The sequence below is a fragment of the Amia ocellicauda genome, chromosome 9, assembly GCF_036373705.1.
Source record: "Amia ocellicauda isolate fAmiCal2 chromosome 9, fAmiCal2.hap1, whole genome shotgun sequence".
NCBI classification, from domain to species: Eukaryota; Metazoa; Chordata; class Actinopteri; order Amiiformes; family Amiidae; genus Amia; species Amia ocellicauda.
The window spans coordinates 16,004,004-16,076,092 of NC_089858.1; the positions used below are offsets into that span (position 1 = coordinate 16,004,004).

The window sequence follows — 72,089 nt, forward strand, 5'->3', positions numbered from 1 at the left end:
AGCTTAGATCTGCTTAGCTCATATCAGTCTCTCTGCATTGCAAGTCAGATGCATTGAGGAGTAATTGCCTTACTGTACAGACGCAGGAGGGTGAGGTTGCATCTGAATATGGCAAGACAATGTGATCCCTTCTTCCTTAAGATAGCATGCTTCCAAGACCCCCAATGCACTCATAATAACCATAACCACTTTCTTCAAGTCATTCATTCATTCATACATTTACTCATTCATTCTTTCAAATTTATTTCTTACATCTCCTGCCACCTGAGCCTGCAGCCGCTCATAGAGTCCAGTGCTTTTGTGTACCCAATCGATGGAAGCCATGAACTCCACCGAATGGAGTTTGGAATGTGTGCTGTTGGAATGTGTGCCTTGGGTTTATTCCAAACCTTGGCCAAAGAAGCATTCTACAAAGATCCTGATCCCAAGTGACTCACTCTGTTCATTAAAGGAGGAGTCGTCTGAGCCATTTTTCCTTTCTGAACTTCCACATTTCAATTCATAAAAAGAAGCAATTAAATCAGGATGTGCCGCAGCTGGCTAAACTGCTGCATGAGATTAGTCACCTGTCTCAAAGAAGACTACATTTTTTGATATACCTGTGCATGTGTGTGTTTGTATGTACATATATACACTGGTTATAGGAAGTATTGGACTTTTTATATTTTGTTGTGTTACCACCTTAAAGTTTGATGCATTTCAATAGATTTTTTTTCCGATACAATAAAGGCAATAAAGGTAGATCTACATGTTTTCCAACAATATCACAGTTACTGGCACCTGGAAAACAAAGATGTTACTTCAAATCACTTGTGCTGAATTAATTATTCCCCCCCCTCCCCATAATACAAACATTTGTCCTGAAATTTTGCACAACAGATTAAAAGAAAATCTCTCATTATAACTGTGATCACAAGCCTAACAACATTGCTAAATTGCTAAAACAGTGACCTAATTTTAGTTATTTTCTTCTTCTTTTTCACAAGTTAGCAGATGGAATAGACTTTAGCTACAATTAATTAACAAGAACTGAATGCATTAATTATAACAAAAAATCTGGGAAGTCATTAATATGATATATGGAGAACATTTCCATGCAGAACCAACCAATTGAACTTTCAAAGATAAACAATGTTTTGTGAAGAAGAAAAAAAGAAAAAATATATATTACTTTCCCCATGCTTTCCCCAAGAGAGCAAGGGGTCCACTTTGTTAACTAAAACAGTCTGTAATTACTCTATTCTTCTTTCTCCTTACCATTACAGGGAAGTAAGTCTGAGATGATCTTCAAATGGTTTGTCAGTAACTTAATTCAGAGACATTAATACTATTATGATAATATTACTCATGTGTTTTTTAATTATTATTATCATCTATAATAAGGACATTTGCAGTCTTTCAATGCATTAATTTCTTATTACGATAATGATGTTGACGACGGTAATTGTATCTTTTCAGTTTTTAATCTAATTTTAACAAATGTGAGCTCTTTGCACAGAGTAGGCAATATTTTGTCTCCATTCTGCAATTGATTCCTTCATGGTTTTGACTGACTCTTTTCACAATATGTGTTAACAGCCACACCTCTCTATCTTCTCTGAATAAATCTGCATCATGTAAACATTGGGAATTTAAAGTACTTTCAATACGGTACTGTATTTGCAATTTTGATAGCTGTGTATAGTTCAGTTTCTGAAACCTGGTGATTGCTTGATTCTGCGTTACCAATACTTTGGCACCGTGAGGATAAACCCTCTCGTGAGCAGGTGTCTTTAACATAAATGGTTTAGGGGCTGACCGAAATAATCCTTCTCTGTTGTGTGGGGGCACAAGCCTCCATCTCATTGGGTTTTACAGTAATGGGAGGATGATTCTTAAAAGAATGTGGGTGCTGCTTCTTTTGGTGTAATGTTAATGTTTTGGTTAATGTCCCAGCTTGAATTCCTTAATATGCAATCCAATCCCAAATACTGGGAAGAGCCCCAGGCTCACCCAAAGGTCCGGACTTCTTATTTAAAAATATATATTTACTGTTGAAGGTTTGCCAGGCACTGTCTTCTTATATTATTCTCTAAATACCCTCAAGGTAGTTGTGTGAACCTTGTTCCAGAAGCTTCCCAAAAACTGAACCTTTAACAAATGCTTAGCAGGACATCAGTTATACTGTTCTACTGTCCTTGTTTTGCTATTTTATCTGATTTCTGTTGTCCTATTGATTGATGCCAACATGTAGGAACTACATACAGCACAGAGAGACTGGTTTAGCTGTAAAACTGCATCTCTGTACATTCTGAGATCAATATTTCTTAACAATGTAATTTGCAAACATTCTTCTTCCAGAGGTTGAGCTTCCATTTACTCAATATTAATTTTTCACGTTCACATTTTCACATTTAAGGTTTCCTCGCTGCCTGAAGTAATAAACAAGACAGCATTTCTGATCAGCCTAGTGATAAACCTGCCCATCAGCCGAGACATTTTGTAATAAAGGAAAGGCTTTTTATCTCCATACTAACTTAACTACAGACAAATCAAAACCCCATCGTCCCATAATGCTTCTGAACACAACGATGCAGCTGACTGGAAAGCACACAAGGACCCCTGGTTGATGAAACATGGCACACAATGCGTACATCAGCCATAAAGATAATCAAGAGGGAGAACCATGTCACTCTGTACTGTGTGATTGTATCTCAACTCAACCTTATTGTTGATGGTTCCCAATGCTTCCACAGGGTCAAGTCTGATGCTCAAATGTAAAGAGAAGCTGTGAGGTAATTGCCCCATTTGCAAAAGGGAGAGTCCTCATTTGGGATACTCATCCCACACCTCTGCCCTCAAAGTGCAAAGACTGTCACCAAAGTAGCCAGAACAGTGTTGTCCTTGGTTTGCCCTGTGTCCACTAGTCAAGGAAACAAAACAAAGCAGTCACAGTTTCACTCTGCAGATGAAGTATTGGAAGAGCAATAGAAGTAGTATCCAATAGAATAGAATCATAAAATGACAAGTGTCACGTGTCTGCTGTTGCTGCGGGTATCTTGTTCACACGAGGATCAAACTGCTCCCTTAAGGTCTTTTCTCTGGGAATGGATGTGATAAGACGCTTGTTTTACTGTTGTGTATCTTTCAACGTTGTTGTTGTTTTGTGTGATGGAAGTGGTGGATTTACATGTTCTGCCTGCTTGGCTGTTCTCCCTTCTCTCTAATTGTTGACATTTTTCAGCCTGTGTGCTCCTCAATGCTATGACGGTACCTTTTTAAATGTTATTGCTGTTTTGTGGGGCATCCTTTAACTGCTGCTGATAGAAGTTTCATTAAACTGAGGGGAAAACAGAGAGCCAAAATGGCTCATCCAGTAATTTTCCATTTTATTAAGCTCTGAATTCAGCTTGTCATTACTACTCCTGTGCTAGGTACACTATGTCCTAAGAATACAAACCCTACTACGTGCATTTGCATATTACATTAGAGTTGTTTTTTCTTATATGTTTTAGTTCCCTGAATATTAGATCACTTCTCAGCTACCACCTAATCTTCTGATTTTGCAATGCAGAGGAGTTCTCCTCAAGGCCTGGTCTGAGTCCTGCTGCGATGTACGGTGTTTGTGAAAAACATGCTTTCTGTGTGACAGCCTACATTGCTACCTGCCCTGACCCTGACACAGATTTATCAGGAATTGTGCATCAAAGTGTTATCTGTGCAGAGACGTGATGTCTATGTGCGATATACCCCAAATAATTGGATTTAGGTGGCACTCGATCAAAAATCGTAGTCATTCAGGTGTATTTTTGTTTCTGATGAAACTCAGGCACAAGTTGTCCAGGGTATGGACCTTTCCACACTGTACACGAAGCCCCTTGTCACGCTTTGTTTTAGGGGTGTTATTTTTGCCACAGCCTTGACAGCATCCTGCGTGCAGAGAGACCCATCGTCCACCACATTCCACAGCCGACATTCCAGAGCATTAATGAGATTGGCACAAACGATTTGGAGGAGACCTGCCACTTTCACAATGCAGTGCAAGTTTTCTACTTAATTTCATGTAGAATTACACATTAGATGAGTTTCTACATAAACCTGAGGTCAGCGTTGTACAGATGGCTCAGAACTGTAAAGAGAACCAGATAGCATGGAAACAACACCCTTTTTAAAAAACACAACAATAAAATAAAACAAGAAAACATGGAAGTGTATTTGTATCTTAATCTTAAAATACTTGTCTCTATAGAAAGTACACCACTCTATAACCATTATACAGCATCCCTGGCAGTACAGTATGTCTAATGCACGTAAGTATCAATTAAAAAATGTACAAATGGAAAAGGGGAATGTTCACAATTAGTTGAAAATGTACAAATGTTGTGACAGTCTATTGAATTCCATTAAAAAGTATAGTGACAAAAACCCAAGAGACAATTTTCTTCTAAAGAAATAGGTCACAGATTCAATTACAGTCACTGAAGCATGGACTCAATCTATCATGCCAAATTAAGTGCATTTTAGCAACCTACTTTTCTTTCAGAATTTTATAGACACATTCAGCAGAGTGGAGAGATTCTGCAGAAAGCAAATTACTGCCTCTCTTTTTTCTGCAGTTTACTGTGGTTTTTTTTTAATTCATGGCTATTTTAAATTTTATTCACATTGGAAAATCATTTGCTCTCCAGAAAAGCTGTTAACTCACGCTCCTCTGTGTTTTCTATCTAAAGTGCAAGGCAGACTGCCTCAACGTGTTCTTTCTTTTGCTTCTTCGTTCTTCCTTATTGAAAGATTCTTCAAAAGAATGTATTGATTTCATGAATAGAGACTGCTGTACATGTAGAAGCATTAAATTGTTAGTTCATAATAATAATAATAATTTAATTTATGGAGTTCTAACTCATGCATTAACCTAGAAATTCACTGCAAAACCCAATTTAAAACCAGTATTGTCAGGTTTGGTTTGTCAATACAGAGATAATCTGACTATATTGTTTTCAGTGTAGTCATGGATGGTTGGCTACAGTTATTGAAACCCATATCTACGTATTCTTTTAATCATGTGCAAGAGTTTTCATCAGTAAGAGATGATGTGCTCATATCTCCAACACTGAAGAGTACTGGCATCAGGAGAGCAATTTGATTTTCTTTTCTTTCATTTTAACATGATTGATCGCATGAGTACATGGTGAATGGAAAGGCTTAATATGCACTTGGGCTCGTGTATTGTTGCTGTAAGGTATAAAGCCTTGTGAGTTTGGTCCCCCATGTAAACCCTTACCCCAGGTATTCCCCCTGATTGACTTCATGGTTTGGTCTCTGGGCAGTCGCCATATTGTTTACCCTGCTGGGAGAGGGGTAAACCCTGTGACCCCTCAGAGGATGATGCAGTAGCCCTATTGCACTGAAAGGGGTGGTCCAGCTGTGAAATATGCCGTTTCATCAGGGGCACTATACGGAAGGTACTATAGCCATTGGTTTTTTTTCAAAGTGTGTCTGGGGTTTCTGAAGTTTGAATTCAATGGATGTTGAAGGAAAAGGGAGTGCAGACTGTACACTGCAAAATCCACCCCTCCTGCACTTGATGTGGGATCTTGTGTCTTACTAACTCTGGGCAGACCTCATGTGAACCAATTGAAGAGCCTGAAAATGTCCTGGTATGGAGGCAGGTGCTGCTTTCCCCAGCCCACCAGCAGAAAGAGCGCTGCACTGTGTGAGACAGTGTCACTTGGTTTAGGTTCCCCCTTTAGACAGGTTTTTTCTATGTCCATCTGTCAATCTATCCCTCTCCGTATACTATTATTAAACAGAATACAAAACTGTGTGTACATCACAATATGGGTAAATGTTATGGTTTGAGTTTAAAAAAGATAATATATTGATATAAATATATATATATATATATACAGAGAGAGAGAGAGAGATACAATATATATAGTATTGATTCAGTTCTTATCATTCAGGGCTAGCTACATTTAATCTAAGCTAGTACAGTACTTGATATTCTCTACTGAAAAGCTCCATAAAACAGTCTTTAATAATTCATGACACCGGAATGAGTTTTTAGCTGCACAGCTCGCAGAAACTAAAAATTCCACAGTACCTTACTTTCTGCACAAGGTGTGGATGCACTAGTTAAGATAAAAATACAGAAGTTTCTGACAAGTACTTCAAATCATCACTTGAATTAGCTTGCATATATCCAATTTGATCTGTTGTCATCTTGCCATTATCTTTTTTCTTATCATTTTCTGCTGTTTAATATAATGTCATTATTATCTTTTTTTTTCCTATGCTGGGGACAATCCATTATGTTCTACTGAAAAAATATTCTTGATAAAATAATCAACATCACAAAATAGTTGAGAGATAAAATTAGATATTTCACAAAGCCACAATTATGAGGAGTAATGTGCATTTGTAATCATTTTCACTTAATGCAGAGAACAAATGCAACATAGTGTGTTGGTGCGGAGGTACCTTCTTCTAGGTCTGAGCGGGGGGATGGCATTCCAGTGGGGAGCATGTGTCGCTGTATGTAGGGTCCAGAGGTTGCTTGTTATACTTGTAAAAGTCTGTGATCTTGCAATTGGCAAAACAAAAATCTTTGGTGTGCCTATGAGGAAATGTATAGGTAAAGAGGGAGACAATTACAACACTAAATGCACCAGTGGGTATATTCTGTACTTACTGGCTGTTATTTCAAGGTGAGATTTGAAGATGGTGTGGAAAGCACGTGGGGAGATACAGAGTTTTGCAAAAGCACGTGTGGAGAAGAAATCCCTTTTTGATCAAATCTTTCATAAAAGCCTGAAATTGATAGTGAATGACTAGTAAAATATTTGTTAGTGTACACAGTTGGGTAACTAGATTATCCTTACTGCTACCATGTTATGAATTTTGAGAAAATATCTAAATAGTTCATAACAGTGCAGTGATTCATAGCAAATGCAGCTGCCATTTGAAATGTACCCATGGCTCCAGTTTCAGCAAAAAATATGTGTAGTTCTGTGTAAATTCAATGACTAGCTGACAATCACTCTACATATGTCTGTGGGCGATCTATCAAATACTTTGAATCTATATTGTGATCTCTGACAAGGACTCTCACTCTTGAAATTTGAGCAGTGTAACTACAGTACAAACACAAGAAATAATGCTAACGATGTGTTGTAGACTTGGAGAGAAACGGTTTGCAGGCATATCTGCAGGCAAACTGACTCATCTGACAGCCTGCTTGCAGCTCTGTCTACTCATGGAGAGGAAATACCCAGCAGGTCATGTCAGATATCTTAAGTTCTCTGGAAACTCTGGAAATACAGCAGGGAGTGACCCCCTGTGCATGTATACATAATTATAATGTCTGTGTTAAAGTATCTCATGTTTGTTAAAGTTGAATGGCATGTCCTCCTTTCAAATGGTCCATTGTGTGAATTCAGTTCCACATGCTGTTTGTTCTTTTAGTTTAACATAATCCTGTCTTCATTTAGCCTGATCATGAGTACTTATGCAGAGGATTTTTTAGATGAGAGTCCAAGCTGCATACTTTCTGTTCAACACATGCGTGCTAGTCCACATCACCTGACATTCTGTGATATACAGTAAATTTAATTATAAATGCGACACAAGCCGTGGTAAAATACCCATACCAATGCATTGCAGATGAAGCAAAAATAATCCAGAATGGAGCAAATCAATTTATGTATGCATCATGTATTTTGTGTATTTTTTAGCAAAGTAAGAAACCTGGTAATTGATTTCACTTGGTTCATTATGCATGATTTGTACATCTGAGTGAAAATGAAAGTTGTTGATTAGTTGAATCTTGTTGTGTGAAACCTGCAGCTTACCCGCAAATCACTGCTATGCCAGTCTGTAGGTGGTATGTGGCAGAGAGCAGGTTTTGCATGCTGTTAGAAACAGCTGGGCAGTGCTGCCTGGATCCAGTAGGAATTTCCAAAGAGATTTGATGAGTCTCAGGAAACCTGTGTGCTTACTTTTTTGCTTAAATTTCCAGTATATTCTTTTAAAATTATGTAAAAATAAGCAAAGTAAACTTTTTTTTACATGCACTCTTGCTTTATCCAAAGCCACTTGTGTTGCTACTGTTCTTCTACTCTGTCATTGATGTAACTTTGTTTTATTGTGTGGTTGATACTGGTCTATTTACTGGATACGTGTATACTGGTATGTACATCTGCTCATATATACCTAGGAGGTTTGTTCGCACTGGTGCTAGGTAAAAAACAAAACATTGCATTTTTTATCTGTTTTTAATCATCCTCTGTTCTCCACAGATGCTTTTGTTTGTACTGTATTGCAGGTCAAATATTTCAGCCTTTGCATTTGCTTTTTGGCTTTTTGGCTTTTAGCCTAAACCTAATAATAAAAACATATTTCAATATTTTTCATTCCACTGTTATTTTGAACAGTGCTGAACTGATGTGCCAGCAAATCTGAAAGTCTAAAAAAAAAAATTGCCCAGAGCAGTTTAATTCATCTCACTGAGGTTATTATATAGTTTCCATCTGCACAATCTGCACTGAATAATGACAGAGGACCAGACTGTCATTATGGAGCATGCTGGCCCATGTTGATAGAGTAAATAAGAATGAATCTCACATTAATGCTCCCTCTTTCATCCACACAGACTAAATATGAAAATCTGTATTAATCTTTGTATTAAACAGATCTTTATTTGTTGTTAAGGATGAGTGTGTAACAAGGCATGTGAACCCCCCCCCCCCCCCAATATATATGTTTTCCCATTGGTACAAATAGTGCACTAGGCCTAGTACATTTCAGTGTAACTTTTTCACACACACTGCATGAACTGGAACCAGTGCCGTGTGTCAGAGGAGTGGCAGTTATTAGAAGGTAGTTTAATTACCGGAGAGCTGAATGAATGATGCCAAGGCTCTGAGAGATTTTAAGTCGGCCATTCTAACAGCTGTGCATGAGTCTCCTGAGGAGAGTGTGGAATCGTTCAGTACATTTCCATGAGCTACCTGATAATCGCAGGGGCAGTAGAACAGCATAATGGACTATACTCCTGAGGAAAAGGGAGAGACACTTTCACTTGTTCATTTTTTCATCATATCTGATATCCTAATGGACTCTCACTGTGATAAGTTGAAATGTTAACTGAGGTGAATGTCTTCTTCCTCAGCCCCGTTTGTTGGCTAAGGGACCTGATTGCGGGCAGAAAGACAGAGATGAACTCTTTCTTTCATCTTCTTCCTAATTCCTCGACTTAAATGCCTCATTTAACGAAAAAATAAACAATATATGAAAAATGCATGATCAGAAATTAATTATATGGGTGGAGGAACTAACTGCAAACTAACTAGTATTTATTTTTTAAATCTCCCCAGTTGTTTTTGTTGTTTTTGTTTTGGGGATAGAGGTCCCCTTATGAAGGCAGGTTAATTGTCTTGTTCATTGTTTCTCTTTGCTACCATCAGGGCTGAACTTTACAGATAAGGCGAGTATGATTGGTATGCTAATATCCAGTAAATGCACGCTGGGAGGTAACTGCATATACAAGGTCACAACTGTAGAGTAACAAATTAACCATACATCACATCTGATTATGTTTATCCTGACAAACAACAATACTGCGATTTAGCATCTGAAGACATGTGCGGGGAAAGCTGTGGTACTGCCAGAGCAGTATGGTACAGCAGAAGTGTATACTGCACCAGTGCTGCTCTGAAGTCACCACTGTGATCTTGCTTGTTTGAAGCAATGTAGAGCCTAAGGGCATGCCTGGCATCGAACACTGGCCTCTCATTGCTGTGCATTATGGTGCCTCATTGCATTACACCAAATAATCATCTTAATTATCGCACTGCGCAGTGGCTGGTTGCACAGACTCTGGGCTGCATTGGTCTTTAATTCTCCTCAGGAGTCACCTACTCTCATAGAGTCAGTCCTTTAGTTGTTTGCTTGTTTATTTATTATTATTATTATTTATTTATTTATTTCTTATTTTTGTTCACTTTGTGTTCGCAGAACTATTTCTTGTATTTAAACTGTGTATATCCTCAGCTATTTATACTGGTAATGCTAATCCAAGTGGATTAAGCCAGTATGGAAAGGAACTGCCACAGAAACTCACAACACTCAAGAGCAGAAGACTGAGAACATTTGTTTGTTTGTTTTTTGCCCAGGTTTCGTCATACAAACAATTTAATTATTGGGGCTGGTCCCCCTTGTCCTGCAATTATTTCAGTGTGTGGAAATCATGACAGTCCTTAAACAGGGTCAGAGATTAACATTTTGTTTTAAATAAAATACAAAAATACAAACATTTAAGGTTTTGCTTCATAGCAAAACTGCTCAAATGTCTGTTTACCAATTGGAAATAAGGGCCATGTATCTATTTACCCTCTGACTTACAGAGCTACATGCCTGTCTCTGTCTGAAGAAACAATTTTATGCTTCCAAATTTACACAGACCATACATGAATTTTGCATTAAGACCTTTTCTCTGCTTCCTCTTTTCTTAAGCACAGGTGATTTATATTTCAGAGTTGATTTTATGCATTTTTCTTGCTTTTAAATTTGCCAATATTTTTCCAAGCATGATTTAAATTCTGGGCAATAATAATAGGTATGTGTATATGTCTATGCATGTGTATGAGTAAAGTTGTTGTTAATATTTTGCAGAATTAATTAATTAGCTTTTGTTATTAATTTAATCATCATTGCTATTTACATCTTGTGACGTAAATCTTATCATGCAGATAGTATCAAGCTAACAGCTTATAAATAAGATATAAATAAGATGTATATATATATATATATATATATATATATATATATATATATATATATACACACACACACACACACACAGTGCCTATAGAAAGTCCACACCCCCTGAACATTTTGTTGTGTCAGTGCCAGAATTTCATGCATATGTTATGGGGGAAGAAGTTTTTCTTGAGGACATTTTTGTAACAATTAAAAACTAAAATATCATAATTGGATATTTCTCCACCCCCCTGAGCACCTTTGGCAGCCATTACAGCTTGAGTCTGTTGGGATAGGTCTCTACACAGCTACATTTGACAATATTTGACCATTCTTTTTACAAAAATGTATAAGCTTTGTCAAGTTCCTTGGGGAGCATTGATGGACAGCAGACTTCAAGTCATGCCAAATATTTTTGGACGAATTTAGGTCAGGGCTCTGACTGGGCAACTCAAGGACATTTACCTTTTTGTTCCTCAGCCACTCCGCTGTAGTTTTGGTCATGTGTTTCAGGTCATTATCATGTTGAAAGGTGAACTTCCACCCAAGATTCAGCTTTCTTGCAGAGGTCAAGAAGGTTTTCCACAAGGACTTTTCTTTACTCTCCTCCATTTATTTTCCCTTCTCTCCTGACTAGTGCCCCAGTACCTGCCAATGAGAAACATCCCCATAACATGATGCTGCCACCACCATTCTTCACAGTACGTGATATGTGGGTGATGGGCTGTGCTGAGTCTATGCCAAACATAACGCTTTGTATTTCAATTTTCAAAAGTTCAATTGTAGTTTCATCAGACCACAAAACTTTTTGCCACAGGGCTAGAGTTTTTATTTTTTGCAATCTTCAATAGAGATTCAAGGTGGTCTTTCTTGAGTAACATATAGGCCAGATTTGTGGAGTACTAAGGACATTGCTATCACATGCACACTTTCACCAGTTTTGGCCATAAAAGTCTGTATGCCCTTGCAAAGTTGACTTTGGCTTCTTGGTAGCCTCTCTGTTCAGTCTCCTTCTTGCTCGCTCATCCAGTTTTGAGGGACGGCCTGATTTAGGTAGGGTCTTGGTGGTGCCATATACTTTCCACTTCTTAATAATCATCTTGACCGTGCTCCAAGGGATATTCAAGGAATTTGCAATTTTTTAAACCCATCCCCAGATCTGTGTCTTTCAACAATTTTGTCCTGGAGTTCTTTTGAAAACTCCTTGGTGCTCATGGTTGAATCTTTGCTTTGAAATGCACTACCCAGCCAAGGGAACCTACAGGAACTGCAGAACTTATCCTGAAATTATGAGAACCACTACATTTTTTTAACACGGATGAAGGCCAATTAACCTGCTGTGATTTTAAAGGCGATTGCTAACGCCTGAGCTAGATTAGGATTACTATTACAAGGGGGTGGACACTTATCCCACCAAGCTATTTCAGTTTTTATTTTTTATAAAGTTTCTAAAAATTCCTAGGTTTTTTTTAGGTGGGGAAGGATGTGTAGAGAAATGTTTAAAAAATCATTTAAATCCAGGCTATAAGGCAACAAAAGATGAAAACATTTAAAGGGGTATAGACTACCTATAGGTACTGTTTGTATGTATGTATGTATGTATGTATGTATGTATGTATGTATGTATGTATATATGTATATATATGTGTGTGTATGTATGTATGTATACATTTAACTCAGATAAACTTAATGTGTTTAAAATTAAACCGTTGGTTAGTCTAACATGCGAATGAAGTGCTTAGAATCTCAGAGCAGAATTCTAAATATTCTGTAAATGCATGATGGGAATCCTATTCTCTCCTGGGTAGTGAAACCAAAGTAGCTCAGTGGTAACATGGAATTTAGAATAATGAGCAAAGCTCTCTTGTGTCCTGGTTTGTGATTATCGTTGCAGGCTATACTCTGTTATGAATACATTCCTATCTATAAAATTTCTGACATGCCAAGTAAATTAAATGTAATGCTTACTGATTGGATTCAGTCATAGTGCTTATTATAGACTGCAAAAACCAATGAGCTATGTCAAATATTTTATTGTGAAAATGTAATGATGCTCTGTCTCTCTTTTCAAGCTATAGATTTGCAGGCTGTTATTTACTTGTTACTCAATATTTAATATCAGTGTAAGTAAGCCGTTATTCTGTAATGTATATTGCCTCTTGACATAGCCTTACTTGTGTTGCTATTATAGAGCATTGGTGTTGCTGTTGTGTATTGCATGTGATTTCTTATCATCCACAGTTCATCAAACAAGTGTATATGAAATAAGATTAAAACACAGATGAAGCTAATTCGTTTTCAATCAGCTTTCTAAATAATGGGCATTAGTCTATCTATAGTAATACAGGTCAGAGTTAAGGTTAGGGTTGTGTAAAAGTGATTTAAACAGTGCAGCAGGGTACGAAAACAGTGCTGACTGAGCAAACGCTGTAAATGGACCTTCTCATCACAGCCCAGGATTTTAAAACACAATACAGTTTCAGAGGAATCTTACATTCTACCATAGCCGTCTACCAACTGTGTGCCTTGTATTGCTATTATTATTGACGTTGTTATTATAAAGGATTCAAAAACCAAAGCAAAACAAAACAGCTTAATATCAGAACATTCCCTGTAAGAAAACACATTTTGTTCCCTCTGTTAATGAAGTGCCTACCCATGTGCTTGCGCAAAGGACAGACAGTATACTCAACTATAATCCCGCACATTGTAAACTGGGCATGCCTTTAATGTATTCTGTTATGCATTATAAATAGCTGTTTACTCCCATTCTGGTAATGAACACTGCAGCATTTTCAGTCCTCCATGACAAAAGAAACTGTGTTTGTTACAATATCCAAGCAGCGCTAAGAATTGCTTTGCCTAATCTGGTCTAAAACTCAGCCAGAGACCCCTGTGGTGAGTGTGCCATCTAGTGCTGATTCAGTAAATACACAGTGCATGGGACTATAAACAATACACTAATTTTCTTTAGGCTTCTATTATAACTGTTATAGTTGTATAACTGTTTTGTGTGTCCATTACCTTGATACATGTTGTGAACATAACATGTGTTAAATAATGAATTCAAATTGAGATTGGTTCATATAGATTCACATTTCAACACATATACATACAAATAGTTTGTAAAGAGTAGTTATTGTTACTGAAGCAGCCATTTGTAATTTTGTAGCCTGTTTGTAATCAATCATATGTATATGCATGCATGCCTCTGTTGCATGACTCACCACATGGGCCAGTACTTTCTCAGTCTGGCTCTGTATGTGTTTGTGTAAGCTACTGGTGTGTGGAGGTCTCCTCACTGAGATGGCCGTGACCCACCGTGCTGGTCAGCCTACTTGGTGAATATACATGGACTGAAATCCAGAGCCTAACATTGCCAGAACCACTGCCAGAGCACCCTAGCCATACAGCAGTGCAGCCAATTGTATATGTAAATGTATCTATATGTATGTGTGTGAGTGTATATAAATATATGTATCTATGTATCTATATATATATATTTATATATATATATTCCGTATCATCAATTGAAATTAATGTTTTCATTTGCAGTGAAGCCTGTACTGCTGAGTGATGACATTGCTTTCACTTTTAATGCAGCGCTGAGGACACCCTTATTACCCGAGTGTAAATTCACATTATGGAAAGTGCGGCTCACCTCCCCTAATGAATAACCGAGATGAGTCTCCCGTGACACAGAATAAGGCTTCATTCACTGCTGTAAATGTGTGTCATAACAGTAAAACTGAAGGGAGAGGAGGAATGCATCCCCTGTCCTGCTGGCTTTCTTTGCTTTTGCTGTAATCTGAAGTGCTACATCTATCAACAGAGATTTGCACAGCGATTACAGCCCTGCTCCATTAGGTTTACCCAGTATCACTTTCCCTCTTGTTAGCATTAAGTTGAAGATCTCGTTTCTGAAAACATTGGATGTGAAGAATGCCAGAAGAAAAAGATGAACACTGTCTGTCTTTCCCCTAATCAGGGTTTTGGACTAGAGCTCTCCTGGAGACTGGGGGGCCAGATGTTGTGAATGTCTGCTCAAGCTCAGTGCTGGGAAACAAGGCTGTTAGCAGGATAAAAACAACAAAAGTAAAACTCAAGACTCATGTCTCACAATAAATGTATGTAATTGTATGATGTCTAAAGACTGGAAGAAGAAAACTATATAACGTTTTACAAATATGAGTCATTGAACATAATTCTGCCTTTCAGATAAATGAGCTGGCATCTCCTCTGTCTGTACCGTGCTGCTCTTGGACACACACAGACTCATGCCACAACCTTTATTTATTTAATGATTTACTTATTCACTCACTCACTCTCTCCTCTCTCTAATTACCAATAGGAGGCTAATGTGGCTAACACTGCTTGCCTATCCCTGTTTGTCTTCATTGGCATTCCTGGTCACAGTCTGTGCCCTGACTGACAGCTGCCTTCAGCTCGGGGAGATGTACTTGTTTTCCATTTGAGTGTAGAGCTTGTTGAGCAAAGATTGCCAATTGATCTGAATTAGTTCCAATTTATGGCTGTTGTGTGAGGTGCACTTACACAAACAAGGTGTTTTGTTGAGGTAGTAGAAAGATGGCCTGACTGAGTAACCAGTGTGTAACAAATGCTCCCCCCACATTATCAAATAAAATATTACTTATATGTAGTGTGTAAGAAAATGTAAGACGTTGCTTATTCATTATTTGTGGGGGTTTGTTTTTTCAAACCGTAGCATCCAGAGTAACTATTGGCTGATGTTTGAAATGAGTATGCCTTATTTGTATTGGTGCTCATGCAAATGAGTGTGAGAGCAACTGCCAGCATATAAAGGTGTTGTGGAGGATTGGAGAGCTCTCTTGCCCCAGGGCAATGGAAGGAATTATCTTGGAATGTCCTATGTGTAGTCTAGTCTGTGTTAGAAAATAAACATTCAGTCAGTCCAGAAACCTTCCTTTACTTTGTTGTATTTCCATACACAATAAATCTCTCAATTAAATTTGCTTTATTGGCATGACAACAGTGTACTGGTATTGCCGAAGCATTACAGAAATGTATCAAACAATATTTCAATAATAAACGATACAGAAAATCTCTCTCTCGCTCTCTCTCTCTCTATATATATATGGATGCAAGATTTTACAAAAATGATATGTATGAGAAACAGCTGTGCTCTGACTACATACACAGATGAACAATAAGATTATGACCACCTGACTGGTCTGCGGCTACGCAGCCCCATACGCAACAAACTGCGATGCACTGTGTGTTCTGACACCTTTCTATCAACCAGTATTCACTTTTTCAGCAATTTGAGCTACAGTAGCTCGTCTGTTGGATCGGACCACACGGGCCAGCCTTCGCTCCCCACGTGCATCAGTGAGCCTTGGCCACCCATGACCCTGTCGCCGGTTCACCGCTTTTTCTTCCTTGGAAACTGCAGACCAGGAACACCCCACAAGAGCTGCAGTTTTGGAGATGCTCTGACCCAGTCGTCTAGCCATCACAATCTGGCCCTTGTCAAAGTCGCTCAGATCCTTACGCTTGCCCATTTTTCCTGCTTCTAACACATCAACTTTGAGGACAAAATGTTCACTTGCTGCCTAATATATCCCACCCACTGACAGGTGCCATGATAACGAGATTATCAGTGTTATTCACTTCACCTGTCAGTGGTCATAATGTTATGGCTGATCGGTGTATATTGGCTACATATCGGACAACTTTTCCCATTGCCTTAATTTGCATCACTAATAAAAGCTTGTTAGGCATTTTTTCTAATTTCAGATATTCTTTCCATTTTCCATTGCGTTTATCATCATTTTTTTAAGCATCCAAATATTCTATTTATACAGATATGGCTTTAAATTAGTCTTACAAAAAATACTGTACAGAATCTTTATGTTGAACTGTGAAACTGCATTGTAGTGCAGAAACAGAAACATTTCATTATCAAACATTTTGTATTCACATTGTGGTCCTGGAGAGCTGGACTGTAGTACAGTACAGTACGGTACACACACAGTGAGAGAGAGAGAGAGAGAGAGAGAGACATATGTGCCAGTGCTTCACTCACACACCAAATGGCAGATGATATTGATTTTGTAATTGTAGCTTTTGTAGATTTTGCATCTGTAGACTGAGATGGAAAGCGAAAAATTACATAATTAGAAGAGGCCATTCTCCTTTTTAATATGTATTTCGAAATAAAAAATGTCTTACCTTCCGCTGATATAAGTAGGCATCAAGGGTTAAATGGTGATTAAATTGTAAATTATAAATTATTTGGAAAAACCTTCTTTATTTGTAAAAGGGACTTAAAAATACAATTGATTTGTGGTTTACTTAAATGAGAGAAAAAACTGCATTTCCCATGGTGCTTTGTGTGTTCGCGCTCATCTTGTGGCCACCAATCTGATTGACATTCAGTCTGAGTGACACTTTCGCCATTAACTCACCTCATTTCCCTATACTGAAAGATAATTAATGTAGCACTCTCTTTTAAAACAATAAAAATAAAATCAGAAGTATTAAAACTAAAAGGCAGCGTGTCAGTCGCACATAACTCGATAGTGAGTTGAAGTATTCGTGTATGCTTTGATTAGTTTCTGTGAGAAATTAGCATACGCGTTTATTTTAAATTGTTTCTTTGCAATGACAGTTTATTCGAAGACATCCACGCAGCAGACACGGCCGGACTGGGAGCAGAGTGACGTCAGCGACATTTAGCAACAACCGTCACTTCCGCTGGTAAAAATAACTTCCGGGAATGTCTACTGACGGCGCAGTCCATGACGGAAATGTCTGCTTCAATGGCTTTGAACGCTGTTTGTCCAGCAGGATTGCAGACTCGGGTATCACTGCGCTTTCTGCTAATTCAACTGGGAACAGAAAGCGTGAGTAGAGAAGCATTTCTACTAAAAACGTACCTTATAAACATTTGTTTCTGTTTTTCGTGTTACGGTTGTGGATTACAAGAAGTGCATCAACCTCTACGGGCCTCAATGATTTTAATTTTGCAAATTTGCCGTTGGACTGAGAATACGGACTTTAAAACATAAAAACATGTATTTCTCGCTTGAATGATCTTTGTTGTGATCGTGTCCAGTAAGTAACATGTGTGTAGATTTCTGTTTTATAACAGAAGGTAAGAACTATGTGTACTTATTACATTAGCAATTGCATTTTTAGGTAACTTGCGTATCTACTATACATATGTGCTGTAAGTTTATATTACTTTTTGCTTTCTGGTCTTTTCTCTGGTATTTTGTCTGTCTCAGCTCAATACATAATCTGTAATGGCAGACACAGTGTAAAGGAGTGAAATTAAGTGAACTTTTCCACAGAATGAAGTCTCTTTCCTGTACATATGCTAATGTTTACGCAAGGGTATCTGTGTACAGTATTTTCAAGGAGGCACCGCAATAAACTCTTAAAGTTTAAGTGTAATACATTGTTTACTGGGAATAAAGAGAGAACAGTCAATTGAACTGTAAGCCTGGGAATATCAGTAATGTCCTGATATTTTGAAATGTAAACCTTACATTTATTTCAGGTGTAAAGATGCCTGAAATGTATTTTAAACATTGAACTCACTATTTAAAATAGTGCTTAAAATCCACACTAATTAAAAGCCATCATCTCATAACTATTTCCTCGATTTTTACTTTTATCATTAGGATTTACGTGCACATTATTGGGAAAGGAATTAACATCAGCAGATCGCATGAGCATTAGTACACAGCTCCCCCTAGCGGCTGGCGGCTGACATTACTAAAGGATACAGGAATGGGCTGCGCCAAAATAAACTAGACTGCTGTTCAAACTCATCATTTCTCCGTATGTTTTGACTGCTCATGCAAAGAAAACGGACAAAAACAGTATCAGCTGATGATTGTTGCCCTTGAAACTACCTCATATATTTTAAAGGCCGACTGATGTATAAAAAAATCTATGGATTGTCATCTAGTTAAGACTAATACTAGTAATTGCCAAATTAAACCGAAACCTAAACCATTTGAAATACCTATTATACTATGAAGAACAAGACAAATAAATAAGAAAAGACACATTCCAAAAATAATTTCAATTCCTGAAAACATTTTGGGTGAAACTGCAGTTTAAGTATAAATGTCGACCAGGTTCGTATATATTTTTCAGACTATTCCTTCCTGTCTCTTAGAAGAAACTGCAAATCAAGATATGTTGTACATAATTTGTTTATGTATTGGAAAACCTGTTATAATCATTATGTGTACAATGATGGTAATGTTGAATATATATGTTGCAATATGAACACATGGGAACACTATCTTTGTGTCATAGATGAATACATTTAAGACCTTCTCACATGATGATAAACACTAACACTACAATTATCAGATATACTGCTCCTTTTTCCACCACTAACCACACAGTAGTGTATCACAGTGAAAAAGGAGAGGTTATGTCTATGTGATGTGTTTATTTCATGGCTGTATTCAGAAATCGTCTGTACTGTAGGTTGCTCTTCAGTGGTCTTCCCCATATCAGTGTAATGGTCCCATGGATTTTATTTCTGTATTTGTTGAGAAGCTCGCTACTGCCACCTAGTGTACGGCTTTGTCTGTCATGATTTGTATTTGATTTGTATTTTTTGACATTTGTGTAATCTTACATGCATTTTGTTATATATTAGTTGCTTTTTATTAATGTCAATCCATGCTAGGAATTTGAATGAAAGCGTGGCTGTGCTGTTGTACAGTTTATTACAACTCAGAGTTAATATTTAAATCCCTAGATCACCATGAGAGATGATATATCGCTCCAGGAATTCTTGAAGTGCTTTAGTGTTATATATTTTTGTGTTGTTTATACATTTATTTTAATAATAATATTCCATACACATTTATTGTACTTATTCTAACTTTATTACATCATTTGGATGAGATATTTTTTTGTTGATTTTTCTCTCTTATGCTAAATTACACTAATATTCACGAGCCAAGACCTGGACATTCAAACAACACTTGTTGTAATTAAATACATCCAGATGTGATTAACTCATTTGAAGCTCTTGCAGTGGACTCATACAGAAGGCTCTAAACCATTAACAATATATATATATTTATAAACAAAACAACCAAGCCAACCAACCAAGCAACAACAAAACCTCTGTTTTGAACCTTCCTTTGGTTTCAAATGAAGCTGTTTCCAAGAGCCCCCTAATTCCCAAGAGCATCTTAACTGTTGGGAGAAGTGCTCCCAAATGGGTTCTGCTAGAGCTGCCCCCCTGTAACTCAGTAGCTATCGTTTTAACTAATCACACATTTTCTTAACTATCATGCTTTTATTTTTTTCCTCCTTTTCTCTCCTGTTAAAGGTGGAATAAGACTGCACTCTGCCTGGCATTAACTGTACAGTACCAATTATTTTAATCGGAAACCTGACTGAAATGACAGCAGGTTGGCTTCACAAGGGCAGCCATTAGGTAGTCCATCCAGGATTAGCTTGCTCAATATCAAAGTGTGGTCTCAATAGCACAGTGAATGGGATCATAGCTGCTAATTTCATGGGGATCCTTAAAATTCTTCTGATCTGTGTAATCAAAAGTAAGAGAGAAATCCATTAATCCATCCACATTTCATCAAAACGCTGACCTCAGACAGGGATCATCTTATTTTGCATTTCAAATCAGTTTTCATGTGCGATCAATTGCAAAATGCTATGATGGGAGAATTTCCCACCAAAAAGGAAAAAAACAGAGAAAAGTGTTTGCTCTAGTCATGGTAATATTTAAACACAGCAAAGTTTAAATGAAGGAAAATGTTGTGTATTCTTTTCATGTGATTATTACTGTTTTCCTAAAAGATAGGTTTGCAGGCCCCTATGGAGATATGTGGGGTTTAAAGCTTTACAAATATATCCTGTAAATCTGGGTTTGGATGCTTCAGCTCCTGTATCCTACATAAAAGCCATTCCAGATAATACAGAAGTTGTGCAGTGCAGTGAAAGATTTCACAATCCCATAAACACAGTTTTGAAAAATAAATGTATACTTGCATTGCATTTAGGGACAATCCTTATATTCGTCTTGAGTTTGTTGTTGTTGTCTTTTATTTTTTTGCGTACCCTTATCCAGGACTATGTACAAAATATAAGCGCATTACAAAAGCATTGTTTTACTTTTGAGGTTATCACCTCAATTTTAATTATTTTCAATAATCTCATTACCTACTTTTCATTAAAAAACAATATTACTACAAGAACTCTGTGCTCCTAAATTGAAGTTTTGAAACCTTAGTTTCTTTCTACAAAGCAAGAAAGTGTAACAGATATAAACAATACATCTTAAAGTGGGAAGAAGGAAAGTGACCTGGTGGTGGTAATAAATTATAGATGATTTAAAACTGCTTTGTAGTTCCTAAAAGTCAACTAATAAGCGCATAACTACTCTACACTTAATTTACATGGCTTGATTGTGTTGATGTGAGCGCATTTCCAAACCCTCCACTTAAAATAAAAGCATCTTAGCCGCCAATTGTTATTTTTTAATACGTTGGTTTGTTAGGTGCTGCTTAAATATTTGATTGGGAATAAGGGAGTAAATGGCTAGATGTGATTTTTACAAGGTGCACGAAGCACCCTCGTGTGCGCGCTGCAAGATCAATAAACAAAGGCTGTTCTGTGCAGCCTTATCAGCTTATATTTCACAAATAAAACATTGATGTTCCCTTTAAAGCCTGCCATCACTCATACTGCAGGTTTCATAGACAATAACACTTCAGTGGTAATTTCTAGTGGGCAAGATATATAGCATTGTAAATATTTAAAATCAAATTTGGAAAAAAGACAGAGATGGATGTGATACTGTAGGCTCAACAACTGCTAAAAGATACCGCTTCTGAAGCCGACTATCCAGACTGCAGATGGTCCCCCCACCCCCACCGAGTTCTCTTCTGCACACATAGGTGGCGGTGTTGAAGCCACATTCAACTTTCCCTGGCTAACCTTTTTGTTTTCTATGAGCTGAAGTGTGTGGCGGAGCTGTCGCCTCGGCCCGTTTACCTTTCCTGTCTGGAGGAGGGTCCCATTCCATTCCACTTGGGTGGACTTTATTTTTCTTATCTATTTTTAGAAAATACAGGAAACATCTTGTTACACTTGTGCCATGCCGTGCCACAGGAGTCAGACCTATGTATGGGATGGTCCAGTCTTCCCTAGTACTCAAGTTCTCTGTGTCAATACTTCAGTGCAGGGAATGAGCCTGGCGCTGCCATGCTCCTGATGGCGGCACCGAAATTGCGAGATCAAGGTTGTGATGCAACTGGATAGTGTCTGTTTTCGACTCCATAACGTGCAGTCCCCTCCTCCCCCAATTACAGTCATCTGAATTCCCACATTGTTGGCTTAAATTTTAATTAAGAAACAGTAATTAACTACAGTTGAATCAATACACACATGCACGCACAGTCATGCCATCAAAACTATTTTTTTTTTAATTTTCTGAGCACATTCTCCATTGCAAACCTTATTTAAACACCGGATAATGTCCTTTCTGCGAATATGTGCTTGTAAATATGTATTTGTATTTTGCAAAGGCCATGACCTTAGTTCCCCCCTGCTATTTATGTAAAAAGCTCTCGTACGTCATAAAGGTCTTTGACAGTTATGACAATAAGTCTCTTCCCTCTCATTGCATCCAGGATTTTTTCAACAGCACAGCATGAATAAACTCCTGCCTCTGTCCCACATTGTGCAATTCTGGAGTTAATACAAAACTTGAATGAATTTCAGACCTGCTCACTTCTCCGTCCAGAGACAAAAGACAAAACTAGCATGGAACAGCTGACGTGTACTAGGTGTAATCCTACTCTATTGTGCTATTAGTGTGACATTTAATTTTTAATACAAGTGTGACACCTGATGTATTACCTAATTAAGGGAGAGGGAATTATAAGCCATGCGGAATCAGCTATTGTGCAGCCTATCTCTGGAGTGAAGATGAACAGGTGAAAGGAAATAAATAAGTTGAACTTTGAAAATGAAAATGTTAAGTATCTGAAATTTGGGTTGACAGTTTTTGAAAATTAAATTATGATTCCAGTGCTGATGGTTTGGATATCTTCATCCTGGGTCTGTGCTTGATGTATGGCTGTTGTAATGCGACACCATCTATCACCGGATAATAACAAATGTTGTATTTCTGAGCTTGTCATCTCCTCAGTGATGACAAATAGTCTAAGTTGTAGCAGTGATAATGGAATTTTATAATGATCTGTTGGAAACAGACTGTACTGTACCTGCCTATTTTTCTTTCAAGCTTATAGAAACCATTAAGTAAGGTTTACGGAACTGTCCAAGCGTAGATTGCGCTGAAGAATACATTCCAGTTAAAGTTGTAAATCAATTTGTCGCCTTTTGTGGTGCTTTTGTGGCCTTCATTTAATTAAAATTACCTGTATATTTGCGTTGAAGAATTTATCTTCTGCACACACTTGAGGACAAAGATTTTCTATATTTAGGCTTTGTATAATGTGTCCACAGAAAAGCATTAATTAACTGTGTAGCATATCTAACTGAAAATGTTTCTACAGTTTTATTTCCTGAAAGTATCCTTATTAATACATTCTGGTTAAAGCTGGTGTTCTTAAAAGCTTAAGATTAAATGTAACAGTTTATTTGTGTTTGATTAAAAGCTTAAATCGCACGTCTCATTAACATTTTGAAGGTTTAGATAAAAACACAAAATATGCATCATTAACAACATGGAATTGTGGGACATTATTTTAATTTTAATTTTATTTTAATATTAGGAGCCAGGTGGAGGTGGGTGAAGATTATTCATTATTGGTATATAAGACTTGTATTTAGATTTTTTTTGTGGAAAGCTCTCAGAATAGAGGCCCTAATCAATCTGAAATTGTATTTATTCCTCACGTCCTAATGCTCATGCTGTGCTTCCTGATGTTAATAATGCTTCAGTAGAGCTACGCTGTCCAGACGCACCAGAGGGATTAATATTACAAACACAGAGCTATTCACAAAATAACAGGGAAGGTTTTCCTATGCAGAACACTATGAAATCTCAATGTAAAGTGCAGTTCCCCAGTGCAGGGGAACACTGACGCCCAGCTCACAGCAAAGACTAGCCTGCTCGCCAATACCCCCTGCAGTAAGCATATAAATACAAATACAACCTGATGTATGGGCTGCTGTAAATTTGATGCTCTGTCATTACTCTGCCTAATACAGAGTGTTCATTTGTTGTGGTTGTGGGAGCCAGGTTTATAACTGATGGGGTCAGATGAAAACTGTTCCGTCACCTGACCCCCCACCCCTACTCACAAGACTTGCCATTTGTTACATATCAAGTATTCAAGAAGGAGGCTGAGGTGTCTGTCTGTCCGTTGTGTCCAAAATTCGAGATCCATGTCCAATAAATTGTTCCCTGCTTCCAGTCAGGATGTAAGTGTAGTACCCTGACCAGTGCACCAGCTTTCTGCTGTTTTTTTTTGGTATGCACACTATTGAGGCTGCTTAATTTCACTTATGCCTATGAGGCTATACAATAGTCATTGAAATATGTCCTGATACATGCAAAACCTCACTTTAGGTGCTTCCTGGCCTTGGTATTATTCATGAACATGACACTAGGTGGTGCCACACTATAGTTGATCCGTAGGCTACTCTGGATAGTCTTGCACAAAAGTAATGATTCCATTATGCACAGGGTATTTAGTAAACAACTGTAGAGTTGAAAAGACAGCACGTGTTTCAGTCCCCCAGTGTGGTGCTGTGAAGTGGGGACAGCGTTTTGGTTTGCTCTCTTTAATGGAAGCCAGACCTGGAAACATGCTGTAGACATTAAGAACATACGGCTTGGTAATCAAATTGCATAAGAGATTGTGATTAAAACTGTGCCAAACACTTCTTTAAATTTGCTGTAGTCTCGTCCTGAAACCAGACGGGAATGTGCTGTACAGTACCCAGGAAGTTTATTTTTTTGTGATTAAGATGACTATAAGTATTTATAAAACGTGTGTGTGTGTGTGTGATATATGAAAACTAGGAATTGCGCTGTTAGAGGAATGGCATGACATTCCTATAACCATCTATCAAAAGGATTGAAGCAGTTAGTAAAGCCAAGGGTGGGGGGGGGGGGGGGCAGCTCCCTTTTAGATATTACTTCATGGCAGCATTGTTCATGGTCAGTTAGAGAAGTGAAGGGAAGGCACTGGCTGACTAAATCCTAGACAGCTCTTTTAAGCAAACAGGCTGTAGTTGAGCATTAAGTATCAGACGTTAAGGCACAATTACTTTGCAAATTTATGCCATTAGCATTTGAAAGTCTATTGACAAAGTGACAATAGTATGCCAAGATTGTTTGTGTGGTATTTTAAATCTGTGACATAATTTGCTTCTTTGTGTCGAGTGTTAGTGGGGATTGGGGATTGGGGATCGGGCCAGAGTGTGTTTCCAGAATGTTGTTGTGCTTTTTCCTGGCATTTACATTTGGCAGGAACTTGTGAACAGAATATCTGCTCTCATTAATAATCTCTTCAGAAGTGCCCCTCGAGTGTAACAAAAGAATATTTAAACCTAATTATAATTTACAGTGTTAAATAGCTTGACATCCTTCTATCAGGATTATAAAATTATTATTGTATCTTTAAATTATTGTAAAAAAAACAAACAGGTGTCTTACACCAAAATCCTGCTGTTATGTTGCATTTTGTCCATTAAATAAGTCATTTATTTTCATTACAGATATACCTTTATTTTATATAAACTCTTTTTTACATAAACATTTTTTTTTTAAATAACATTACTTATATGTGTTCTGAACAACTACTGTTTTCTTTTCCCCCCACTCTCAGTGACACCAAAAAGACTTGTACAGGAGTATCTCTCAGCCATATCCATTACTCTTCCTGGATAAAATCTAACTACCTGCAAAGGTCAGCAAATTTCTGCAGATTGACTTGTCACTGGGACAAGAGGCACTTTATTAAGCTGTCTGGCTTCAGTTTCTGACATTCTTGGAAACAAATGTGAAGTGTACTTCCTATGACCACTGTGTGACCTCCAGCAGCATGTTGCTACTAGGGTTGTGCCGATAGGCAATATTATCGTCTATCGACAATAATGACAGTCATCAACGATGATGCACATAGAAAGTAAACTGTTTATCTTGCACTTCACGGCTTGGGAGGAGCGCATCTCCAGGGTAAGATTGGGAAGGTGCTGCACACTTTTTGGAATACAATTTATATTTATAGGTGTCCAAAAAAAAAATGTAACTAACATGTATGCTTTCACTATTGTTATCTGTGAATGTTCTGTGCCAATAACTTTGTTTGCTATTACTAACCTAAAATAGCCTACAATGATAGGAACATTTGCCCACATTTATTTTCCAGTTTAATATGCTGCAAGGAGTCAAACTTAGAATGATACTTTATTCTCGCAGCAGTTGCTCATGGGTGACTGTAATTACACATCTCAATTTAGTGTATTTGACAGAAAAAGCTTCATCCATTTAAGTTCTATATATTTTTCAATATGTTGAATAACATTTTTTGTTAACTGTCCGCAGGTGATACTGTTGCATTGAGGTTCGATCAGAGACCGCTGCTATGGAAATGTGTTGACGCTACAGCCTATTCCAATGTCTTACACCACAAATTGTTTTATTTTCTTTTGCAGCTGCAGGGTATTAAACACAGCTTTATATTGACGAAAAAAAACTCAGATTTTTCTTGCCGCACAAAAATAAATATAAAATGTGTAATGTCATTAAAAGATACAAATAAGTCATATAAAACATAGGCTTAATGACTACACATGTTGTTGTAGGCTATTCTATTGCCAATGACTCTGCATTATATCAGAGCGTGCAACAGTTAACTGCCCCCCGCGGCGAATCACATGTTGCGATGTTTGCATCGGTGAACAGTGCTATGTATTTTTTAATATCACCCAACCCTAGTTGCTACTGCATCCACATGTGGGCTTTCCTCCCTTTCCCCTTTTCATTGATAAGTTTCATTTTGCATCAGACCCCTCAACATGTATAGGTCTAGCCGGTAACAAGACAGTGTGGTGCATATGAAATTTAAAACCCTACTTACAAAGTGTAGACCCATACATGAATAGATTAACACTTGGTATCTTGCATGTTCAATTACTCAATCCATTGTGGATTGTCATGATGTATAAGTGTATTTTATAATGTTGCCACAAATTCCTGATGCATTTCAAAATGAATATGACAAGAATATTGTGGATATTTTGGATGTTGTTATATAACCCCTCCCCTTCAGTGTCCCTGGTCTTTAACACTTTCGAACTCTGAGAAAGTATTAATGCATTTTCATTATTAAAGAAATGTCATAATTACTTTTGAATTTGCATACATTATTTGAAAAGATAGCTTTTTGGGCTTAAAAATATATTTTGCCTTAGATAATTTACATCCTTAAATCTCCTTAAATAGATTTATTTTGCCAAATATAATTTAATTTTTTTGGCAAAAAAACCTGTGTGTACATATGCTATAACTTAGCTTAACCAGCATTAGGAATATTGCCTCAACGTTACAAACTGTCCACATATAAATTTATAATTTCTGAATCCTTCACTTTACACCTTCTTCATAATCTTATTATGAAGATGATGATATATGGAGGATAATTCATTCATCTCTTTATTTCTCTGATCAAAACTGAATTCTTGAGGGTCATTAATCTTCAGTGAGATTGCAGACTGCATAGATAGGATAGATAAATATATAAAAATAGAGCTTGCAGCTGAGAATAAAATCTATAGAAGAAAAAATTTATAATTTGGAGAATGAATGGGCACTGTGGAGGAACGTCGGTATTCTGGTGTGTTTCTCTGCAGCACTATTGAATCAGCTGTGTTTTCTCTACGTGGAATACACACACATGGAGCAGTTTAAGACACAAAAGTGGATTGGGCACGTGGAACAGTAGCATTCTCCAAAATCAGTTTATCCTTGCAATCACTGGAGGCAATTCTGTACAGTTATAGTAGCAGAACCTTTCTAGAATTTTTGTCTTTCCTAAATTTCCTGGTTGCAATGACCAAGGCTGTGTGCCGTCATAGTTATTCGTAGGGGGGTGATAACAGCTGGTGGAGGGTCATAATTTAACAATTGCATTCGAATGCCTTACATTTTTAATGGTGAAGTTGAGTACAAGGCTCATTGTTCCTGCATACTCTTCGTTATTGGAAGCCATCATACTTGGGAACTGGCAGGACATGCTGTAAAAGGCTTTTGCAGTATATTAAATACAGTGTCTGAGACATTATCTATGATATTACTCCAAAGCTCTGGGCATGTGCTTTTTTAAACATGGCAATTTTAAAACATTTCAGCAGTCTTCAGAGTGAAAGAGAACTTGATTCCAAGAAAGAGAAAGGGGAGGCTTTTAAACGAGCCGAGCCACCAACCACTCCTGTACATCATTCCTCTTATCTTAATAAGTAATGAGACTGCCATGGGCTGACAATGAAATATTTTGAAAATAGTTTTAATGTATGGCTTTCAAAGGAGTGGCTGGGCATTGATGTATTGCACAAACAGGCATGACGGAAAACTAGTGAAATATTAATGGTCTGTTTCTCGAGCGTTAATGTGGAATTTACCTGATTACTCTGCGGGCGGGGGGAGATAGCTGCTGGGGAGCGCTGCATTAAAGGTGATGCTACTTGCTCCTCTTGCTGCCCTTATTGTGTAAATGGAACGAACCGGCTTTGCAAATTCATTGGTGCTTACTTGTTCATTGCTAGGCCTTGAAGCTGTAAAATCCACAAAATGATGCAAAACGGAAAAAAACAATGGGAAAGCTATCTGAGCAACGTCCTCCTTTATTTCCGACTGACCAATGATCTGGGACACATCCCAGCCTCTTAGTGTCTGTAGTGGAATCATTTACCCTGGATATAACATGCACCCATATATTTTACTGTAACTAAGCCATGGAGCAGAGTTCCAAACTACATCAATCCGCATTGCTTAAAAAACTAGGGGACTGTTCAGATCAATATTTCGCCAGTGCAGTAATATGGAGTAAGGGTTAGGGCTCTGGACTTAAGGGAACACTGCTGCTGTACCCTTGAGCAAGGTACTTTACCTAGATTGCTCTGGTAAAAACTCAGCTGTATAAATGGGTCTTGGCATCTGCTCATAAAATGTAATAAATATTAAATTCACTGTATCGGAGGTATTCTTTGTATAAGCATATGCATATGATGATTAATGCTTAAAAAAGGTCCACTCTGTATTGTCTGTAGGCGTCCACTGGTGGGTACACTAGTGACTGTCCTGTCTTAGCCTGTCGGGAGCATGCTGTCCGGTGTCCGTGGAGTCCATGCTCTCCTTTATCCCCAGGCCTGTCTTGCCAGTTGCTGCTCGGCTCTGTGATTGCGAGCTGGACTGATGGAGCTCACTAGAGGGCAGCAGAGGGGCAGCCTGCTGGTTGTGAGAGGGAGCCTGGCACCACAGGACAGGTGTGAACGCCATGGGAGACACCGTGGACACTGCCTAAGCCGAAGCACAGCCCAATTATTTCTGTACAGGGTAATCTTAACAGTAATTTCTCTAAACTAGTTTGTGACATATATGATGTATAATTAATGTTTATTATTTAGTTATATATAACTAAGTGATTAAATAATGAACCGTAAATAATCTTTTGGACAGCTTTTCCATGTTGCCAGTGAAGGAATGAATACTGTTTTTGAGGGGATCGGTATTAGATAGCAGACAGTCTGGCATGTGCAGGTTTACTGGAGAGGGTCTAAAGAGATTGTCTCCCCTGTGTACAGAATGAGCAGAGTAATGTAATCCTGACATACAGCCCTTATTCATCCACCCCACAGTTAGAAACGGAGAAAATGTCGTCATTGCTGTCAGTATGTCCATAGGTTCCTGAAATATCCATCTGTGTATTACTGCTAGAATTGGAATAACTACAAGAAAAAAATACTAACAATACTGTTAATACTAATTGCAAATATTGTCATCTTAAAGAAATAGAACAAAGTACTATAAAATTGGAGATGCTTTTCTCAGGAGAGTTGGCCTAAAGCAACACTGATGTCTTAGATTAAATGCTTCCCTTAGAGAATGGCAGTGGTAGCCCTGAATTGTTAGAAATGCCATTCAAGCATTTGAAAGGTCAATAGTTACAAAAACTTTGAGTTGGAAAGCTCTGGTCTGCTATTACAAATTGCTTCCAGATTCTCTCGCAAAGCAAATTATTACATTGACAAAATGGCGACCAAACACAATTTCTTTCCACAGAATTAAACTTTTAGACTTTGAAGTGAATTTGAAAGAATAATAGTATCCTTCAAAATTCAGAAGACCGTTGCCTTTTTGTCAGGAGGTTGTACTTCTTAAATTAAATCTGAGCAATCGGTGAGTGTTTGGACATGAGGGGGAGCAAGGCATGGAAATTATATACAAAATATACCCCCCACACATACACACGAACCTGCAAACCCCGATATACAAATGTTCGTTTGGTTTTCATACAATTTTGTGATTCTCTGCGGTTTATCAATGTCAAGAATGTTAACAATGAAATATAAATATTTGATCCGAAAACAAACAAACAATAAACCCACACAATGGGAAATTTACTATGGATAAGACAGTTTAATCAGTGTATTGTAAATACATCTTAAAATACTTTATTTTGTCCGTGACTAAAGGATCCTAGTGACAGGGATTCGTTTTAAGAAAACGGAAAGAAGAAATACACTGAATTCATGAGTAACAGTTTATTTTATTCTACATGTCAAACAAGAGTTTAAAATATATTCGTTAAAATGACATGTAAATTACTTGCACAATAGAAATGCTAATATCTGAAGTGTATAAGGTGCACATAGTGAAAATAATTAATGGCATGCATTTTCATTATTTGGTTAATTTCATTAATCTTTCTCCAGGTTTCACATTTCTTTTTTTTTTCTTCTTCTTCTGCACTCAAGTGCAAATTTAAAAACTGACAGAATTTGGTGTTAAGACCAGGAGATGATATGAGAATTAATTTACTGGGTGAATGTGTAAGTTGTATAGGGTGCATGAAAATGAGCACAGCCTGTACCACAGAACTGCTTTATATAATTATAATTAGACTCTTCGCGGCAGAAACACTTACAGTATCAATTCCATATCCTTAGGCTCTAGGCTCCTGTTCCTCAAAGTACAAGTCTTTATTAGTATTCCTGTTTCCCTTATTTGTTCAATGCTGTTTTCAGTTTGAAATCTCAACATTGCTTCCACCATGATTGTGAAATCCATTGTTGTCACGGTTTTCCCTGCAAAAGTTAAAACGGTAACAAAGGATATTAAACAAACAAACAAACAGTGTATGCAGTAACTCTGTGAGAGAGACACAGAACGTGACCACCTTCTGGAATCCACCTTCAATGTCAAAATGAAACCAGAATCAATACTCATGGTTTCTGGTCCTTCAGGAATATGATGATGACAGTATCCCAACAGGTGTATGGTTACAGTCAGGTTAAGATGAGCAGGCACTTACACAGTATGCAGCAGAACCCGTGTGGGGAGGATTGATTGACATGGGGAGGGAGCTGTGGGGTTTAGTGCCTCTTAGACCAGAAACTCCAGCATCCAGATAAGGACAGTAATCGGCATCAAAGACACCAGTGGCTGGGAAGATTGGAGATACACACACACACACACACACACACAGACCGCAATTTTGGCACTCTTTATCCCAGTCTTTTTCACCAATTCATTCAAATGAATATCACATTTATTAAACCTACATATATTTTGTGAATACCTTTTTAAAGTTTGTGGGACATGGAGATATCCTAGCAGGCAGTAATAAGTATTCCAGCTCAGTGAAGCGAATTATGCCAGAGGGTCATGATACCGATGTCTGCAGCTCTGTAGTTATCCACAGATATTACTATCCCAGTGCCTATATATTTAACTCCACAGGGTTGAGGGGAATAGTCATCGCCATTGTCACTAGCAGGTTTACCCCCCACAGGACTGTCAGTGCAGAGCTATGTACGAAGGTCAGAGTTTAGGGTAGGGTGCTGTCCTCCTGACCAGTATCCTTAACCAGATGGAGTAGGCCTGTTGAGGGTTCCAGACGTCACCCCCTTTGTTTTCTGAGACACTTGTAGTTTCAGAATATGCTGCACCTCTGGTTTTGTTCAGTCTCCCTCTGTATTCAGGCCTGTATCCAAATTTCCCTCCCGCATGCCTGTGATGGGGTAAGGACTGATTAACACTTGTATCAGTGAATCAGCTGATGTCTCACTGGTAATGCATACCCTTACTCTGGGGTACAATAGGCTCATGGCAGCGTGACATGCTGTCTGTTGTTTTCTGTTCCTAGGTCCCAGGTCTTGCTTTCTTTACTTAAAACATTAGGCTAAATGAAATTCAAGAAAAAAAAAAAAAAAAAAAAAAAAAAAATATATATATATATATATATATATATATATTTGTTAAAATATTAAGGCCAGGGACCCCAAGGTCACTTAAGTGCACTGTTAATATGACTGGCACTTTGCTGTGCTGTCAAGGCCTGAATCCCTCCTGCACATTGTGTTATTGCTCTTGTAAAATTAAAAGCAAATATTAATAATCTCTGCCCTCGTGTGGAATGCAAAAATCAGCAACGGGATGTCGATGTTGCACATTCCAAATTTGCTTCTCCCCCTTTGAAAGATGCATCAGATTAACTGTAACTTGGGACGCCTAATTAATTTAACACTTAGTCATAATCGCAACGTAGTGAGTGCCGGCATCTCAGCTGGACCCATTCTTTATGCTGATTGAGCAGCAATATATGGGGTGAGAATTAATTTAATAGGTTAAAACAAAATGAATAGCAATGAAGTGCTACTGAACTCTGCTTGATTTATCCCTCCTCCAGAGAAAGAGGTCCTGGCTTATATTAATTTCTTTTAACTAGTTCAATCCCATCCCTCCTGCAATAGATGCTGAGAACTACCTTTTAAACAGAACTAGGTTTTTCTTATTCTGGCACTGACAAAACGGACATTTTGTCTGGTTGCAATGTACCATCAAAAACACAGAAGCTCGTGGTATTAATCTTGCAGTACTTTAAAACTAGGTTAGTATTGAGGTGTCTTTATGAGAACCTGAAACACAATTGTAGTCAATCTCTGAACTAGTTTCAGACGGATGACTTGCCCTTCTTCAATGTGTACACATTAAGGAGACAATATCTGAAAAGACGGAGGCGCAGTGTGCCCCGTAAATATGGAGCAACCTGAGTTAAGCGGTATTAACAGAGTTAACGTGGCAGCCTGGCCGAGGCTCAGGAAAAGAACCATATTAACCGATCTGTCTATGTCTCGAAGTATTAACCATGTGGGGCAGAGTCCATTACACAATGTCTGATTGATCACCACGCCTTGACCAGTAAACAGTTTGACCTCTGACCTGAGATAAGTATTATTCTGTGTATGTGCATTTGCTCAGATGTATTGGAAAATATGATATATAATGTGCACACACACGCACAATTAAAATATATAGTATATTTTTTTTTCAGCATGCTTTAAAAAATTAATGTGGAAAAATGTTCATATGTAACAATGTTTAAATCTGTGAATGATTACACATAAAGCCAGAGTCCTAGCAAAGTGAATTAATGTTTTTTTACATTATTTTGTATCCCCTTGTTTTATGTGGTGTTTGGAAAGTTTACAGCAATCACTCAGTAATAGCCCAGAGACATGCATGTCAGGGATACGATCTGCAGAGAACAGAGCTGAGTGGCGAGGCTGTCTTGAGAGGCAGTAATATATATATAGCCTCTCTGCAGATCCTTGCTTTGAAAACCTCTACAGTTGTTGCTGGTTTGTTTATATACCCTTTGCACATCTTCTCCCGACAAGCCTGATAGCCACTTTCCTTCGCAACCCAGATGAACTTTGATTTTCAAATCCTCTTGTCGGTAATGCATCTCATCATCTGTCCTCGACAGCACGCTTCGCGCCTCCACTCCTCCCCACAAGGTACTGTATTTGTGTCCTATTGTACTGTGTTTAACTGCTTTGTTCTGACTGATTCAGCTGGGGTGGAGGAAGGATGTGGTGGGGGGGAGATAATCCAACAGAAGATTTCAAGACCGAACTATAGCGTATTTATTTCAAATACAAGCCCCGTTTACATTGTCCTTGTCTCGCAACTCACTTAAAGCTACAGTGTAACTGTGTGGTAATAACTGATATTACAGCTCTCAGTATTCAACACCACAGAATTGACTTACCCTGGCTCTTCTTCATGGGCTGGGGTGTCCTGGGATGGCCTGTCTTGGATTAGGTTATTCATGTCAGCAGTCCTGTTAAATATAACTTGACGCACTACCATGAAATATGTTTTTTTTTTTTTTGGGTTCTTCACATTTGCATTCCAGATTTAAGAGCATATTGGTGTTTATGCACAGCAGGCTATAATGATCCATTATCCAGCAGGCGGGGAGGCTCGCAGCAGCACATAAATAAGCTGCAATTGGACCATCTGCTTTGATTTCTGTCAGCTCCCCAGAGAACGGCGTCGGGCCCTGACACTTCTCTCCATCTGCCCTTCTATTATCAATTACAGTTAAACTATGCCACACTCGGCAAGACTGGAGGATTACAAGTGAGCATGATCACAGAAAACCAACACCCCCACCCCCCTCCAAATATAAAAACGAAAAAAATGACAAAAATGCATATGTTTCCATCAAGCTGTTTATTTACTGCATCCAAGCTTTCCTATTTGGTTTTTGATTACTCAGTTATTATCCCCCCATTCCAATCATTTATTTTCTTTTTTTGCCAAAAGTAATTCTTTGGTTTCCGTGTCTAAGAAATAAATGATAACAGACTAAAAGAGTCTATGTGAGTATTGCAGTGCCGGGTTGTGTGTGTGTGATGTGGGGGGAACCCAACCAAATATATTTAAGCCCAACTGGAATGGAAGGCCCTGTATATGGTCAGAATATTGTGTGTGTTCTGCATGCAAAGAGGGGGCTCTTGATGCTTGTTGGAGTTTCACTAACCTGGACTTCCATCCTTGTCATCTTAATTGGGAAAGCCTGTCTGCGGGTGGGCTGTGTGTGTGTACGCGTGCAAGAGCATCTGTATATGTTTGTGTGTTGTGTGCGTACTTCAGTGTACTGTACAAGGCATTTCCTTAGAAACCATGATTGGAATGGGATGATGCATTAAAAGATCTTTGTTCTTCACTCCACCAGCACAGGAATAGTTCTCACAGTGACATTAATGTGTGGGAAGCTGCATACTTCAAGAAAGCCTCATTAATACGGAGACGGTTCTCTTTTGATGAGTTCATAAGCAGTTCACAGACAGCCTGGATGTAGCACACTTTACAAGACACTGTTCAAAAGATCTTCGACATCTAAGGAAAGCCACAGAATCCAATAATCCCACTCTGAGAATGCCAGTGAGTCCGTGGAGATCAATCTCCAATCGAAACATCAAATAGAGTGAGTGCACTGCGTGGTCTGCTTTCTCTTTTTTTTTTTGAGAAACAATCACTTACAAGATGGTATTAGACATGCTAGCAAAATAGTCATTACCGTCGGGACTGGGAAAAGAGGCCTGTCAAATTCTGAAATATTTCCCAATGATTAAAGCTTATAGTTTCAGACTACAGAATTATTAATAGGACTACCTTCCTGGTCCAGCACAGCCTTTGGATGTATTTGACATTGGCGCAGGAACGCTGGGAGGCAGGGAGACTGGGAGAAATCAACAGGAGCAGCTTTTATGTTTATATGTGTACCAGAACAAAGCAAGGATTAAATCCCTTGCTTTCATCCCGAGCGATAGTGTTTTAGACCTGCTCTCAGGGGGACACACCGCAGCACTTGAAACATTTCAATATTGTCACAGTCATTCTGGGAGCAGGTTTGTAAAATGATCATGCAAATTTAAATGTGGTCCTAATAATAATAATAAATATATTTTTACACTCCTTGCTGTCTTGGTTCCTTGGTCTCTCTCTCGCTCTCTCTCGCTCTCTCTCTCGCACACACTCGTGTGCATTTCCAGGCCATGGAATTCTTCAAGAAATAACTTAATCAAAATTCTACGTAGAATAATCTGCCAGCAAGTGTAAAGACAGCCTACTGTTTTTCCCCATCTTAGGTTATCAATAGAGTTTTAAACATGAAAACAAAACTACAATTTCCAATGAGAGTCGACAAGAATGTTTTTACATGACACCAATATTGACGTTTAATATTAATTAATAATTATTTTCAGCTTGCCCTTCCCAGCCACACTCCACTCTCTCTACCAGACAGTTTGCATGGCACGCACTGCTCTCTGTGCCTCAGCGATGTCATCTCCGAAAGAAACCGTCAACAGAAGTTAAATCTGAGGTATGTTTTAAATTCCGTTTAATTTCTCTTGGAGGTTTATAAGTAGATTACCTTTTGTAATTCATTTTGTTACATCAGTCAATAAGCATCCGATGCAAATGCAGTTCATTTGTATTTGAATTGATGTCCTGTCCCCATTAACTTATGTTTCTAATGCATTGTGGTACATTAGTAAATAGACCTGCCTGATTAATCATTAGTTCATTGGAATCATTTGCCTCGCAGTGCTTAATCGAATCTCTGACATTGGTAATAAGGGCAAACGTCACCTGGCTTCTTGGCCTTCAGAAACAAGTTGGATTCAACAGCAGGTTCCCCTGCAGCACCGGATACTTGTTAATGACATGTTGTTTTAATATAATATTGAAAATGATGTAAGTGTATGTAATGCATTTTTCATTGCTTATAATGTATGTGTAATATCAAAATGGACAACTTTTTTTTTTTTTTTTTTTAATTCCAGTTATCTTGTCAACCCCAGCCACCCTCCCACCTCCCTTGCTCTGAGTGTGATAATGAATGGCTTTTATTTTAATGAGAATTAAACACCTAAATAGGCTCTCCACACATTATTTATTTACTTCTAATTAATTGGAATGGACTTGGAATGAATATAGTTCTCAGGGAAAGGTTGCTACTTTATCTGAGGGACATCTTTTCTGTTCCCTGCCTGCTTTATCTTTTGATGGCTACACAAGCATTCAGGTCGGATTATAGACAAAGAGCCAGATTTCCACTGTGGGACAACAGTGGGCAGACTGCCCGCCTAATTAGTCTACCGTACTGCCGGCAGTTTGCCCACACTTTGCCCACACTTTGCCAACAGTATTGAAGCTGTCAAGCTCAGAGGGAGATGCACTGGCATTTTTGAGGCAGCTGATTTGGTCTGTAGAGGCATGCTGTTTGTTGTTTCGGGTTGATGGGAGTCGTCCTGGAGCTGGGGACACAGGAAAACCAGTCCTGGGATTTATAGTATGCCTCACTCATGTGTTCTCATCTTTATAAGTACACAGCTGGCACATTTATTTACATTTTTGTCCCCTCTTGCCTGTATTGATGAAGGTATATACCGGTGTGTAGTAGGTGTCTATATATGTGTTAAATGTGTAAACGACCTAGGTTTCTGATGACTTGTATTTAACATTGTGACTTTGCTTTCATCGGTTGGCCCTGGGCAGCAATGGCGGGTGGTCTAGCACAGCCCAATCATCACACATTTTCTTCAAGTGTTGATCTGATTCGGTGAAGCCATAAGTGCTGACATCACTGAAGATTTTCCAGAATGCAGTTAGTTTTCAAGAAGAGAGACACAGTTGCAATGTATATTTAGGCTTCCCTTCCAATATGGTATGGTGTGTGGATATAAACACTGTATTGTAGACCCTGTCTTGCTGGTGGTGATAGGGGGGCATGACCACTGACTTACAGCAGCATGTCTTCAGTCAGCCTTTCTGCACTGACCTGTTTGCAGGTACTGAACCGCAAAGGAGAACGTGGCTTCCAGCTCTCTGTGTACCCGTACAGGAGTTTGTTTCTTTGACAGCGATGAAAGCAGCCCAGGGATTAGGTTTGAGAATATGATTAAAGAGCTGTCAAAAGCCATTCATACTGATATCTTATTCATCTCCAAGCTATCTGGTAATGATGGTTATAGCTATTCATTAATGTAAAACGCTTGACATTTTTATGCATTTTATACATGTTTAGTAGACTTTTCAGCTTGGAGGAGTGTGCAGTGAATAAACAGGGTCTGAGCCTGGATCATGCAGGCATGACTGGGAATATAAACTACCACCCCCACATCTCCTCACAGACCTTAACCCCCTGCTCCAGTCAGCTGGAAATGGAGGGGAATATTAAGACCGAGTGTCAGCCCCTTCCAGATTCACCTGACAGATTATCTGTGAAGCAATTGAAAGCCCATATCATCACATTCATTTTTTTTTGTTCTTTCCCCCATTGTTAATTTTGATGTTTTATATCAATGTGTGGATGAACTGAAACATCAGATGCATGTTGCACTGGGCAGCAGTTGGCAGTTCTCTTGCCTGGTGACTGTGCAACCTCTCCCAAAACTCTGAACCTCAACTCCTATAGTTACTTTGATATACCTTGGGGATAAAAAAAACAAAAAAAAATACATGTATATTGAATTTCGTTTCAACTTTTTTTTTAGTTTGGTTAGTAATGAGGCTCTACCAAGCACAGCAGCTGCATGATATTTTGTTTAAACTGAATAGGCATGACAAATAACTATCTGTCCTTCTGTCCAACTATCTTTCTAATGGACGTGTGTGACCAGCTTAATGCAAACACACAGCAGTCAGAAGCAAAAGATGGATAGCTGCAGAGTAATGATGTCATGCTTAAGTGTTTGTCTTTATATTTACACATTCCATTCCATCAGCAGGACCTGCCTGGAAAAATGCAATGTGGCATCCTGACACTAACTCATGGGCAAAATATTTGAAATGAATAAAACAATACAGTCTCTACACTGGTACATGCAAATATGCTGGCTGACAATGATACAAAGGCATTTCAGATCGGCATAATGCTGAATTTTGTTCTGCTCCTTTCACTGAATCATAGAAATTAATGAGACAAATTAATGATATTAGACCTTAATTCAGTGCATGCATAATTCATAATAATTGATTGTGCTGCTTTAAAAGAATACCTTTTGCGAGAAAAATGATCCCATTAGTACGAGTTTAATCCAAATCAAAGCTGACAAAGCACCCTGCTTTCAGGCCTTATCTTGGGCTCTGTTAATTGTCATAAGCATTTTAAATTGATTATTCTTACATTAGTATGTGACATTTCATTCATCAATGCTATGTACTAAAGGAAATGTGTCTAATGGATTTTGCTAGCTGCATTAAATAACTTTGTTGATTCATTTTTTTTTTCCTTTTTTACACAAAGTAGCTAAAGGGGGTTTTCAGGATATCTAATTTCCAGGGTTAGTAAGGAATCATTTTTACAGCGAGGATTAAAGAAATGCCTGGTTAACTCTGAGTGGAGTTTTCAGTGCATGCCATGGACAATTGTAATCATAACCAAAATCCTATTGTAACCAAAATCATATCATAATCATATTGTAATCATAATCATAGAAACAATTAATGAGCTTTAATAGATCATCATTAAAATGCCAACTAATGAGCGATCATTTTTCAAGTGTTCTTAATTGATCCACATCATAATGCATTGTGGACCTGTCTCCGCACTAATGTGTAATTGTAACCACCCAAAAATATATAATGGGGTGACATTTCCTTACATAGTCAGATGAATAAAATTTGAACAAAGTAAATCTGATGGCTTTTGGACATCAGCTTGCTTGCAGGCCAAGGGGTATACTGAAGGGGATCATTTTTTGTGGCATTCTGTGATGGTAAGAAATGACGTGCAATGATGTGCTCTTGGGTTTTAAAGAAATGCTTCTGAGTGACGCTTTTTAATTTCCACAGTCTCTACACTTTGAATCCCATTCATAATAAAAGATGGAAGAGAAGCTTCCTCACCCCTCCCACCCCTCCTATTCAGAATATAGATGTATATATTAAGGCCATCTGTCTCATGTGATTAAAAAAGTAAAACATTTTTACATACATTTCATTGTCTGATGCAAGTAGGGGTTATTTCATTGTGCTTTTGTCTTAACATGGTGTCCCAGCACCTTAAGAGTGTGCTGTAAACACTTGCACACATGACACTGGGGGTCTAAAGCAAGAGCTCAGATACATCTCATAAATACCCTGTTGCAGAATCAATCCTCCTCGGGGTGTTTTGTGTAGTGCTTTGCTTGGTGATTACCATTTCATCTTTCCAAGGTGTAGATTTGCCTTAATGTTGCCATGCATCAATACAATCACAAGTGTTGTATCTGCAGCTCATCCTCGCACACGCAGACACACAAACAAAACATAAATCAGACGACAATTACTAAATGATAAAACTGTCTGCTTTAGAGCTCGATTTTGTTTTGTTTGGTTTGGTCCGGTTTATCACATAATCATCGATAATGGCTTATTTATTTGATTTTTGAAAATGCCAGCATGGGAATCGTGTAATCTGTGTTGGTTTTATTTTTATTTCTATTTTTTTTTTCTATTTATCAGACTGTATTGTTCAGTAATTACTGGTTTAGCTTGACCTCCATCCAGTTGCTGCCTCAATAGAAATGCTTGACTGTCCAAAATTACATGGTTCTGTCCTTAATGATAATAGGTGCTAGTGCCTTTTGATTGATTTGTCATGTCCTACAGCTTCATTTTTGATGCACACAATACAGACAAATTGGACAAATGTTTTTTTTTTTTTTTTTAAGTTTTAATAATTGCTGTGTGACATACATGTTTTCTAATGAAGCACTTCCTATCAGAGCAGGCGCACAGATAGATTTTCTATTGTCTGTGGGAAGGAAATGATGGCACTTTTAAGGCAGATCAGTTGCAATGGCACATTAAATGAAGAGTGCTTCTGTAGAACATGTGATGAAAACATTTGCCACATCAATGTAAGTCATTTCTTTTGTTTGTTTATCTGTAAAGTCTGGTAACCAAGAATGTCTCAGAGCACATCCACAGTTACACAGAAACAGCCAGTTAGCATGATTAACACACACTTCCGCTTGTAAACAGTTTTTGACACTTGCACTTTTTAAACTGTACTTCAAAAGAAATAGTCCTGCTACTCTTTTTGCTCCATATTTAAAACTAACCAAAGAATTTTAAAGGAATTAAAAATGGAATTTAGCTCTAGCGTTGACAGCCTGATTGATCTGAAACCTCTGACGGTTAAAGCCTGCCTGAGCCGTGTTCTCATTTATCCTGTGTTGGATAGTTTCAAAATCAATACCAGCCTTGTACACAATCATTTCTGCTATAGGCACTAAAATAAACAAAAAAGAAAAACACCTGCTCTCTCAATAATGGTTGCTAATTTTTCCTGTCAGAGTTGTTTGAACACAGAATAATTATTCATGTTATGGTTTGAGGGCAGAACCAGTTGTTGGACAATCTACAATTTACAGTTTCTTCAGAGGATGCCGGTATCATCTCAGCATCAGACTATCAGACTTTAACCAGAAAATGGACTACGCTGATGCATTACACGCTTTTGTGGCCTGCAAATAAATGTCAGTCTTGAGAAGGTCATTAATATGTTAAAATGAAAGTGTCCCCACTACCGCAGTCAGGAGGGGAGACCAACACTTAAAGGGGTAAGGATGCTGCATTTCCATCTGGTCTGGCACCAGTGTGGTCCTTTTGAGAGGGCTTTGTTTGCTTATGGGGTCTGTTCTTGCAGTGTGTATAACTTCAGACTAAAAGGACTTAAACCCTAGCTTTTGAAGCGATAAATGAGAAGAGCCTTTATTTTGGGAAGGGTGGCAGTGGGTATTGGGGGTGGATTAGTTCTTCTTAGCTGCTCCATCTCTTCACATTATCCAGCTAATGGTCGAATATTTGTTTATGGATCATGTAGTGCCTGGTATGCACACACATCTGAAGTGAGGTAGGAGGTGTGGGAGTTCCTGTTGATTAAGTTGCGGTAATGGATACTGAGTGGCTCTGACATACCCGTACGTTTTCCATTATTTTGACATGCTGTAATTGGGTTTGCAGCCGTATTGGTCTGTAAACTACATCCCTGCATCATCTTCCTCTGTCATAACTGAGCCCATTACTGGAGCTGTTTAGGGACAAGTGCTGATTTGCTGCTGTTGTCTCGCGCTGTGTAGCACTTGACTCTTGACCTCCCAACCCAGGCAGACCACAAGGGATCCTCTCCCGGTTTTAAATGTGCCGTCTGTGGGTGGGGGCGCTGGGCTAACGGACATCAAACAGCTAATTAATGAAAAGATGTAAGGATCAACCTGGACCCATAATGCTGCGATGCTTATTGCCACCACTGGGACTGTTTGTTTTTTACCTTCATGAAACCAGCTGCAGGACAATTATGTAGTGTTGCTGTGAAAAGCCAGTGCCCTTTTTTTTTTCTTTTTCTTTGTAGACCACAAGCTCTTTAGCTGAACACTATCTTCATCTCAATGCTCTTATCCTTGAGCTATTCCAGGCCACAGTGCTATGCAGTCCCAGTAAATAATATTTAATATGTTTATGGGAAAGGAGGATTAAGAGCCGTGCTTTGGGTGAGCGTGCTACACTGGGGCTGATATATTACCCCTTAGACAGGCCTACTATTTAACCAATTTTATGTTTTGTTTTATGAATTTTAAACATTGTTACATTATAGTTACGCTGTCTGCAGTTCATTAAACGGTAATAAACCAGTACAGTCCGTAACTTTGCACGTTAACGTTCAAAGGCTTCTACAAGCATGAGAAAAAGCTCTAATTTAAGTTACCCTCTGTCCATTTTGTTTATTTTTCCATAAATGTAAATGTTTTAAATGTTTAAATTACAGACTCTTAAGACATATTGCACTGCAGAAAGACAGCAGAGATACTTCCCATGTCCCTGTAAAAAAGCAGTATTGGTGAGCAGGAGCTTGGGAGGTTCCTGTTAGTGGAGAGAGTGGTTTAGGAAAAGTATAGAGCAGTCAAGATCGGTTTCCTCGCACCTTAATCAACAGCACCAGAGAGAACTAGTTCCGTGCGCTGTTTTTAAAATGTGGTGTCCCACACTAGTGATGCATCTCTGTTAACTGCAGTGTATAGAACTTCAGACCTGGGTATACCTCTTGGCATTCAAGTGAGGAACTGCCCGGGTTTAGCTATTTTACATCTATCAACTGCTGACCATATATGAACCGAATTGACTCTTGGTAATGACGTATAATGCTTGGATCCACTGGGAGCAGGCAGGACAGAAAGAAGCATGAAAGAGTTTCTTCTGAAACTTAGTCAATAGGATTTGGCATACCCATAGGCCAGGCACACTGATGACCCTACATTATATGTTGGTTGTTCCCTATATAAATATAGACTGAAAGGAAGACATCTGATTATGGCGGCTATTGGTTGCTGTTAACCCACACTGAGAGGAAGGGGATTGTTAGGGCATGCTGATTGGGCAGCTGTGGGACATTACTTTATTGAAAATCCATTAGGGAAGCAGCGGGCACGTCTCCCCAACCTTTGCCTCTCAATGAGGCCGAGCATTAGTCAGTTTGAACCCTATCCTTGTGTCAGGATGGTAGCTATGAAATACTATACCCTGAAACTCAAACCCAAGTTAAATTAAAAATAACGTTTTTCTTAAGGTTATATTTATAATTATTTGTTTTTAGTTGGACATCAATGAAGATATGTCAGATAATTTAATTTGATTTACTATTGTTGTTTATTATTTATTATCATTATTATGATTGCTTAAGAGAATAGAAAGGGTAGATTACATGGCTGGAAAGCTAACAGGAAATGGGCACAACTCCCCCAGGCTGTGGCAGGGCCACATGACACCAGGAATGCCAAGTCTGCAGACTAGTTTGAAAAGCTCCAATAAAAGTTTGCGGTGGCACACCAGGAGGGGAGCTTTTTTTAAATCACAGAATAAATAACACACAAGCTTAGCCAGCAGTAGTGGTATGTTGATGAATGCAGAAGACACATTTGGGGTTCATAATATTTTTAGTTCTATACCCAACGAAACAAGGAATACTTCAAAACATCAGCCTGTACCTGTATAAGTCTCAATGAAAATGAAATGGTAAATACAATTCAGGTTTAAAAATGTAAGAGTAACCTGAGGGCATGCTGTCAAAACCTCTGGTGCATAATATATATATATATATATATATATATATATATATATATATATATATATATATATATATATAATACGCACACGCACCCACGCACACACACACGTATACATAAAAAATGACTTCTCCGGCTCCTGTTAATGAAGCTTCGGTGACCTCGACCCATTTAATTTCCTGTTGTTCTTGAGCAAGGCTGAGCTAATGTAACCAAACACAGTGCACTGCCAGGAGAGCAGTGCCTGGCCTTAGGAGCACCTGGCTGTGAATGTAAATGATTAATTATACACCGGGGTTGGAGCCCTGCGGGTCACATGCATACAGGGTAGTTCAGCACCTGCAGCTCTTCAGCGTGTGAGAGACCAGCCTGTGTCCGGAGCTGCCAGTCCCAAGGGCAACGGCAGTGGCTTGGAGAGAGGGCTTTCTCCTTGGCAAGACTCACTGCAGACTGCTGTGGCATCTCGTGCACTTACATTGTTTACGCTAGAAAGAGTGTCCAGCGCTTTTCCTATCGATTTTATCACATGATTTACATTTTTATCAAAGTAAGTGCAGTAATTGGCATTGATATTATCATTTCAGCTTGGTATTAATCTGAAGGCATTAAAAGTGTTTTCCAAGAAGCTAACAAGCATTGTGGAATGATGATCGACAGTGACCATGTTTTGTAAAAAATTTTTGAAGGAAGGTTCGAAGCTTTGTTGGAGCTAATTTGCATAATTTATTGATGACATCACATTAGCTGCTAGTGTATAGATTTGAATGAAAATTCTACTTTTTAAATTTTTACAAGTACAGGGACTGTATATATACTTACAAGTAATCCATATAAACAACTTATTTTAAAGTATACTGGGATGTTTTATCTCTTTGTTTTGCACTTATGTCCACTATAATTACACTATGGGAGATACAGATCTAGATGAAGTAACGCATGAGAAAGACCTAGGAATCTATGAGGACTTCTCACTTTCTCCATCCAAACAATGTGGGGAAGCAATAAAAAAGGCAAACAGAGTGTTAGGGTATATTGTCAAAGTGTAGAATTGAGAACAAGGGCAGTAATGTTCAGACTGTACAATGCGCTAGTTAGACCTCATCTGGATACTGTGGACAGTTCTGGGCTCCACACTTCAAGAAAGATATCGCTGCTCTACAGGCAGTTCAGAGGAGAGCAACCAGACTTATTCCAGGTCTGAAGGGAAAGTCCTACTGAGAGACAGAGGAACTGAACCTTTTCACCCTGGAACAGAGGAGACTACGTGGGGACTTGATCCAAGTCTTCAAAATCATGAAAGGCATTGACCACATCAAACCAGAGGAGCTTTTCCAGATCAGCAGGGACACACGCACCCGGGGACACAAATGGAAATTGGGCTTCAAGGCATTCAAAACGGAAAACAGGAGACACTTCTTTACACAGAGAGGCGTCACAATCTGGAATAAACTACCCAGCGATGTGGTAGAAGCTGAAAGTTTGGGAACATTTAAAAATAGACTGGATAGGATCCTTGGATCACTTAGATATTAATGGACACCAAACAAGCACGATGGGTCGAATGGCCCCTTCTCGTTTTGTAAACTTTCTTATGTTCTTATGTTGTAGGTCACCCTGGATAAGGGCGTCTGCCAAGAAATAAAAATAATAATAATCTTGACCCGTAAACATGTTATTTATTTATTTTTATAAGAACATGTATAGGTATTGATTTTACATGCATGAAACATGTTAACCTTCCTGTAAAAGCACCTCACTCATTATAAACTATACGCGCGATGACGCATGTTAACTTGAATTTGTCGGAAATAGCGAATAGCTGTTAAACCTTTGATAAAATATACAACAGTGTTCAGTAACATTAAAAAAGACACAACTGTACTCAAAGTAGTAAATAAAGACACTGGAACACATTAACCTTAACATTTAGGTTAACTTCAATAAATAGAGTCCCTGCTACAGTTCAGAGTTTGTGTCAAATTTATATAGTTTTTGGTATATAATAATAATAATGGGTCAATTGCAACACACTTGCAGAGTTAGTACAGAGCTGTGTACTAAACACTGGATCATCTCCAGTACACTGCTTTCAGTTTGTTGCAATTGACCCCTTAAGCCTAATAAATAATGCATAATCATTTAAACTTGCGTTGGTTAAATGATCAGAGAGGTCCGTGATATACTAATTTTCAGTTGCACAGCTTATGTTAAGCTTTTTGGATGTCTTCTGTGCATTTAGCAAAAAAATCCGAACAGCAGATGTTTTACAAAACATTTGTTTTGTTTTACGTGTCCATTATATTGCACAACACTTTGCTGTAAAAGTGGTGGATAAAGAAACAATAATTCAGAATAACACAGGCTCTTCTTTCAGAAGAATAAAAAATAAATGTATCAGTGAAATCGTATATTTTCAAAATACATTTAAATTTAATGGTCTTGTGTCTGCTGACATGAGTGGCAAATCCATACATTGTCTCTATACCACATAGGCTATATTCTTTCTATCAAATATCAAAGTTACCCAATAATTATAATCTTTTTGTTGCATTATCATTGTAATGCCCCATTAAAAAATGATTTATATTAATCAGGAAATGCATGAAAATCCCTTGACTTGCAATCTTTAGTTTTCATTCAAAAACTGTTTTAGTTGATTTTTATTTTTCCATTCTGTGTTCTCATTGAAAACTCAGCACTAATCTCCCGCAGCTGTTATACATGCTTATTCAACCTCTATCCTGGATGCATTTCACATGGGTGTAGTTGAGAGGCATGTACAGTGAAGAGTCAGTTGTGGCTGCATGTGACATCTGTATGCCTGGGATAGGATTACAAAATAATTCAAAGTCGGTTTCCTTTGCTCCAGTAAAATACACAAAATATAAACCTTGGATTTCTATGTAATCTATGTATTCAGCATTATGTCTGCCTGTTGTACTTGTCTGTAAAGCCTGCAGGCATTGAATAACCACCCCAAAGAAAGTGCTCTGAGGTACTGGTTATTATTTCCCATTGTTATTGAAAGAATTCTCCTCATTGCCGTTTGTCCTGTGCAGCTCCCCCCAATGGCCATTTCCCCTGTGTGACTCCTGTCTCCCAGTACCCATGCAGCCTAGGTTTGCATTGTCGAGGATAGAAGAACGTATAAGCAGTTTGCAGGAAAATTATTATTTTGGCATTTGTTGGTTACCTTTTCTACCTCTTCTGTAAATGTCCTGGGCTTTTTAAAAACTGTGAGATTCTGTAAGCAAAAAGAGAAAAGAGTGAGCTGTTCCTATTATTTGACACCTCTGTGACACAGGCTACTGGCTCTCTACATTGCAGGGCCGTTCTGACGCAGTTACAATCCCATGCTGCTTCAGAGGTAATCCAGCACTCTGAAGACATACTGAACAGTTAGAAGGAAGGCACAGAATGGCACGCATTGATGTCACTGAAGTGAATTTTGCATTCCTTTGTAATGATTATTTTTTGAGGATTTAGAGAGAAAATCCATAGTTTGTCTTTGATCTTTTGGCACTTCACTACGTTGTTCATAAAGAGTAATGATTCTACCAGCTAATTGGCTTTCCTTTTGTTCCTGAAAAGTTTCTGTGACTTTACGCATTGAAAGGAAATTTGCTTCAAATCTGTTAGAACCACTTCACGAGCAAGCTGTGCAGAGCATTGCCAATAGCCTTCCACTGAATCTACTAACTGAAACCTTCCTGGGAGCTTATGTACATTGCAAGAACAGCTTGACTGTAGGAATTCTTAAATAGAAATATTAAGGTAAGATACCTACAGTGCACAGTCTTTATAAGTGTATCTATATATTTGTAGCGCCCCCTACGGGCTATACCTGACTACGCCACCCTCTGGTTTGGTACAGGAGAGAAGAGGCTACTGAGATACAAGATGTATTACTTAGCACAGGTTCCCATAATATAGGTGAAGACCAACAAAGTGGTGCGATTTTGTATGCTCACTGAGCTTTTACTATGTGTCAGCCCGAGTCCCACTGAACACCGTAAGAACATCAAAAGATAATACAGGATCAATAAATGAGTGTTCTGCAGACCACCGTGCAGCTGTACTCCAGCCTGACGCTAGTCCAGTGCTTCCAACACCTCGACTGGAATTAAAAAAATACATATGAAGTGTAATTAAAACCAGTTAAAAATGTATCTTACTAAGTGATGTTACTAAGTGATTCAGTTTAACTTAAGTAAATGCATTAAATAAACCCAATGAATCCCCACACCAGACATAGTATAAGAGCACATGGTGTTTAATAAGGAAAGGAAACAAAAGAAACAGGTCTTTGGATATTGTATAGCTCAGAGTGAAACCCCAGGCACACATCTCACTGTAACATTAAAATATAGCATCCTGATCCTGGTGTGACTATAGCGCTGTATGGGGATGTTTCAATAGACAATCTTACATTAAAAAAAATAGAAAAAGATGGAAAATCTGGAAAAAAGGGAGCTGAACAGACCACCAACGCAGTGATGATATTATTGAAAGTGTGACCAGGCCTTTATAAATTTATATATAATGAGGTTGTCTGCGATTTTGATTTATTTAGTTTAATTACCTTTATGTTATTATTTCAAAGAGGCAGACAAAAGTGCCATTTCCTCTTGTCGACTGTACAAATTCATTAATCTCATTAATTTGCAGAATTAATATAATTTTATCACACATTCCAGAGCTCCTTCAGTATGCCGAAGTGCAATGAATCACAGCAGTCTGGCTGGGAGGCAAGATTAATAGGAGGACAAGGCCTGCTCATCTGCTCAGTCCCTGGAGACTGGGTGTAAAATGTTCTGATGTATGTAATTATGACATCTGCTTCTTTTTCTTGGTACCTCTCTGTAAAATAAGGGGGGGAAAAATGACAAAGGAATAACAGGCTTAAATATGTGTTAACGCTCTGATTACATGTATAATTTCAATATGGCAAAGTGTAATGAAGATTAAATTAGTCCCTAATATACCTGTCTACCACTCAGCATAATTGAGCCACAGTGGTTAACAGTGTGAAAAGGATACTTTGCCTTATTAATATGCACTGTAATTTGGCATGGATGGCTAGACTCCCTGTATTCTTCTCTTGATTATGATTTTAATGATGCAAGCATTGTCCAAACGTTGGATGTCTGTATCTGTTTGTTTTGAGTGACTGTTTATATGGGTCTTAAGCAATATTACATGATTACTCCCAGATGTGCTTTTCTCACATAATTTAAACATTACATAATAATGGCAGAGATTTAATATTTACTTGTTCTAATAAATATCTTGATATATGTTTTTTTAATTGCTAAACTGCTCTATACCTACGTAACACTAAAGTGCCCTCAAAACCTGGTTTAGGCATTAGTGAAGCGACTAGTGAAGCAGGGTCATGTTCTACTATGTGCTGTTTTTTTTTTTTTACTGTTCCTCTTGCCTGTGTAATAGGGATAGGCATGATGTCTGTGTGTGTGCACTTCGGGCAGCTCTGTCTTTAAGTATTATAAAGATACATGCTGTTATCCTCTGAGCATCACAAGGTGTGTGCCCCCGACAACAAGATCGCAGTCAGCAGGTTCTGGATCATTGAAGAACAGATGAAATATAAGAGTCTGCTGCAGTGAGTCCAGAGCAGCCCCACAGTAAATAACCGTGTGAAAACTGCACACACATAGTCCCACAAACATCCATACCAGACTGAATGGAATGCTGCATACCCAAGAAAGAACTCCGATTTAAGACATGGAGCTAAAATGGGTCTCAAACATTCTCTAAGTGTTTGTTGAAATAGAAGCAAGAATTCCAAGTGTATCATTACCAAAATCTGTTTTTGTTGTCTGTTGCAATTTTTGCATGCTCCTTTGGCCACTTCGAGACATTGCTTTTTCTTTTTCGAGATTTTCAAAAAATAATGAAATGTCTAAATATGTGTTTCTCAGAAGAGTGAAAGAATGTGTCTTTTACAGCCAGGCCGAGAGCCCACCCCACAAATGCGGCAGAACTGGCTTTATAAACAAATACCCCAACTTGTTCAGATGTGGACCATTTCATCTAAATTACACCCTCTGTGTCCAAAGTATCGCTCTCTTTTCAACATGAAATATAGACTTTTACAAGCGGCTCCGTCATTATGGCACTTGGTGATAGATTTGTGTTATCTGTGGTGTGACAAAGACCACAGCAAAATATAGATGATTTAGTGCTGCTGCTGCTGTTTGGGGATGTTGCCTGTGTGGGTGACGGCTGCAGCGACTCAGTAGCTGTGCTGACAACACCTGGTTCAATGGAGGAACGGCAGAATGACCGTGTCAAGAGGACGACTTAATGACCAACTCCAGCATTCAATAGGGTTGTTTGCAACTATTTGTTCATTAGTTTTAATAGTTTGTAATTATTTGTGTGTGTATGTTATGTATATTCTTAATGTTTACTACACTGTCTACATTTAAGTGCACATTTCCAAATATTTATTTATTTTAAAATACATTTAGAATTCTGCATCCGTTACACATGAGGATGTACTGACTGGCATCCATTTTGAAATGCACATCCTAAAGGGGAGATTATAACGTATTGCAGATGGAAATTCAGGACAAATCATACAGCATCCCTGCTGCAGGTGTTTTAGTTTATCAGTTAGAGGAAATGGGATCTTTACACTCAATTTCATCTGAAGTGACTCAGGATTTACATGTTGGGGATCCAGTGACCCTGTATAATGGTTTCCAGACTGCTGGTGGTCTTGTTTCTGTGTAATAGTGGGTGGAGGGAGAGCCTTCATTCCTGCTTTTTTAACTTTCCAGTGAAATTTACTAACCAAGAGATAATGTTCTGTTACTCTTGTGAAGAAAAAGAAAACAAACACCTGAACAAAACGGATGTCAATTTGTCGAAGTGTAACTAGAACTGCTGTGAGTGGATATTGTATTCTATTTTGAATTCAAATTTGAAATCAAGACTTGACTCATTAAGAAATAAAATATTTATTTTTCATAAATCAAGCATAATGTTTCTAAATTGTATGTGACCTGAAAAGCCCTCAAGGGCCACCGGATGTGTCTGAAGTGCAGCCGCTGCATCTCTGTCTGCTGTGTTGTCATATGCATCACACATGCGTGCCGCCTGGCTGTGTGCAGCACTTCTATTATTCCTGCCCACAACTACAAAAGCCTGCAAGAACACTGAACACGGCATACGCTGTAAACGCGTACTGCGAGCAGCTGTTCACGCATCCTTTCCCATTTAAATGGCACTTCCGTGACTTTTCCATAGCCTGCCTGGATCTGGAATACAACAGCTACTCATTCCAAAGTACAAAAGCGGTTTCTGTTTAATTGTTATCAGATTGCACTTATTTTGCTGTGTCCCCCCTCCCCCCTGCAGCAGAATTACATGGGCTTTTTCATAAGCCGGTTCTTGCTGTTAATACAGATCTGAGACTGTAACATGGTCTTTTCCATTATGTTAATGTTTGATTATAAAAGGCCTCCTCATTGTTCTCTGTTCCTCTTACACACTGTTGAAAATATAATGGCTAATTTGTAACTCAAATACTTTCTGCTCTAAACCAGGCTGAGTCACTCCCCCATTGTGGGTCACAGGTCAGCATCCCTGTGCCTGGGTTTCATTCCAGCTGAGTTTCTGAATTACTTAATTGGACCTACTATTTGCTTAATTAGTAGAAGTTAACACATTTTCCAGGTCTCTACCCCATAATATTTGGAGTTACCTAGCAAAGCCTAATGGATTTCAGTCCAGGGTTCCAGATTGAAACTATAGAATAGCAGAATATGTGAACATCAATGACCGATTCAATATGAAATAATTCCAAGGAGTATCAACTCTTTAGCATCTATTTGCAGTAAAAATAAATAAATACGTTTTTACGTTTATTTTTTTCTGTGAAGATTTTTGCGGGGGGAGGGGGTGGGAACCACACACTTGGACGTGAAAAGCCTGATTACTGACATGCTCAGTGGAGCATGGAGGGAGTTTGCAGAGCAGCTGAAACAACGGAGCCAAGGAGCTCAGATCTGTTAAATTTCAGTACCTTTGATGAGCCTTGTATTTTATGGAGCTTTGAAAGGTTTTTCTGTTGTTGTTAGTGGTGCTGTGGCAAAGAAATCGTGGGAAAATAATATGGATCTCGCCAAATATGCCTAAAATATGTCTTAAGAATTATGAGAGAGGTAGAAAGTAATCCTGTCAAAATGCCCCTGAAAAAGATTTCCCTTGGAGGAGTGTGCTTTTCTAATCCATGAAACCTGCCATACAGTTCTTAATTGGAGGCCATAAATCATGCGTGGCTGTCCACACTGACCAGAGCGGTGATGTTTGCCCGACTCACAGTGAGTCAGAGCACCATTGCCTTCTGTTTCTCCCAATGACAGATCTGTTGAACTTAACATTTACCATAGATTTACTTAAAATTACTAGTATTTATTCCTCATTTTTTTCCAAATTATTTTAAATGAGTAGTATTTAGTTCATTCCTTCACCTTTTCCTTTAAGTTTTTTACTGTGCCTTTTTAATATTAAAATAAGGGGAGTATTTTGTGAATCCCTTTGATCTGTAAGTTTCTTATGATATAAGGTAGAATTTATGTATTTCCAATTTATAAATCCTTGTTCCTTTTAAAAATTATTGTAAATGTTCTGAAAAAAATTTACCAAGTAGGGTTCCTTTTCTCAATAGTTGTGTCCATGGGAGTCTGTGCAGTATTAATTAATTAGCAGTGTATCCATGTGGATGTAGTAGCAAGCTTGGGGGCTGCACTGCATTGCTCTCACACATCTACAACAGTTTCTGAATCGAGCCAGTCAAGTCAGGGCCTCCTTTTCAACAGGCTGCCAAGCGGCTTCTGTTTCTGTGCGTTTTGTTTTTCATTTCCATGGACTAATAACAGCTGACAGCTACGTCTGGACCACCAAACTCCTGCCTCTTGTGACCTGAACTGCAATATCTGAGTGTGCTCAAGTCTCCAGGTGTGTCGGGCACTATGCGTAGTGTAGTAGGAGCAGCCAGCTCCCCCAGTGTTGGCGTCCTGTGCGGTTTAAACTGGGTCTTCTCAAAAGTCAAGTTCACCCATCTCTCTGGTGAAGTTTGCAGTTTTATTGCTTTAGTTTCACATTTAGACTTCACAGTAGTCTGGAAAATCTAATTATTTATCCAAGGTGACTTTAAAAAAAAAAAGCCAAAGGATTGCATTGCTGTATGAGTGAATATGTATGTAGTAGAAACAAGAATGAATCCAAGGGCTTCTGATCTGATCTGCCTTGTAGTTGAGAAAGTGAAGCAAGCTGCATTTGGGACAAAGCTTAACGGGTATGTAGATGTGTGATATAGGCTATTTTTACTCTGGAGCCTACTATCAATATTTTAATGTTTATTTTTGCTTATTGCTATAATACATGACATAACATAGTCGCAATGCTTTGTGGGCCATCACCTCTTTCAGGACATCAGACACCAGCAAGAGATGCCAGCTTCTTTAGGCAAAATGCCGGTATTTCCCTCCTCGCTCATAGCGAGGCCAAGTACTGAACACTGCAGCACTCTGGAAAAAAAAGTTCCCCCCTGTATCTCCTGGGTCCCTGGTGTTTTTCTTTCAATTTCCCTATGATAGCACAGCTAATTTGGAAAGCCTGCTCTGAACACAGTGGTATAAATTAGGGAGTGGAGTCTATTTGATGGCTGGAAATCATGACCCTCATCCAGCAGCTATTGATTCTGGGAGCACATAATCCATAGCACTTGATTTGTGGACCATTTTGATCTGAACCAAAAACCTGTAATGTCCAAAATCATAGCTCTTCTGGAGTTATGAAGCGTGTGCTGGATAAAGTGCATGCCCCATGAGTCAACTTCCGATCGCATATTAGTGAACAAGGTAAAAGGGAGTAGAAAACAAAATCCTCTCATTTAGGCCTTGTAGGATGTCCTTGCCAACACTGTATATCACATCTCTAACTCGTCCTTAAAATAACTGAATCATTTCACATGGTCACAATGATCATCTGTAGCTCAGAAACCAAACTAGGGAAAACTTATAATTTCAAATCTAATTTCTAATCACTCGCAGCTCGGTTATGGATGTTATTGTATTAGGAATGTGATTCCACATTAAACTTTTAATGGCATGTGGAAGGGAGTGATTTGGCAATTGAGCTTACTCTCGTCTGAATTAAAACCAATTAGTGCCACACAGACATGAGGTTTCAGCATTAGTTAGTTGATTAAGTAACATGTTAATGCATTTTATTGAGAATACTCTGATATCCTTCTGAAAAGCCTGGCAATTGTACTGCTGTTCGCATTGGCCAGTATAAATGGCATCCTGTTCTGTGTGGCTTGGGAGATAACTTGTGTAAAGTATAATTTACAAAGCTCAGCTTAAATTCCTCATTACTAAATTTCATCCAATTTGTCTCCCTTCTGGTTGTCAATTCCTCTTCAGATGCATCAGAAAAAACTCATTTAGATGTGGTTGCTTTAACCTTATTGACATTTATTTTTTTACATCAGCAGTGACCTTTGACCTGGCATGCAATTAAATTATACATTTTGTTTGTTTTCCTTATTGTTTGGCTATCTTTGCATGCCTTTAATGCCACTTTAAAAGTGTATTATTATGAATGAAGTGCAATCCATATAAATGCTACAGCACAACATTCGACACATGCTCACTTTCTGTGGAGTTCTGTTTTACCTTTCTTTTATACTGGAGATGTTTGTCTTCATAACTCTTTGCAAATAATGATTACCTAGATAGTCAATAATGCCTTCAAAAGGCAGTATGTACAGACCTTTGACCTCACACATATAATCTAAAGATACTCATTAAGTGACTTTGGATACTTATTTTTTGTCTCGCTTTCTGCTTCTCACAAAAAAAATTGACATCCTATGTTTAAAACAAGACAAAGAAGGTATATATTTGAAAAGCCCTCTGGGATCAATTTTTTCCTATTAGCTCATCATCAGCTTCACAGTAGAATATGACACCTCTGTAAGTGACTGTACACCTTTGTACCATTGCAGGAAGAATATATCCTCTTCTGTTCTTATCCACTAGTAGATATTGTATTGGGGGGTGGCGGCAGCGTCCGTCTGTCTTTCAAACTCTGTTCCTTCTTTCTGTCTTTGTCACTGTGAGGTCTGAGGGCAGCAGCCATAGTAAAAGTGGCCCAGGGCTGGTGTGCCATGTACTGTGATCTCTCTCTGTGAATTCACTCGGGATCTGGGAGTTGCAGGGATGATTTGCAGGCTAAAATATGTACATTGACTACAGTGAGACTTCTTGAAAAAGCAGAGGTATTTTCTTCATGGGATGTAAAATTAAAACATTTAATTTCCATTTCGAGCATCACCCTTTTGTGTGATGATATCCATGTATTCCCAGTATTTCAGCACAACCTGTTAATCTAACAAGCAGCAGCTACAGTGAGGGGAAAAATTTGATCCCCTGCTGATTTTGTACGTTTGCCCACTGACAAAGAAATGATCAGTCTTTAATTTTAATGGTAGGTGTATTTTAACAGTGAGAGACAGAATAACAACAAAAAAATCCAGAAAAACGCATTTCAAAAAAGTTATAAATTGATTTGCATGTTAATGAGGGAAATAAGTATTTGATCTCCTATCAATCAGCAAGATTTCTGGCTTCCAGGTGTCTTTTATACAGGTAACGAGCTGAGATTAGGAGCACTCTCTTATAGGGAGTGTTATTAATCTCAGCTCGTTACCTGTATAAAAGACAACTGTCCACAGAAGCAATCAATCAATCAGATTCCAAACTCTCCACCATGGCCAAGACCAAAGAGCTGTCCAAGGATGTCAGGGACAAGATTGTAGACCTACACAAGGCTGGAATGGGCTACAAGACCATCGCCAAGCAGCTTGGTGAGAAGGTGACAACAGTTGGTGCGATTATTCGCAAATGGAAGAAACACAAAATAACTGTCAGTCTCCCTCGGTCTGGGGCTCCATGCAAGATCTCACCTCGTGGAGTTTCAATGATCATGAGAACGGTGAGGAATCAGCCCAGAACTACACAGGAGGATCTTGTTAATGATCTCAAGGCAGCTGGGACCATAGTCACCAAGAAAACAATTGGTAACGCACTACGCCGTGAAGGACTGAAATCCTGCAGCGCCCACAAGGTCCCCCTGCTCAAGAAAGCACATGTACAGGCCCGTCTGAAGTTTGCCAATGAACATCTGAATGATTCAGAGGAGAACTGGGTGAAAGTGTTGTGGTCAGATGAGACCAAAATCGAGCTCTTTGGCACCACATCAAAGGGACGATGGACGGGGCCATGTACCGTCAAATCTTGAGAACCTCCTTCCCTCAGCCAGGGCATTGAAAATGGCTCGTGGATGGGTATTCCAGCATGACAATGACCCAAAACACACAGCCAAGGCACCAAAGGAGTGGCTCAAGAAGAAGCACATTAAGGTCCTGGAGTGGCCTAGCCAGTCTCCAGACCTTAATCCCATAGAAAATCTGTGGAGGGAGCTGAAGGTTCAAGTTGCCAAACGTCAGCCTCGCAACCTTAATGACTTGGATAGGATCTGCAAAGAGGAGTGGGACAAAATCCCTCCTGAGATGTGTGCAAACCTGGTGGCCAACTACAAGAAACGTCTGACCTCTGTGATTGCCAACAAGGGTTTTGCTACCAAGTACTAAGTCGAAGGGGTCAAATACTTATTTCCCTCATTAACATGCAAATCAATTTATAACTTTTTTGAAATGCGTTTTTCTGGATTTTTTTGTTGTTATTCAGTCTCTCACTGTTAAAATACACCTACCATTAAAATTATAGACTGATCATTTCTTTGTCAGTGGGCAAACATACAAAATCAGCAGGGGATCAAATACTTTTTTCCCCTCACTTGTACATGGTTCGATGGCATCAGCTTGGGTTTGTCAAGGCTCTGCAATGACAGCCATTAAAGGCGTCATCAGTCTCCCTTATTAATGGGCAGGGGCAGCTCCCAGGGCAAAATCAAGGGGCTAAATCAAGCTGAAAAATCTTATTTTGTTTACAGTCTGTTATCCTAATGTGAAAGTTAACTAACTAAAACAAAAATTCATGCAAATGATGCTGCCCATTGATCTTGGCAAGTGCTATTTGTGTTCACACTGCAGACCTGCAACAGCTGAATGACAGGTGTGGGATTCAGCACTTGCTCCTTCAGGTAACATTTGGAGGCTGGCGGTAGAAATATTGGACATCATTCATAAAGAGATGCCCTCTGATTTAATCAACATAAATATTATCTTAGATTTGACAATATAGGAGTTCCGCGAGACAATATAAACAAAGTAACTCATTGCAGTGATGTGCAAAAATCAGGTGTACCCTCTATCATACAACTGGAATATTGGTTTGAAAAATAAAATCGTTATAATGTATACAGTGTGTGTGTGTAGATACGTCTTAATTTCTTTTCTTTTTTTTAACATGTATATGGTACTTGAACATTTTTCCTCAAGAGTTTCCATATGAAACAGCTGCTGTGAAGACTAAATATTTCACTAATAAAAACCTAATATCACACCACCAAATTCTTATGAATTAAATGATAATTAGGTGTTCTAAAAAAAGGAGCCATTAGGCCGGAGGTGTCAGAAAAGTCATGAAGAGACATTAATCATACAGGTCCTGCACTGCACACTCATAAAGCAAGTTTCCAAATCATCTCTTTAACACCTTGTAAATGTACAAACAGTTGCAGACCCAGGGGAAACTGTAATATGTTTTTCATACATATTTTAATTTCATCTCAAAGTACAGCCTGAATGAAAATGAAGTCTTACTCACAGAAAGTCATTGAGTCCTCTTGGATATAACCCATCTGTCTAAACTCATTTAGCGAGGTTTTGAAGCTGTGAAGTAAGTCATGCAACAGTGAAGTCATTATGGACATCCTGTACTGTAGGAACTGTCGTGTCATTTTCAGAGGGTAATTTTGTTATGTTTACTGTATTTAAATAGTGCTACTTTTAATGAACAAAAAGCTCAGTGTGCCACTATAGTGAAAGAAAACCAAATAAACGCTGAGAAGTGAGAGCTGTTCTTTTTGCCTTGATTAATGTACCTTTCTGAGAGAGAGAAAAAAAAATAACGCGAGTAGGACCATTTTCATACACAATATATTAATTCTTGGGTTTCAGATTTGATTGGCCAGCTCCGCAAGGCTGATCACTTTTTTTTTTTTTTTAAACATTGAATAGCCTCCGTGTCCAAACAAAGGATGTTTTGATAGGAAGGTCAGATCCAAGGTCACTTTCATTGAGATAAAAGAAAGGGGAAATGACATATTAATGGCACTGCCCATCACGGTGGTCTGGTGTTCAGTAATCTACAGCTGTGGTGTGTGTCAAAAAAAGTCTTCAAGAAGGACCAAGCCACTAGAGTTCCTCCTAAAAGCAAAGAAACCTCGTCCAAGACAGAATACCGTTGGACGTAACGGCTGGATTTTAATTGGCTTGGGTCAACAACTTCTACACATTCTTTAGGGGAATAAAACTTGAGTGTGTATAGAGGACCTTAACATGCCAACTGACTTTGTGTGTGCATTTGTTATAAGTTTCTTTTTAAATACTACCTCCTTGCAAAGCATCCTCTATCTCACTAACTGACTAACCCAGAACATGACACAGGACTTCAGAAGGTCCAGTAGATGTTAAAGCCTGATGGTGAAAGTATTTAGACCCTAATTGTTCGTGCATTCTGGTCACTAACTGATGTCTGAATTTTCCTTCAGTCTGTCAGTTAAGGTACACAAGCTACTGTAATTTATCATTTATATTGCACGTCTGCTTTTCAGACTTTATGATGCTCTCTGAGGGAAAACGCAGTTTTATTGTGTATGCTTAATGTAAGGAATACCAGTCTGAATGGGAACTTCTAAAGATTCCATGTGCAGTGTGTGTAATAAGAAATTGAGTAAGATAAAATTACACCTTATACCATGCCAAACAAAATTTAATAGAATAAAAATTAAGTATAATGCACATGCTTTAAGATTTGTCTCTGAAATCCATGTATATATGCATTCTTAAATTATCTATAATACTAGTACTATTAGTAATAACATATGATATAAATGCTTCCTGGATATATCTTTTTTAAAGGCTGTTATATTTTGTTAGAATGTAGCATGTACCAGAAATTGTTAGAAGTCACTAGTCTTTTCAGACCTGGTAATTGCACCAGTTAATGCTGCAAAGATAAACTAACACTGTAAAAAAATATATTGCTTCACTTAATGGAAACATCCCCATGGAAAATATATCTGTAGGTATCTGTATGTGAGTATGTATGTATTTTCTTACAGTCATGGCTTTTCTGCAGCGGTGTTGAGTACCATCCTAATCAAAAATCAATGATTCCACTTGAAAATGCCTGATATCCTGTGTAGCAGATTATTTAATCTGATGATATCAATCATAACTGTGTTAGATGTAATCTGTCTGTGCTTTCACAGTGTCGGGGTCAACCGGGGAAGTTATGCCTCACTTGCCATCAATTACCACTTATTATGGGGGCTATTCTTTCAGGGAACAGTTCAGCCCTCCTCCATAAATAATATTAACAGGGCCAGCACCATCAATCAATACAATCCAGTTCTATTGCCACAGTTTAATGGCAGCTTCATAGCTCTCCAGCCCGATCAATACTGAGACTCCAACAACAGCGCCTAAAACTCCACCACAGCACATCTCCACATGCCGAACCCTTTGTGTTCATACATGTGTGTCTGTGTGTATGTATAGGGGTCCTTAGTTCCACTCCTAGTACACCTTACAGGTGATCTTGTGCATCGGCCTGCCTGCCTAAGACTTTGTCTGATTCTTTTAACCTTTTATTTTGTTTTGTATGTTGTTTTTTACTCACGCATACCGTTCTAAAAAATAATTTTGCATTTCATGGGTCTAAAGTATGTATTGATGAGTCCACTGTCCACTTAATATTTCCTACCCCTACTCTGCAAAGAGCAAACCTCACACCACCCAACCAACTCACATTTATAGCTGTGATACTGTCTCTTTCTCTTGCATTCTGTCTGGTCCACTAAAGGCATGCTTTTGGGGCAGACAGGCCCAGTTTCCTCCACTGCAGCCCTCTGTGCACTGTGCACTGTGACCCCTCACCTGGCATGACCAGAACATTTTAAATGGGGTGGCCAGAAGGGTCCAGTAGTCATCTTGGGGGTGGCACAGCCTTGAACTGCCACTGTTGCGGGGGTTGCTGATGAAGTTCCAACTGGGTGACAAAGTGCCGACTGTGGGAATCCACACTGCACGAATGGACGCAGTGTTTGCCAGCTGTGCCACTTATTCAGCTGCTTGACAGTTGTTGTTTTTTTTTACTTTGTCCTGAAAATGTAAGTGATGAAAGGGGGGACAGTGGGGTGGCCACGCCCCCCCTTGGTCTCACCCTTGACCCCCCCATTGCCGAGTGCTTTTGTTATCAAGAATTCATTTACCAACTTCTCTCACTTCACTGTGTTACAAAAGGATGGAGGCTCCTCGGAGGAAGTCAGGATTGGATTACAATAACATGGGCCTGGATTCAGGTGTCTGCTTTTTTTTTTTTTGTTAAAGTAACTGCTTAACTAATGATGTGTGACTGAGATTAGTGAAAGCTCAAATATGGGACTAATTATTCACAGTCACAGTGATTTTCCAAATTCTCTCCTCCACATTTATTTATATATATATATATATATATATAATAAAGATGTGCAGCTTAATGGCTTCAGTGTGAGGAAGAGCGAGTAGAAGTATCATCACTGAAGCCAGTAATAAAAGTGTTTAAGGTCATGGTGGGAAATGAAGGTGTGGACATCTGCACTGGCGGGCTTTCTGTGCAGGGCGCCCTGTCGGAAGCAGTGTGAGCACAGTGAGAGGTGTTTTCAAGCAAGTTTGTCAGTGTGAGTGCCAAGGTGCAAGAGCAAGTGTGACCGGGCTGGGGGGCGGGGGGGTAATCGGTTTAGTGAATAATTTCTGTGCTGAGCTTCACATACGAAATCCTTCTAATTTGTGCATTTCCCCTTCTGGAGTGCAACTTTCCCAAACATAATTTTCCTTGAGCAGTTGGCATGAGTGAGAGTGCTGTTGTCGGGAGCCGAGCATGAGCTCTGCCTGGGCCGAGTGACTGAGGGCATCTTTCCTCTTGGGGACCTTGGGGGCAACAAGCTGCTCAACACACAGGTTAAAGGATTTCTGTGTGCCTTACCTGGCAGATGAAAGCCGTCTTTGATAATGTAACTGCAGTTAATTTGCAGTTTGGCTCAGAGAATTATCCTCAGCCGTGTCTCTAGTGCCGCTGCCAGAGAGCTCGCAGGACAGGAGTGAGGGGCTGCACAACTAGTCTTCGAATGCAAGCTCTCTTGCCACCCACTGGCACTGTGCCAGTCTGTTGCCATTATCTGTGTTATCCTCACCTGCCAGGAGCACTGAATAAACATTGGGACTTTGCCTAAAAAACCTCACTATGCAGGTCTGTCTCTGAATTTTTTAATCATTGTTTTTCCTTCAGTGAGAGAGATTCTTGCAACATGACAAGGTATCTGTACCCTGGCAATCAGTATCTGCAAAAAAAAAAAAAACACTGTGAGCATTAGCCCTGGGCTGCTGTATCCACCTCAAGCTTGAACTTGCACAGCCTCTCTAGTCAAGGCAACTGGAGGCTGTTTGTATAACCGTGCAACAGTCTGCATGTCAGCTGTGTGTTAACTGTTTTTTCTTCAGTGACTATAAACCTTTAGGTGCAAAGTTGGATGTTAGAGCTGATTGTTGAGCAACGATAGACAAATGTTCCAGAGCTATAAATATTTCTAAGTTCAAGTTTGTGTTGTTAAACTGCCTGGGTAAGAAATGCCCGTTGTTCAGTTCCGGGGTACTGTAGTTCATTACAATAATTTATTACGACAGCTGTTTTTTTTATCTGCATTCACAAAACGTCATGTTTTCTAAAATAACGACATCTTGATATAAATGTGTAAAGGTGTAATAAAAGACCATTCTCTTGCTTAGGACACATAAATCCTGTCTTCTTTGCATACATGAAGGTTGTACAAAAAAACATTGCATTCATAATTAATGAAAAGTCACATTAGTGGTGATTTTGGCAGCCAGTGCCTAAAGTGAAGAACAAAGAAGTCCTTTACAAGAGAGAGAAGAAAAAAAAAGTTTTGAGTAGCAACTGTAATAGAAATCCATTTCAGCAGCCCATGAGAAGTAGATTCGCTACTTGTTCACAGTATAGAATTCAGTGTCTCATCTTAATGGCCCCTCTGTGGAATTCTGGATTCCATTGACTGCCATTGACGCTGATGTTGGCTAGACATGCCTTAAAAGTATTGAAGACAAGAAGGCAAGCAGTGTACAAACGTTTAGTTTTCTGTAGGTCCAAAAAAAAAAAACAGACACTAGTCTACGGTCTTCCTGAAATCGAGGTTTCCCGTGTCCAGCCTCTGCTCTCCTCTTTGCGGGGCTGACTGGTTCAGATGTGCTTCCATGACACTTCCTGTGTTTGATCAGATTAAACTACCCAGTTTTCTTACAGCTGTCAGTTTGCATAACCGGTCGAGGCAGAGTAGGATCTATTTACCCAGTGGGCGTATTTTAAAATGTGATGTAGCCTTGAGCTGAGTGCATCAAACATCAGAGAGAAAGAGATGCAGTACAGTTGTCTAAATCACTGTCTAAAAATAGTGCGGGTGCACTGTTAGTCCAATGCTGAAAAGAGAAGAAGGTAACCAAAGTGTTTTGTGGAATAAAATTAGATTAATTTTACCCCTTCTCATATAAAGTATACACTGTACACACTGTTGTGCTCCTGAAGAGCTTGAAGGAGAATGCTTGTATTGGTTTATATCTGTGGAATGTCCAGGTTCCCTTTACCTCTTGTGCTAAAACGTTTTCACTAGTGAAGAAGACACAATTACACTTTTGATGCACAGCCCAGGTACAGTGATATCACTGCTGTCAGTACACTTCCCGTCAGAGCACATTGAGCTTGTGAAACTTCTGAGTTACCAGTTTCAGTCAACACCCCTCAACATTGTTTAATATTTTTGTATAGTACAGAGTGGTTTGGTTAAAATGTTATTATTTATGCATGCAGTGAAGTGTTGTTTTGATATGTGTCTAAATTTAAGCATTGCAAACAAAGGCTATCAATCATAACACCCTACTCTCTTGGCAGGTATAATTGCTCCCAGAGAAGCAGCCTGAATATGAGTTTCATTACATAAGAGAGTTAAGCTTACAGAAGGCTGATGTTTCCATTCCCAGTAGGACACAATTATAGATCTGGAACATGAGAAGTGCAAAATGCTGTCCTTTTCAGAAATAGCAGAATTAATTATTTTTTCTTTCAAAATGTCACCCACGTAAATATGGGATGTGCACTTAATTACTTATTTACTTGCACATACAAGTGCGCATGGATCAGAAAATTACTCGCTGCAGGTTCTACATTTCTGTGCAGTATGCAGATGGTGTGCAGACTGTGATTCCATGCATAAGGCTTGATTTTACGTGCTTAAAAAACAAAAAAACAAAAAACGCATATGTTTTGATCAGGCGTCCTTATCTCCTGTCCTTAAGGGGCCAAAGGATCTTCTGGTTTTCATTCCACCTGAGCCCTTAATTAGATAACTGAAGTTATTATTCACTTAAGTGAACCGCTGTCTCCCTAAAGGTCTAAAGCAGGTAATGGTTTAAAGAGCCCTGCTGGACTTAGCCCCCCTGGAGTTGGAGCGCTGGAACTCCTGTTATAGATGGATGGTTTGCATTTTACTCCAGATTGAAAACACCACTGCAGTTAACAATCGGCAACAATAATCTGGACGAGCTGAATGAGCGTGAGCTGAATTCTGCACCAGTGTTGTCAACAGGGCCTCGCACACACACCTCAGGCCTTGAGTTGCAAAGGTGCAGGACTGCAGCCCTCCGTTTATTTCCCTCTCTCATTTTGAGTCTAGGGGTGAGCACCGTCCCTTCTTTCTGTGGAAGAAACGAGTGCTGTGAGAGAAGGGGGGGGGAGCTGGAGTGAATGCCCTGTAGCTGTGAAAGATGGATGGCAGTGTGTGCCTGTGTGGTCCCTGCTCCACGTGCTCCATATTAATCAGCACAGTCTCATAATCTGAAATAATATCATAGCTTGTCACAGGGCCTCAAGTCTCTCGCTGAGTGATTCAAGCTGTGTTTCCCCACGTCAAGATGGGAAGTTTTTTCCCTTTTTTTGAACTGCCGATTTTTATGTATTTTGTGTTATCATTTGTATGTTGTGTTTATCAAGGCAGGCATCTTTATTTTTTTTATTTTTTTTCCTCTCCTCCTCCTCCTCGCATTCATCTGAATGACCAATATGGGTGAACGACAGTCATGTTACAGTAGCAGCTCAAGTAGTCATTTTCTATTTCCTTCAAAAGCTTTTAGCTCCCCTGCAGCTTTGGACTTCTAGAGCCCTTGTACCAGTACTGGAGAGATTAAAACAGCACACACAAGACCTCTGACATGTAGCCAGGCCAGCCCCTCCTTGCTTTTCACACTGTGAGCTCACAGAGAAAATGACTAACATAAAGGATCAGATGCTGCTTAGAAAGCCATATTATTTAGGTATAGCCTATGTGTAAGTATTTTGTTGTCTTAATTGTCATAACCCCTGTAAGTTCTGTAGTACTGTATCCAGGCATGTACTTAAGAAAACCGTCATGGTGGCTAATGGCATACAGTACTGTGAAAAAGTTTTAGGCAGGTGTGAACAAATGCTGTAAAGTAAGAATGCTTTCAAAAATAGTCATGTTAATAGATTATATTTATCAATTAACTGAATGCAAAATGAGTGAACAGAAGAAAAATTACATCAAATCCATATTTGGTGTGACCACCCTTTGCCTTCAAATCAGCATCAATTCTTCTACTTGCACAAAGTCAGGGATTTTGTAGCTATATAGTCAGGTGTATGATGTATTGATATAACAAACAGGTGCTAATGATCATCAATTCAATATGTAGATTGAAACACAATCATGAACTGAAACAGAAGCAGCTGTGTAGGAGGAATAAAACTGGGTGAGGAACAGCCAAACTCAGCTAACAAGGTGAGGTTGCTGAAGACAGTTTACTGTCAAAAGTCACACACCATGGCAAGACTGAGCACAGCAACAAGACACAAGGTAGTTCTACTGCATCAGCAAGGTCTCTCCCAGGCAGACATTTCAAGGCAGACCTTTCAAGGCAGACAGGGGTGTCCAGAAGTGCTGTCCAAACTCTTTTGAAGAAGCACAAAGAAACGGGCAATGCTGAGGACTGTAGATACAGTGGTCAGCCAAGAAAACTTACTGCAGCAGATGAAAGACACATCGTGCTTACTTCCCTTCACAATTAGAAGATGTCCAGCAGTGCCATCAGCTCAGAATTGGCAGAAAACAGTGCGACCCTGGTACACCCATCTACTGTCCGGAGAAGTCTGGTCAGAAGTGGCCTTCATGGAAGACTTGCAGCCAAAAAGCCATACCTCCGACGTGGCAACAAGGCCAAGCGACTCAACTATGCATGAAAACACAGGAACTGCGGTGCAGAAAAATGGCAGCAGGTGCTCTTGACTGATGAGTCAAAATTTGAAATATTTCGCTGTAGCAGAAGGCAGTTTGTTCGCCGAAGGGCTGGAGAGCCGTACATGAATGAGTGTCTGCAGGCAACAGTGAAGCATGGTGGAGGTTCCTTGCAAGTTTGGGGCTGCATTTCTGCAAATGGAGTATAGGATTTGGTCAGAATGAATGGTCTCCTCAATGCTGAGAAGTACAGGCAGATACTTATCCATCATGCAATACCATCAGAAAGGCATCTGATTGGCACCAAATGTATTGTGCAGCATGACAACGACCCCAAACATACAGCAAGTCATTAAGAACTATCTTCAGCGTAAAGAAGAACAAGGAGTCCTGGAATTGATGGTTTTCGCCCCCACAGAGCCCTGATCTCAACATCATCGAGTCTGTCTGGGATTAAATGAAGAGAGGGAAGCAACTGAGGCTGCCTAAATACACAGATGAACTGTGGTTAGTTCTCCAAGATGTTTGGGCCAACCTACCTGTCGAGTTCCTTCAAAAACTGTGTGCAAGTCTACCTAGAAGAACTGATGCTGTTTTGTATGGCAGTCCAAATTATCATTTAGAGAGATCTCGAAATGCATTTCAAGATATCTTTAAATATGTCAAGATATCTCTGAATCATTTAAAGATATCTTTAAATGATTTAGAGATATCTGCAAACCATTTAGAGATATCTAAATAAGGTGTTTTTTAAAGATATCTCTAAATGATTTGCAGAGATCTTTAAATGATTTAGAGATATGTGCAAATGACTTCCTGTGGGTCCATGACAATTTGTTCCCATCAATTCGCCCTGGCGAAAATTTGTCCCCATCATTATATGTTCTCCACTTGTTGTAGAGCACTTATAGAGCCATAGAACACACATTGATACATGTATTTGAGACTGTAACCCCAATAATTAAGTTTTATACAATTAGTCACGACAGATTCGCAGTGCTGTTCCCTAACCACTGCGCCAACCAATATACAACTTTAACATGAAACCTATTTTAAGTAGTCTGCAGCCGTCGCTGCCAGCTGTCGTGACTTAATTGTATAAAACTTAATTATTGGGGTTATAGCCTCAATTAAAAACTTACATTATAATAAATACAACAACAAAGTTGTGTGTGTGTGTGAATTTATATATATATATTTATATAGCCTACTATATTATATTTTGTAAGTCGCCCTGAATAAGGGTGTCTGCTAATAAATAAATATAATATATATACACGTGTGTTCTATAGCTCTACAATAAGTGAATGCACTCATGGTTACAAATGCTCAAGTGGAGAACATATAATGATGGGAACGAATTGTCATGGACCCACAGGAAGTCATTTGAAGATATCTCTAAATGATTTGCAGATATCTTGAAATCATTTAGAGATATCTTCAAATGACTTCCTGTGGGTCCATGACAATTTGTTGTCCCCATCATTATATGTTCTCCACTTGAGCATTTGTAACCATGAGTACTTTTAAATGAGATGTTTCATTGATTTAGAGAGATCTGGAATTATTTGAAGATATCTTTAAATTAGATATCTCTAAATGATAATTTGGCTTGCAATAGTTTTGAAGGCAAAGGGTGGTCACACCAAATATTGATTTGATGTAGATTTTTCTTCTGTTCACTCACTTTGCATTTTGTTAATTGATAAATCTAATCTATTAACATGCCTATTTTTGAAAGCATTCTTACTTTACAGCATTTTTTCACACCTGCCTAAAACTTTTGCATAGTACTGTATATCAGCTTAGATTCAAACCACTGATATCTGGACCACAAGGTTCAAGCCTGCACTCTGAAGTATCTTTAAACATGTTTCCTGTTCCTGTTGCTTTTGGGGTTTGGACAGGTTGCAGGTCTCTGTCTGTGTTAAGCAGTATGCCTCCCTTCTGATGTTGTTCCCTAGTGCTGGGTTGATGAAGCATTCATAATTAATTTGGACAGTGACCCCCATTTCCAAATGCACGTTCTCATCGCCCTCGGGTCCTGAAGTAGCTATCCCCTGAGATGGTCCTGCTAGGGGCTGGGATGAAAGCTACATGGAAACGCAATCTAGTACTCACACAATGAATCACATCAGGTTTTGTTATGTTATTATTTAGACTGCAAAATATCCATTGATTGCACATCATCTTGAATTTCCTGCTATCTTTTACTTTTTTATTCAAAACGTGTGATGAAAGCTCCTGTCATTGTGGTATCAGACCCAATTAATTATAAGTTCTCTCCTAGGTCTTTAACGCATATTTAGATTTATGAAGAGTATTGGCCAGCTGTCTCTTGGGGCCATCAAGCCTCTTTTACACTGGGTCAGGGAATCTGTGTTTTATGTATCAGCTGCTTCAATACGAATTTTGATTGGCCGTCCTGATGTATTGATCCTGCTGGGGAATGTGCAAGTTAAGGCTAATGGATGTCAAAATACAAGTGAGGCAGAAGACTAGGGAGGATACAATGGCAATGAATACATGAAGGCAGTCTGTCCTGCAATGCATTACTTCTTTCATTCTCTCTTTCTCCCCACTAAAGCTTCTGTTTATTAAAAGTGGACACTTTAGGAGAATGTCATGCTCAGGTTCCCACCAAGAATAAAATGCTGATTGGTTTCAGGGTATTTTTAAATACCAACGAAAAACATATTTCATGACGCATGCAATGAATAACGAGCCTTCAGGGATGCTTCCTGGTCAACTAAGCTCCCTGTCGAGTTGCAGGGTTACCTTATTGACATCACAGTGAGGTGCCTGTGAACTGAGGGGAGATTAAATTGTAAGCTTCATTCATTTGCAAACAATATCAATAGAAGATTGACACTGGGGACAAGCTTACAACTTCCTTGCAGGTGATATTTATGAAAGCTGCTCCAATCTGCGTACATGCACTGGAGTGAGGGCAGAAACCCTTCTACTGTACACCATTCAAGGAATGGGCATGGATTTTATGGGGCTTGGAGGCTTGTGTATTGACCTGTGGCTGACATCTACTTTTTAGTTTCATAACATAATCAGGGTTTGACACATGATTATAATAACTCAATTCAATTTAATGCAGTCCCGGCAAATACATTGATTTTACAGCTCCCAGAACCAATTACATTAATATCTGTGCATAATTAGTTTACACATTACTAAATTACTGACAGATTAAAAGTGAAATAGTGCAGTTCATATGCAGTCACATAACTGCCAGAAAGGAAATTAATATGGATTCAAATGGTCCTTGGAGACTCCAACAGAAAAAAAACAAAAGCACAGATCTATAAAGCTTGCTTGCAGAAGGAAATCCTTATTACAGCGTCGTTGTGGTTTCATTTTGGATTTCAGGCCTGTGTAATTAATATGGCTTAAAATCAAATCTGCATATTAATGGCAGCATCGTAAAGCCTAAGCGAATGATTATAGGAAAACTCACAGCAGAGGACTGGAGTGCCGAAATGTTGTTGACACGGTTTGCATCTCTTCATCTCAAAGACATTCATTCACTGGAGCTCTCTTATATAGCTTGTGGTTTATTTTGTACTTTATATATTCTACAACTCCTAACTATATCGGTGCCAAGCAGGGGTATTTTTTCTATTACTTTTTTTGTTTGCTCCTTTTTTCTCCCCTTCATTGTGATCTTATTAACAAACACACTATGGCCGTCATACACAACACATCTCCTCTTCCGGCTCTTGGTTAAGGATGAACGCTTTTGCATTGTGAAATGTGAAATTAATATAATTGGTAGATGAAGAGGCGGTTGACGGTTGAAAAGAGCTCCTGCATTTTCAAAAGAAATGTATTGCTTTGACCTCTGCTGTCCCCATTGATCCACTGTCCTGAGTGGCCATTTCCCAGGAACAAACATGTTTAATTGGTATTGGGTTCCAATGGTCCTCCCTGATGCACTGGGAGTCTTCTCTCTAATGTAAATCAATTTACACTTATAGGAATGATATGTGCACATTAAAGCTGACTTGTCATTTTACTGGCCATGGGAGCCAAGATGCTTGCTGTACTTCAGAGCCTGGTTTTGTCAATGCAACCGTCCCCAATCACCACCAAATAATCATTGAGCTGCCAGCGGATGCTCATCTCATCCCCTTCACTCTCTTTGTTCTTTGTAAAAGATGATCTACACAGCACTGCTTTTACAGTATTTTGAATGCTGAAGTTCTGGGATATGTTCTTGTCTGCATGTTGTTTTTTTGTAATTTTTGACTTTGAACTTTGTATCTGCTGTTCAGTATAAGGTGAATGATCAGAAAGATTATTGAAGCCTGTGTAAGATGTCATGCCCTGAATGGCCTGTACTCTGTACTATGCATGATCTCCTACCCCCATCTTCAAGCACAGGACTTGATGAAAAGGTAATCGGCCTACCTGCATACAGGGCTGTTATGAATGAGGAAGTGCTTGAAAACTTTCTACTGGGAAATCACAGGTTATGTACAGTGGAATCACAGCTGTAAAATTGTTTTAATATCTGTATCCCTAAAGAGTACATGTCACCACCTTTAATAAAGTGCATAAATGCATTAAAGGATCTTTAGCAAAAGGTGTGATGCTATGAACATATGTCTCCAAAAACAGTTAATGTATTTTGCATGTTCTTCCTACTGTCTCTTGCATGTTTAAACTCTCCCGGGAGATGTTTCTTAGATGGAATGCATATCCGTCTGTGCCGAGAGGTGTGTTGATACGGAACCATTTATAAAGAGTGCTCTTTGATGTCATCTGCTTTGTGAGCCCAGTTCCACCGAGAGTAGAACAGACGTGTGCCTCTGACATATTTCAGATCTCGATACCTTTTGCAGTTTTTCACCCTCTCTGTGAAAAGCACATCTCCATTCTGTGATGATTCTCAAGTAGCAACATTTTTTTTTCTTTTTTTCTTTATAATCCTCTGTAGAAGTTAAGCAAACAGCACAGCAGAGCGCTCTCCAGCTTGTGAACAGCTGTGTACCCCTCCTCTAAAAAGAGCTAATTGAATTCTAATCCGAAAGATCATTTAAGTGCTGTGCACACTCAGACACTCGCATCTTTCCAAGAGCAGGAAAATCCCAGAAGGTGCACCGATGGAATCTTCCATCCCCAAGAAGCAGAGAAAACGAGAATTCACTATATATTTATATGTACGTATGTACATATATTTTATATATCTATTTATACATATGGGTGTGTGTAGGTGTTTTTTTTCTCTCATATCTTCCCATATCTCTGAGAGCTATTGATTCTTTTCATTTTCCCAACAATATTTGGGCAAAGCTCCTCTTCATTGCGGATTACTCTCTGCCTGATTGTCTTTGAAAAACAATCCGTATAAAAGGCTTTGAAGTTGTCAGATTGTATAAACGCACACGATAGAAGACCTTAAGTCTGCTTAGGGTACTCTAACAGAGCTATGTGTGCTGGGGTTTTACAAAAGAGGGCTGAAGGGATTCATACTGTTAATGTTATTAAAAGCGCTCTCCACACGGACAGTGATGGTTTTTGCCGTGTCTTCTTAGAGAATCAGTCTTCTCAGTCCATTGGTACAGCCGTGTGTATGGTGTGATTGTCCCACCTGTTGTTTTGAAGCCATGGCCTGCTGCTGTGCCCGTAAATGTCCATGAATGGACAGGGTTGGTTATGGAGAGAAGCACTGCTGGTCTCCAGGTATTCCCATGTGGGAAGGTTTGATTTGCTTTGAACAGAGCATTCTGGATAACATACAGTACTCTTCCACAAGTGTAGTGCAGAAATATACAGTGCATTGACACAAACATGCAGTACACCTCATTAAAACTCCTACACAAACTTACATGCTTAAGTTCATGTTTAAAAATAAGTTGTTTTTAATATAATAGATTGATGGATAGACCCCATTGCAAATCAGTTTACACAGTCACGTAAGTGTAGGTCAGATTAATAGATATGTAGAATCTAAATCCAAAGCAAGTTTAATAAATGGTTATGTCCGAGATGTTCATATTATTTGCATTTGTTAAAAAAATAATCACTTGAGTAGAAAATGTCTGGGAACATGCAGGTAAAATTATGCCTTTCAAGCTTATATTCCACAGGTGGATGCTAGTAATGTCAGACTGTACAAGTTCAGTAAAAGTGATCTTGGAGACGCACCTTTCACTGTAGTCAGTATTCATCAGTAGTTTCCATGTGAGCAGGTGCACTTGGCATCTCTCATTCCTGTTTGCTCTGGTCCAGGGCTCTGTCTGCTGCTGCATCCCCACAGAGAGACAGAGAGACAGACACAGATGGAAAAATACAAAAAGACAGAGAAGAGAACGCACATTTCAGGGCAGTTTGTGTTTTAGCTGGTGTGTTCGGTCCTGCCTGGCCAGGAAGAGAGCAGTGTGTCTGGGCTTCCAGTCCCAGTCACGGCTGCGGCTTGCCAGGAGATGGTGCTGCTGCCTCTCCCCAACCCAGCTCTGCAGCACAGAGACCAGCCGACAGCCCGAAAACACCACTCACTCACTCATGCGCGCACACGCACACACGCACACACACACACACGCACGCAGAGACCCACAAGAAAAAAAGCTGTTAAAAGTCCAGCTTAGTTCCTGAGTTGAAGCAAA

General features: G+C 38.9%; 1 long non-coding RNA gene across 1 annotated transcript; it reads left to right on the plus strand.

Moving 5' to 3' along the window:
* The first annotated feature begins 17,520 nt into the window (after positions 1–17,520).
* LOC136758250 (uncharacterized) lies at positions 17,521–49,004 on the plus strand. Its single transcript, XR_010819932.1, has 3 exons — positions 17,521–17,624; positions 36,040–36,158; positions 48,585–49,004. It is a non-coding gene; the product is annotated as an uncharacterized LOC136758250 (long non-coding RNA).
* Positions 49,005–72,089: the final 23,085 nt, after the last annotated feature.